This window comes from Bombus terrestris, chromosome 10, assembly GCF_910591885.1.
Source record: "Bombus terrestris chromosome 10, iyBomTerr1.2, whole genome shotgun sequence".
NCBI lineage: Eukaryota > Metazoa > Arthropoda > Insecta > Hymenoptera > Apidae > Bombus > Bombus terrestris.
The window spans coordinates 8,394,125-8,466,213 of NC_063278.1; the positions used below are offsets into that span (position 1 = coordinate 8,394,125).

Consider the following 72,089-nt stretch of genomic DNA (forward strand, 5'->3'; position numbering starts at 1 on the left):
AATATCTTTCGAAGCCACGGTACAACGATCGTCCGATATATCGAAACATCGATCTATTCAACACATCAACCCAACCATAACGACTCCGCCCAAAAATCGTAAACCACAGACTTCCCCGGCAAGTTCTTCTTTTCTCAAACACCCGTCCCAAAAACCTTCCGAAAACCTCCTCATCCCTTCCAATGTTTCCATAAAACTCATACGAGACAACAAAGTTACTCGTAGCAACGGCGCCGAAGCGTATCTCTCGGCAGCTCGCGCGGCACTCTGAAGCGGTGTTCACGAGCTAACCATCGAGAGCTCCAGCATCCGTACTCCCACCAGCGTGGCAGCTCGAACACAGCGGGTTCAGCTCGTCTCCGCCGCTACTGCCACCACCACTAGACACGTCTCCACCACCACCAGGGTCGACGGCGTCTCCACCACCACACGGCGACCGAGCAGCAGCGGCGCTCAAGAGCCGAAGGGCCCCGAGGTTTCTGCGCTCGGAGTCAGTTGGCCGACATGAGCCGCGCGCGTTGGGGCTCTCGGTGTTTGTTCGCTCGTTAAGGGTGGCAACGCGACCGGTGGCGTGCACCACTGTCCCGTGAGATGTCCGCGGATCAGCAAAACTACGCGACTCGCGACCCATTCCAATCGAATAACACGTTTGAAAACACGTTCGTCGAAAGTGACGGCGGCAGATAGTTTCTCGAATCAAGGGTAAAAAAAAAAAAAAAAAAAAATCGGGATTGTGTAAAAGAGATTGAATCGTGAGAAGGGTGAAGGACCGAGTTTTACGTAAACTCCGGGTCAGCTTTAGGTGAACCTGAACCAGTGTCAGTGCAGTGGGCTTTTCGAGTGTGGATAAACAAGAAAAAGTGGTTTTCGGAAACATTGAACCGTGTGTTGCTCGTTGGGGTGCAAGGTGGATTTCCTTAGAGAAAGCTGTTAATTCTGGGATTCCAACAGTTACAAGTGAGTTTCTTGTAGATTACGTAGAACGTATCTAGGCGGGGTTTAATTAAAATTGAACGAGGTACGTGGAAATTGGACGAGTATCCTCGAGGAGGTCGTCGAAGAATTTTAACGAGCGACTTGCCGGTTCGAGTACCCTTCCGCTTCTTTCGATATTTTCTATTTGATCGACGAGAACTTTTATATATTTCTGGTTCCTTTTTTCTTTTTTTCTTTTTCTAAACGAGTATTTCTTTTAATATATTGAAATGTAGTCACGGTCGAGCGAGCGTCTCGAAAAGCTTCTACGAAATTAGGAGGCGGTCTCTTATCTGGCAAGGCGAACTCCCGCTGGGCCACGGCTTAAAGGTCCCCTGGAAAAACTATTTAAAAAGCCGCGGCATCCAGTGAAACTGTTTTCCCTGCTCTTACGCTTCGCTTGCCTCGCAGCAGTCTCTGGTTATTGCTATTCAAATTAAGCCACCGTGGCCCGCGAATAAAGCGATTCCCGTGTGCCTGCTTATCCGAGTCGAGCGTTCTCGGTATTCGGAATTGGAAAAATTCCGCGAAAGTGCTCGGGCCACACGAACGATTTACTTGTTGCTTGCAGCAAGTTTTATCGTCCACGAACTCGTGATTGGAAAAATTGCTCGAATCGAAGGCAGCGTATAGCTTGACAAGTGTAGATTCAAAATCGTGTTGGAAATAAATGGAGACTTGTTGCAGTGGTTCTGAGTATTTGTTAGAATAGAAATCATTTTTATAGCTATTGAATGGATGAATAGTTTATGTAGTAGGATTCATTGATTTCCTGATTGATTCTTTCCACTGACTATGATTTTTTCGTTCGTATAATAGGAATTTCGAGTCAGATAAGCGGATTTATCAATTGACAAAAATTCAATTTACAAACACTCGTGTTTTTCCTATTTATTCTAGTTTCTTCGATTAGTTGGTACTTTATTTATTAAATCACTGTATTGTAAAGATTTATCTAATACAATTATTTTGCTCGATTAGATGTATTCGCGATTGAAGCTATTATTTTGTGTTACATCATATTCCGATAAACAGAACTATACTCTATTTCTATCGCATGGCAAATTTTTCATCCAACTATTGATCAAATAATTAACAAGTTATCATTCGATTTAAAATTTCATACATTTCAAGACAATTGCGTTTCAGGAAATCGTTCTATGTCGCTTACGGCTGCTATAAACGTCAAACTCTAAAAACAATCTCCAAAATTCGCATTTTCACCACCATACAATTACTCAATCGTAAATCTACCGAACGATCCAAAATGAACCAACAACATTTAAGGTTTCGCTAAAAACGCCGTGCGTAAGCAGTTTCTGTCGTCGCAGCACGCGATCCCAGACACATAACGTCTGAATCTTAACGTTCGACCGGCGGACTCCATAAATTCTATAAAATGGGGAACCGCTAAGTTTACGAAATACGCATGTCGAATAAAGCTGCCAGCTCCCCGGGGAACAAGCGTGCACGGAGGATGCTCCGGTTTGGAAAAATACCCGAAAGGAAGCGGGTACTCGTCGGTGGTCGCGAACGAACGACTCTCGACCTCCGGCGGATAGCATAATCGTAAAGTGGCCGTCCATATGCGGCATCGAACGAAGATTCACAAACATTCGGCTCCACTTACCAGAATTACGTGGTCCAAATCGGCGTCGTTCGCTATAGAAACCGGGAGCAGTATGTTTTCGCGGATTTACGCGAAACGCGTGCAAAGAGGGAAACGAGTTTCCTCGTAAATACACGAAATATGCAGAGGGGCTCAGCAGTTTCTTAGCTTTCCTCCTTGAAACGGTCGTGTTCAGGCTTTTCGACTTGCAGATAGGGTGAGGTTGAGAATGTGTTTGGTTAAAAGGCGAGGGTGTTCGAGTTCATTGATCACCGTTGAGAGACAGAGGTTAATTCATGGAATTATCTTCGTAAATAAAACATATAATATTGGAGCCATTCATTCACGTGCAGAAAAGAAAATAATGAATGCGGATGAATAAAAGTGCAGCTCGAAACAAGGTTATTTCTGTAATTCACTGTGATATACATTTTTTTAATTGATACAAATTTTGGTTCGTTTATTTGATCATTTAGATTAAACGACTTCAATTTTTGGATGAGACCTTCCAATTACCAGCAGACATTTTTTTTTAACAAAAATGCAACTTTTAGTAGAAAATTGTAGAAATCTTTTTAGTAGAGCTTTTCATAGAAATGTTAATAGTACTTTTAGTAGAAACTTTATCCTTGAACGATTAATCTCTAACTATACACGTTTGTAATTTTGCTAGTACCATATTCGTACTCTTTAATTACAGTATGATCTTATCTGTTAAATGATATGTTATACAAATTCTAGAATATAGCGTACCATTTTAAACTTCACAAAATTGTAATAGCGAGATAAAAAATCCGGCTCTCGCCTACCCTAAAAGATTAAACACGCAAAGTTGTCTAGTGACCAAATGCATTCCATCATCCCTAACATGTTTATCTTTTCCACCCAACTGCTTCCCACCACCTCCATAAACTATTCTCCATGCGCAGCACCCATAAACAGCGAGAATCTCCAACAGAATATCATGAAAGCCCAAGAATCTGCTGATATTCCCCATTTCGCGGTCGTAGACGAAGAATGATCGATAATTCACGGTCACAGGCAAATCGACCTGTTCTATCTATTCGTGAATAGTGGCACGATTGTCAACCTCGTGCGATCCCTTTCGTATTTTGTCTAGTCTAGTTCCTCGTTGGGACGAGGGAATTGCTGCGATTTCCACGACCCCGGATCGATAAACGCTTGAAATTGCGGAACGTTCGACGGCGTTGTTTGCGACGGCCTGTTAACCTTCCGATCGAACTGACGCCCGATCATAGACGCCGCTAACGAGGATCTATCGCGAGAGACGCGACTACAATAATCGGCCTTCGATTTTGCACACTCTATCTCCCTCTCTCCCATCGTTCGCTCATGCGTGCACTGTGAATGCAATTAATTAATAAGCCGCGTATCTCTCTCGTCGGGCCGCCATTGATAGCGGGCATTAATCGTTGCCGCGATACCGCTGCAATAATTACGCCTTTGTCTCTTTTCACGAGAACGATGTCCGCGGAAACGATTCCCCCGAGTCCCTGACTTGTTTTGCACGGAAAAAGTTCGCTTTCTGGGAGGCATTTCTTTAACAAGATTCTGCGTTGAATGAATGTTCGTTGGTAATGGAACGTTCGCGTGTTCTGTGTCAGTGGATCGAGTGGTTGCCGTCTTCGTCAATGGAATTTTGTAAGAATGTTACGATCAACTGCAGCTTCCTTTGGGACTATCATATTAAAATATAGGTTTAGAATACTTGATTTTAGTTATAAGGTTTTGTACATTTCACATATTTTATGAGCAACGTCTTCCAAAAAAGAAAGGTATCTAATGAGATACAAATACGAAGAGGATGCGAGGAGAACAGCAGAGTTAAATTTCTAAAAACCTCTACATTTTTTTACAGTCCTTGGTTATCAATAATACCTGCAGGAAAACTTTTTTCTACGTTCCCTTGAAATCCCCGATTCCTAGACTCCTAGATCCTACTTATCAATAAACAAACGGGAAATGGATCTTTTTCGACACTTCCCTCAATTCTTATCTCGCGTCGTATCGACCGTACAAACACCTCCACCTTCGACCCTCCAATACTTCTTAAGCTATAAGCCAAATATAAAAACGCATCAAATAGAAAAAAACTACGTTTTACTTTTTTCCAAATTGAACCATCAAGTAACGGCTCCCACAAGCGGGTCCCCCCTCGTGTCTGAGCCTAATGCTCGAAAATGGCCGCCGCCCACGCGAGTAACTTCAGCTCCCGGCGCTCTTTAACTCTCTAAAATTCTCTTACGGCGTGAAACTGCTCTCGCAACGAGCAAAACAGCTCGAAATCGCAGCGATATCGCGCGCTCGACTCGCGAATTCCATCGACGCGACTCGTCGACGATGAAAGAAGTCGGCGGAAGCGGCGAGACGAAAGCGAACAGCACGAGAAAACTGAAAAGCGTTGACGGGAACATTCAAAGGGGCGCGTGTCGCGTTCACGGGAACGAGACGACGCAGCAGAAATAAGAGGATCCATTGGCACCGCTCGCGGGTCCCCGCTCGACTTTCTTTATTTTCCGGTCGGACAGGCTGAAAAAGAGAAGGAAGAGAGAGTTTCAGCAGCGTCTTTCTTTATCCAGCCACGCTTCGCCGGAGATCATTACGCGGGCAGGAGCTTCGCACAGAACGGTTGGTCGTTAATAATGTCTGTCAAAGTCAAATAACAGGTCCCATTCCTCCCGATTCGTGGCGTTTAGTCAGCGTAATCTCATGCTCCGCGTAATCTCATGCTCCGGGTAATCGAGGCTTTTTCAATTTTTCTCTCCCCTCTCGCAGGACGTTTATTATCTGGCGGAATGAGTTCATGTGGCGCTCGAACGTTCCGCGTTATCCAATCGCCAATTGACGTTTTCATACGGAAAGTTTCTTTGATATTGAAAATTCCGTTTGACGTCGGTTCGATAAGAAAAGGGTTGAGTAAGCCGTAACGCGATAAGCCACAGTGCCTAGACGCAAGTGAAAGATCGTAGATTGTCGGCGAATAATCTAGAGTCGATAGTCCCGATTCTCGCGCCGCTTTTTCGTGGTAAGGATCGTTAATCTTCAACGAACGTTTTTTGCATTCATGTTATGAGCTCGCGTGTTCGATCTGCGCACGAGCTTCGTGAGTATCCCGTAATTATCGAACGGTGCCGTTTTTGCATGGATATCGGTAGAGATTTCCATGATTACCCGCGGGTAATCGAGAATCGTCGAGGTAAGTCGACGCGACTCCGCTGTAAATTATATGCATATACCGTATTCGACTCGCGGGAAACTTGTACCGCAACGGGGCGCGCACATGATCGATAACATTGATGATAATGTGTATCTAAATTTTCTGTACTTGTCCACATTAACAATAGTATTGATAGCGTGTAAATCTCTTAACAATGTCTTTTGTATCTCTAAATCGCGATTGAATCTTCGTCTTAATCTCCATTCCCTTCTTAAAGGAGCTATTTCCTACAAGTGTCAGACAGCTGAACCTGATGCGAATGCATCGGTTAAGCATCATTTAAAAATACGCTTCTTCGATGTATCATTATATCTACAAGCGTTTTGCACGCTGATAGAATATCTCTCTATGCGAATACGATATGCAATCGAATCAGACGTCTCACGCTGATGAGCATATTACAGATATTTCTGCACAATCATACTTTTATAGTCCAATTAAACATATGGAATCTAAACAGAGACTCGTTTCATCTATCGAATATTATAACGACCGCCTTATTTTAAACATTTTATACTTGTACATTATCATGCATATTCTCGATAACTCTATGCTTCTACGTTTTTCGCAGACGCATAAGAATCCTCTAGATCCATCGATAAACTCGCAGCTTTCTCGCGATATAACGCGATACCCATCATTAATAATCATTATTCCTCTGGTACTTTAACAAACTGAAACCGAAAGAATCCTCCCAAGGCAAGAAACGTCGAAGAAAAACATCGGTGGTTACTATGGACAGGAGGCAGGAAACGAGAGGCACGTGATGGGAGTGCGTAAAGCCGGTCGAAGGCGTTTCGTTCCCCTAGCCCGTTTTCCGTCGCGAGGCCATTAAAAACTCGCCGATGCGGCCTGTTATCTCGGTCGACGGATCGATTTTCGGTATCACGGTCTCGATCGGCTCGCAGGAAACAACGTTGTGCCTTGCAGGAGGCTGAACCGGGGCCCACCTGGCACGCGTTGCCCCTCCATCTGCGTTCTCACGGCTTCGTCCTTCTTTTCTACCTGCCTCCTGTTCGAAACCTCGGCGTGCACGCGAGCGTGCGCGGCAAACACCATGTTCACGCTTCGACGAATTTCTACAGTGATCCTGGGTTGGTGGGTTACGAACGACCGATGAAGATGAAGGACCCCGAGAATTTTCTTGTTAGCTTATAGAGACTTCCTGAGGTCTGAGGGACGTCGAATATAATGGATACAAATCGAATCGAACAGAGATTCGCAGGATAAGGAGATACAAGGTTAGATAAGGGAGGCCATGAGGGTAGAATTTGTGGCTAATAATGCGGAAATCCGACGCCTGGAAAAGTTAACGTGTCGATAAAGAGATATTGGAAGACTGGAAGACAATATGGGGAGGGATGGTTTGGTGAATGGGAGGAAGCTGAGAATGGAGGGTAGATTTGTTAAATCGTGTTCTCTTGGGTTTTTTCGTCGCTTCGATTATGATTTTATTTTTATGGTATAACGATAGATACGGTGTACATTTTTGATTCGTAATTACAGATGCATCGTTTATGAGACATTCTATGCCTTGGTTTGTGTGCATCAACTCTTTGATGTCATTTACTGTAAGATAGAAATTTTATATAGAAAAAAACTTTGAGATAGAAACTTTTCTTTACTGTTAATGTAACGTTGTTCGTATATTACGAAGCTTCAAAATATTCGATTTAAACGATACTTAAACAAACCTCTGAACAAACAAACGAGCCTATCGATGTCGAAATCTAGCGAAACGAGATAAAGGAAAGCAAATTGAGCGGGTGTCAGGCAGGATAGTAGAACGAGGCGAACAAGAGATAGAAAAAGAGACAACCGCTGCGAGACATTCATCACGAAACGTCCCAAAAGTGCTGGTACATGTGTGTATACGTGCTGTGTGTACGCTTGGTATGCATGGCGGCGAACGATCGACACGCGAGATTAGAGGGAAAGCGTATCGTGGAAACGAGTTTCTTCTGGCGCTAGGTCCACCACGTCAAGATCGCGCGACAGATATGACTAGTCGGGAAAAACGTGCTCGAAGGAAAAAAGCCAGTCTGCATCCTGAATTTTCCCTAGTCTGGCACTATATATTGTGTTTCGTGTATTCATAGAAAAACGTCAAATAATTCCGCGACTCGAATCATGGCATAGAAGACTAACGTTTGATCCTCTGGACGCCCAACTCGATGGCGTCGTTGACTAACGCACACGTGGCTCACTCGATGTATTTTCAGCGACACGCGGCATCCAGTCGCTCTTATTCGCGTAACGCAGCGGCGCCGCTTTAACGAAGCGATCAAAGAAGTTACGAAGGTGTGCTTCGAATTTAGACTTTGAAAATAGAGAAACTAGAATGGTCTACTTAATAGCTTGTATTACCGACGATATCGATCTTTTTGGGTTTCAGTAATACTTAAATTCAGATGATTCAAATTTGATCCTTCGCTACTTAGTGTTCTCAGCTTATAATACCAATTGCAAAAGGCAATGAACAGATGCGATGAGAGTATTATCGTTTATTCTTGTAAAATCTCATCAAATCTTTTTCCTTGTCAATAGAATTGGATTTCATCAATAAAATCGCTACCTGTTTCGCGAGAATTACAACATAAACCATCAATTTGTTGAAATTTAACCGAGCACTATTGTATACAAAATCATAGAAAAGTACAGATTTTCCGCGAACGAAAAGGTTCTGTTGATTTTTCACGGAAATCCTACAAGTCATCTTTCGTGTTACAATTTCACCAAAGAAGTCACGATTGAAGCCGGGTCTTCTCGAGTTCCCGTGAAATCTCGTCGTTTCCCCTTGACAATTTTAAAAGGCTCAAAGTCACGGGTTAAACCCTCTTCGTGCCACTTTGACGTGGCTGTTTCAACCTCGTTCCTTTCACCGCCGTGTCACCGTAGCAATGGAACAAACACTCGCACGAGGGTTCCAGGCTTCCTTTCGACGCTACGGAAAATCGATGGATCAAGGATCGTAATGGACGACGTTACAAGCTCACAGCGGTGGCCACGATGCACTGGATACCCATAAATCGACCGCGCAGGCCACGTCCCAACGAATTGAATCCTCGTTCTCGTAGGTAGCCGCAAATTTGTACACATTGCGTCGAGGTTTTGTCGTCATCCTCCGTTAGCCACCCTGTATACCACAAAAAGTTCGTGTATCTTTCAAAGATACGAAGGAGAAGCGACAAAAGAGGACCTTGGTCGTATGAAAGCTTGTATCTTTGAGATCGGTTCAGATCTTAGGAAGATAGGGCACGCGGTTGTATTTTTGTGGTTACGCGTGCAAATTTACTGCTTGTAGGCACGCATCTGGCTTGAGGACCGTCTACATTTACAGACAATTGTTCGCAGACACGTAGATAATTCGCAGAAAGTCTATAGATAATGTGGCATACAGTAGAAGTCCAAAGGTAGTTGGTATAAAGAAGAGAAAAATCGGTATAAATGAACAAATTTTGAGGTTGATAACATTTTTGAGAAGTTTGAGAAATCTGTGGACAAAGAAATCTGTGTGATGTATTAAACTTCTTCTAAGCATGAAACTTAGTTTAAGAAACTTTAATACAATTAAACTTTAGTAGAAAAATTCGTGCGAATTCACAAAGCTTATAGACATTTATAATAAAATCCTTTGAATGTAAATTACAAATATCACCTACTTTTGAAGAATAATATTTTTAGAAAATAATGCACTTATAGGTACTTGTCCGACTATTGAATAATCATCGGTGCTTCACTGCAATGAAAAAGAAGGAATAATGTCTGTAACTGTCCCCGGACAAGTATATATGAACAACTGTCTGTAAGTCTAAACGAGTCTTTAACTAACGGACCCACAGCTAGTCAGAAGAACTATATCTTCAAGGATCTTCATTCGAAGACTACCTACGTGGAAGATAAGCAGAAGTGAACGAGATCGAGGAGCATAGAGAGGAAATATTCTAGGCGCGCTGTATAAAGATGCTCCGCAAACCCACATCCCTTCCTCTACAGGGGGGTTGACATGTTTATTTCGCTCTGTAATCTTCTCGGATTACGTTTTGGCCACGGAACAGGGTGAAGAGGGGAGGGAAAGAGAGACGTTTGTCGAAGAGAGGGTGGAGAATAAAAAGAAAGGGAACGGAGAAAGAAAGGATAGCCAGGGGCGGAGACACGAAGCGCATACCTGGCGTCATACGTGTGCCTCTCCAGAAGAGGCCTCTTGAAATCCTGTACACAAAACGGGCCCTTAAACGCAGTGACTGCAATCGACTCGTGGTACGTTCGTGTTACGCACACTGTGCTACTTCTGCGTAGAACAGGATTCACTGATGCTATAGTTGAATTGGGAAGATGTCATAATTTTATCGATTCAATAGCAGCAAATTATTTTATCGAAGACAGAATCAAATGTAATACGTTGCGGAATATTTTGAGAAAAATGAAGAATTTATTTGTTGCACAATTAATTTTTATTGGATTTCAACCTTCGTGAATAAATTACTTCTATTTATTATTATATAATAGTTCATTTTTTATTGTTACAAGCTCCAAAACTTTTCTGAAATAAAAATAAAGATTGAATAGAAACAAATTTCGTTTTGGTAGCTTTTGAATGACCCCGTCATTTGTCTGTGGCAATTAAATAATTAATAATAAGTAATCAATTGTATGTAGATAAAATGAGAATAAACTCAGATTTGCAACACATCCGAGTCGTGTACCAAATAATTTCCTTTTCTTCAACGACTATTACGGATTAGTTCCAAACACCACAATCAGAGATAATAGTGGAAATGCGCTTGCATGTTTCCACAGGAAAGAAGCTGTTCCATGTGAAATTTACGACTCCCCACGATCGCGTGTTGTGAGCGCAGAATGATCTAGAGATGGATACACGCGGGCAAGAAAATTGGTCAAGGGATGATTTAGTGAGAAATGTCTTTTTTATGGCGCTTTGAGATTCGCCGGGAAGATACCAGGATGAAAAGTACGGTAGATCGATCTTTGTGTACATTTAGTCTGTAGCAGGAACTTTATCATCTTAATACATACTCTTCTTTATTCTTCAAAAAGAATCCTCCATAAATTATCATTTTTTATACTACTTTATTCTTGTCATTTTTTAAAATTCCTCGTAAATCATTTTGTTTGACAAACACATGTTTTAGAAAAGGTACAACTATCTGTATATCGTATCTCACAATATAAATATATCTAAATCAAAATGCTATTTAATGGATGGAACTCTTCAGAAAAATAAACGTAGCTAATTAGTTTAGGCAGATCTTTTAAAAAAATTTTTATGATCTCTATAATCTAGCCTCAGGAACTACATAAAGAAAAAATTAATATCATTTCATGATCAATGTAACGGTGTTCTTTGCCAGAAAGAAACACAGATTACAAGGAGCCACCTTTGATTAAGCCATTCGACTCAACCTTTTGGGTTTCTCCGTCTTCATTCACGGAATACTCCGTACAATATAGATATATCGCAAGCCAATTTCTCCAACCACCCAGTGTATACTCAATCCCTTGCGGGGGAAAGCCTGGAGAACACGATCAAGTTCGTGGCTGCGAAACGCAAAATTCGTGACACGTTACGTAAATGCATGCAAATTTATTACAACCAGAGGCGCATGCGTGCGTCGCAATTTACAACGCTGTAAGATAAAATGCGTAATATCCCTGGGTATTAGAAATGTTACGGCGAGCTATAGAACGCTTCGAGATTACACGGCGGAGAGAAGACGAGATCGGCCGGGAAGTTTCTAAATAACACGATGCACGGTTTTCACGATAAGTCGAAAGAAAGAGAGAAGCAGGAGGAGAGACAATGTCGTAATTACCCGCTGTTTCACGAAACCCCTGCGATCTTCGAGGGGTTGTAGCTTCTTTCGAGAGCGTCTATCGATCCGTGTCGACCCTGACACGCAGACATACAGCTACGATGCTGACGAATAACGGAATACAATAGAAGTATCGTCGAAATATCAGAAAGCATCGGCATTGATTTGTAAAAGATCCTTCTTTGCAGAAGAAAGTTCGCCGGAACAAATATGTAGAGATATCGATTTCACGTTTGCTGGATGAAAGCCATAAGCACTGTCATATTCTATCATTGTATTAAACATTTTATTTATAAGTATGACTTGTTCCAACGTCAATGATTTTATGCCAGAAAATAATTAATTCTATAGGTAGGGTATTCCATATCCGAGCCAGTTTTTGGCTATTGTAAGCTTTTAAGAAAATTGGAAAACTTCTGAATTGCCTATACCAAAGATAAACATTGTTTTTCAAACACGAGGATAATAAAATTTTACTCTGGTCGTGTCAATTTACTCGGAAAGAATGAATTATTATTTCACCAAAATGAAAATAACCTGTTATATAAATCTAACATCGATAACTTCACATATTTTCAGTATCACATACATTCAACCCACATATCACTTTTCTCCCCAACGGTACAAGAAAACTACATTTCCCGACTACTTTCGTTGCCATCGAGCTAGCAGCCCTAATAGAATCCGTCCTCCCCAGAGGATCAGCGAAATTTCGCGCGCTCTCGCGAGACACGAACAATCAATAACGAATTCTCGATTGGAAGTCTCTCGCGAAAAAAACATCCAGCTATTTCTTCGTTCCTCGTGCATAAAAGATTCCCCGGTATATTGGTGAGCGCGTAAGCACGCGTGGATCGTTTCTCGTTCCTCGGGGGCCCGCTTCTGTTCCGTAGCCAAGGTGGAATAGAAACATCGAAGGGAGGCGGCTTCGCAAACCGGTAGCCGCTGAATACTCCGGGGAATCCAGCCCCGTTGATTCCCCCCTACCTGTTGTCACGCGATACTCAGGTTGCCCTTCGAAGCTTTAAACCGCTTTTCAGTCGCGGTCTCTCATCTCTTAACGTATAACATCTCTCTGAACCTCACTGATCCAGAGCGAGATAAACCAAGAAGAAGAAGAAGAAGAAGAAGAAAAGGGACAATGGGGAGAGAGAGAAAGCGAAAAAGCAAAAGAAGAGGAAGATGAAGAGGAAATGGACAACACGAAGCGCGCACGATGCGTCGGTTTCGAAACAGACGGACAGATTGTGCCGCTTGTAAAGTGGCGAGGAAGACCCCTGGAAAACAGGTCTCATGAAAAGAAAAGACCTTTCGTAGAGCAGCGAAGCGGGTGAATAGCACTCGAGTTTCTCGCGTTTATCCCCGACTAGCGCGCGCCAGGGCGAGAGAGCCAGGCATTCGTGGCAATTGCAGTGTGAAATGCCATGTGTTCATCCGCGCGCGGCACCACGACGTCTGCTCGGTGTCGAGTGTTTTAAGCCTTTGAGTGGTAATACCGGGCACGTTTATAAATTGAGTCCTCGTCCTGGAGGATTAGACCCCGACATCTCTCTCTCTCTCTCTCTTTCTATTCTCGTCGATGGGAAATCTGTGTAGGGACGTCCGATACGTTCGCATAATGCGCGTTCCACGGCCTCTCTACTCGTCCTGTGGATTATTCCGCGTCATGAATCTTCGAGACCATCCTCGCCCCGTGTCTACCTTCGCTAACACGCGGTCTCGTCCCTGTAGCTCCTGTGTTCCTCTCGTGGTTTCATCGACTTTCCACCGGATAACGGCCTGACTATCGATTCGACGCGATTTCATCATCGTGATCCACGCTTGTCCCTGTTAACTCCGTTTGCGTTTCAATTAGAGAGATATCGTACCACGCGTCGACACGGAATTTTGATGTGTCACAGGGTCTGGTTCTGTGGTGTCGTCGTGGAATTATCATTTTACTCCCTTAAACCGCGATTCAACCGATCTTTGATCTAATTTTACCCTGTCGGAGGCTGCAAGGAATTTCTTAAAGGATGGTGAAATTCATCAAAGATAATTACTTCGAGCGCTGACAGAGCACGTGCACACGAAACCACTTTCGATCTCGAACGAAATAGTTTGCGCCGCCTACAAGCGCGAGTTCGCGAGGCTAACAAAGGACCCACGAAGGACGACATTGACAAACGATCCTCCTGTCGCGTTTCAATCCGCCGATAGGAGCTCTTACAAGTCTACCAGCGTTTTCTGTTTCTCCCTCTCCCTCTTTCTCTCTCTTTTTCTCTCTCTTTCTCTAGAGCGCGTTTGTTCCCATGAATTTCCTTCGAGTCTTGTCCAACGAAACACGAGCTCGCGAAACTAGTTCCCCGCGAGTACACACCGAACTGTTCCAAGCAAATACGTTTGCCGTGTGTGTAGCGCTTTATCGCCGCTCGTAAAGTTTCATCTGGACTTTAATTAAACCCGGGAACCTCTCTCGATACTAGTCAGACGCCGATATTTTGCATAGAATGAGCCTGTATAACCGGAGCAATCGAATCTTGATTCTCTGCCTTCCTCTAGGAATTCCTTTCTTTTTCCATTCTTCTTTCATGTAACAGAGGAAAAGCTTGATTACCTGAAAAATAAAATTCCTCCGCTTATATTTACATAGCTGATTAATTTTCTCTATGATTGTTTCTTATATTTATCAAGTAATCGAAGAATCTTATTAATCCAGAGGAGCGAGCTACCCCCTTCGAGCTTCCAATTATTCCCAGGACGAAACGAATTTTTCGCGTCTGGCGATCCATTTCAACTAGACGGATCGCCGTTAATAATTAACGATCCCCGGTTATCGGACTGGATTGGCCACGAAGAACCGGCGCGAGGTTGATTCGAGGGAAACGAAACGAAGGGAGCGAGAAAGGGGGTGGAATTACCAGTCTACCTCTCGCTCTCTCTCTCTCTCCCTCTCTAGGTTCGAACGAAGGCACCACGAGGAAATTTCGCGTGCGGGAAAGTGCGCTGTACCGGTGGAATATTTAAATGGCAAGGGTTGCCAGCCGGCACCTAAGTGGCACTCTCACCACTCCTAACCGTCTTTTACGTTTTCCGGTGGAAACAACGGAACGAGCAAGCGAACCCAAGAGAAACGTTCAATCCGCGTCCCAGCGTCGATGTCGCTTCCGCCCTCCATCGCGTGCCACCAAGAAGTTTCCATTTTTTTCTTTTTTTGAGAAAAGGCCGCTGCTGGCTTATATTTTCGATGAAAACGCACCCTTCCAAGCGGCAACCATAGCTCGAACGCGGTTCCTATAGAAACTGTTAACTTTTTTCTGAGTCCTTTTTCTATTTTCTTTCTATTTTTTGTTTTCACGTTTCAAGAGTGGATATGTATTTTAAGATGAGATTGAATATACGAGAACGTGGTTGGAGGAACGTTATGTCGGTGGATTTCGAGTCGAGAGGGATCAAGAGTCCATTTTTACCTCTAGAAATGAAATATCTTTGAATATGGAATTTAATCTGGATTTTTCACTGCATTTTCAAGTCCCTGAACGATATTGGAGAATAATATGGAAAGGAAATATATATATATGTATAGTACCGATTGACAGTATATAAAGAAGTCGTATTCAAAGTATATCTGATAATCTAGCAACACACAAGTTTCCATTGACTACTCAAAATAACAAGTCTTTAGTCGATTTTACGGTGAATTTGTGTAAATGTAAGTTGAAGAGCGTGCACGAGACCCCAGAAGTCGCTTTCCAGACATTCTTCGTATATACATATGTATCTCTGAAAAACTTACTGCTTCATTTATCTTAATTAATCATGACTGACGAACTACGATGTATACCCAGGCTAGTTCATGCAACGTTAATCTATTCCCTCGTATACGCCGGTGCACGCTTCTAAAACATTCCGTAGAAACGGATAATAGCTGCACGCTGCTTTATTCATTCACTTGGAAACAATTGCATTAGCCTCGTCAAGTAGATATATCACGATGCTGTTTCTCTGTTAGCTACAAAGAATACTCTTCGTACATTTTCAACCTTAGACACGCCATATTACAACGCATACGCTCACTTACCAGTTTCAATCTATGATGGAGATACAGCTATAGTAGAGTCATTTATATTTGAATTGCATTTCTTGGAATAAAATTTTAATGGATATCTTCCTATAATTCAACATGATTGTAAAATTATAGAAAGAGAAATCTTTACGCCGCAACCTATAATTTGACATCCTATATATTTATTACTTCTGATTCAAAGTTTTCTTTCATAAGAATCGTAACTCGTGGAAAGAATCAATGAACCTTGGTTATATCCATGAACTATTTGCCCATCAATGAGTTCGAGTAAACGAAGTTCAACTACATTACCATCTCTCACGTTTGAAAATCCTACAGCTTTTAATTTTAATCGGATTACTCATTTTTCTATTTCAGGTGCAGTCCACAACCACCAAGAGGTTTCACGGTGAAAGTGCATCGCCACCATTTTCTTTAATTCAATTTTCTTCGACGTAAGATGAACGAATGACCGACGAACGACGGTGACACGTACGCGATGAGGCCGAAATCGTGTTCCCTGTTCCTGTTGTTCTGCGTGCTGTTGCCGGGACTGGTGCGCCCCTTCACATCCGGCGAAGGTGAGCAAACTTCCATCCCAGAATCTCTCATGACGACAAAATGCAGTCGTCAGAGACTCTCCAGTTAGAATCTCGCTTTCTATCGATTCAAGAACCCGGCTGCGACAGTCGATGACTGAAGTGATCGAGTGCACTTCGTACGAGTTCTTTCACCACAGAAACGGGAAACGAATGCTCACGGCCTCGTAGATCGTTCGATAAGTTGGGAAACAGGCAGACTAGTTCTGAGAAACAGCCGCCATTTTGTTATTTTCTGCTCATTTCACGAGGACAATTAGTTCGGAGATAAAGAGCTTCTAATGTTTATCGTAAAATTCTGCATAAACTCCCCGGACCTTTAAAATCATACTATACACTTGATATTTCAATTTTTCAGAAATTTACTTTAGAGATCCTGATTTGTTTATTTGTATTATTGATATTGTTTGTTTAGATTCTGAGATTGTTTATTTCCATTCTTGATCTTAACCCTTCGTAGTCGAACTGTAGTTGGCAATGTATGTCATGTCATTTCTTTTACCTTTAGCCGATTCCTTTTATTCTTTCGTATGAAAATTTAATTTGATAAAAATGTTACAACGTAGGCAATATCATTATTTTATGTTTATAATATTTGTTCCAACATATCGTCCACTGATTCGTTTCTTTCTCTGGTAATAAATTACTCTATTTTAAAATACCTTTAAAATAGAAAACCTAACATGTAAGAGCATAATAATCGAATCAAACCACCGTGTCCAACAACTAATGTGTATTAATCCCCTAAATTCCTTGAACGAGCCTCCACAAAAAACTTCCATTTATCCATCATTTTCCTACGATCGCTCAAGATTCGATTTCCAATCCCCACAGCGAAGCTTTATTGTTCCCCGATCCCGATCCAAGGGTACGTCAGTAATGAACGTTCGACGCTCACGAGGGAGGAAGCCGAACACGGACATGCTTTTTGCGATTCCCTAGCCGAGAAAGAACCTGGTCGTGTTCTATGTGCACGGGGCTAGTCACGAGCACGGTCTTTGGCTTGGGAAAGGGAAAGGGTGAACGGAGAGGGGCCCAGGCAGATCTAATTATACGGCAAGTCAGCGTCGTTGATTAGTGGTGGGCATAACCGGCCGGTTACGTTACACCAGCCGTTTTCGATGATGGATTACGATCCCCTGGAGCTAGTTTTAAAGCGACTTTACGCGAAGAGGGGGGCTTTTGGTCTTTCTCGGTTTCTTCGCGCACTCGCGAGACCACGTGGCCGACTAATTAGCGTCCCCGACATCCACCGGCCTCGTCATCGCGGCACATAGGGATGATGAATGGCACACGGCGAGCAAAAAAAGAAAAAGAGAAAAAAATGAAAGAATCGTTACACATAATGATAGAAAGTTCACGGATTTATACGCCTTAACTGCGCATATCTCGAAGCGAGAACCACTCGAAAATATATTCCTTCGAGTATGCAGTAGAAGAATTATTACGTTCTTTAAACCTTCTTTCGAGGAAGTTGGTTATCGGTGTTCGCTATGTTGGTCGTATTTCAAATTAACACATTGGCAGTAGTACGCGTTATGCCTCAACAATTTCTGATAAAAAGAATTGTAAAAGGGGTTATGAATAACATGCGGTTTATGAGAAAGGTCATCGTATCTGCTTAACGATATTGTGTTATAGAATTGTTTGAAAAGAGATAGCGGTTATCGTGTGTGAGAAAATAGAGACCCGTTTAACTACAATATATGGATAATTGGAATTAGAGTGAGAAGATAAAAATGTACAGATATGTGCAATTGTACCTCTGTGAAACCCATAGTTTTAACTTTTCGACACGTTAAACTAATCAATTCTAGCTCCCACTAATTTTCCGATTTCAACACTACGGATTGTGACTGATATTTAACGCTTTTAAAAACAATACTTTAATCAAGTTCACGCGACTCAATTATTAATGCGTTAACGAACATACCAGTGGAACCTACAAAATCGTTTAACGAATGAATTTCACCGTTTCCACCTCGCTTGCAGTGACTCATTCGCGGATACCGGCAAACTCTTCCAACAACACAAACTCATCAATAGGCAAAGCCACAGCCACGCTTCACCGACGCAAACAACGCCAGCCAGACTTTTCTAACGCTCGGAGTAATTACGCTTTCCGACAGCTGGCACGGTCGTTCATTTTTTCCCCAAGCCACGGGAGAGGCACCGCCATGCAAATCGCACGCGTCGACATTTAACGACTTCGATTGTGTGTGCACGCGTGCGACTTTCCCGCGAAGCCAGCGCATCGTCGGCGACACCGTGGAGAGGAAACGGCGCCTAAGAAAATCGTTCTCTGTTCTTACGTTGCCAGCTGAACTGTTAACTGTTCAGTCGATAAAGAAAGAGGGAGAAAGAGAGAGGCTCTTACGTGCGTAGAAACCCGCGTGTGAATAATAGCTCTGACGATTTATCGCGATGTGATATCGTGTCATAATTCCAACGACTCGGCTGGCCGACGTTCCGGCGCGCCGAGGAAAATATTATCCGCGTTAATAATTAACGGGCCGCGGGCAGGTCGACGCCGCGCGTCGTTCTCACGTTTAAGACCGCAAATCACTTTGTTTGTAACTTCGTGTCGCGTCTATTCCGTGGCGTCTTCAATTTTTCAGCCTCCTGCGAACTTTGAGAATTTTAAATGGTTCGAATAGTCGAGAATAAGGCGGGAAGTTACTTGGTTCCAGATGAGTCATATGATTAGTCTAACACAGTGGAATTGAGCAAATGAGCTTTCATAAATCGTAGAAAATTTATACGGTCTGTGGTACAAATTGGTGTGATGAATGTTGGAAATTTGCTTGAGGGAATAACAAAACACAGGAAGTAAGTCAGTCAGTAGGATTGAATTTGTCGATACAGTGTAGATATTTTGTATTCTTCGCAATATGAATTGGCACGATGAAGACTAGAAGTTTGCTTAGAGAAATGAAAAAGGTTCAAGGGAAGTAAGCTGGTAATTAGTAGGTTAAAATTCTACTTAACGGCGTGGAAATGAGCTTCGTTAGCATAACATGAAAGAGTCGTACTGTGATGGAAATTAGCGGTATAAATATTAGAAGAAACCTGGGAAAAAGCAATAGAAGAATCAAAGGAGAAGAAAAGAAGACGAAGATGATACTAGCGTATACTAGTAACACGAAGTGAATACTAATAAGTGAATACTTAGAAAACATTTAAAAACGCTTTTAATAAATGATATCGCAATTATTTGCTCGTATCAACAAAATGAGTTACAAAATTCAATGAAAAAGAAGAAGAGCTAATTGATTAATTGTTACTACAAAACATTTGGAAAAATAATTATTTCCTATAGATTGACGTTTGTAATAATAATCAGTTCGTACGAAGGGAATAAATAAAAAAGATCGATCGTTTCCACTGCATTATCCCCGTAACAAGTTCACCAAGCTTGTCGTCCGGCCTGCAGATAACATGCATCAAAATAACGAGTGCCGTTTTCCAGAAGATAGATATCCACCGAGACCCTGGTAAAAGCTATCGAACGTGTCTGGTTTTCGAGCTCGCGAAGCTAGCCAGGTTTCGCTCGTATCCGGTAGCGAGAGAAGAATTACGAGCGGAGAAAATACGAAGCTTCCCTGCCTTGGAAAAATGTTTATTCCGGCGTGCGAGAAAGCGGAAGGCGAGAGCGGATCGCGTCGACGAATCTTCAGATTTACGACTAATAAATTCTCCATACGCCGATGCTCCTTCTATGCTTTCGTAAAGGTCACGTCACGTTGCTGATTTCGGATTCTTCGACCCCATTCTATCTAGCACGGGTTCACCTCTGGGTAACAGTACCATCCTCGGGATTTCGCCCTTCGTGAGAACCTATTACTCATCCTCGTGCTAGCGTGGGCCCGTTTCCGAGCGATAAGTATCATAAGTAAATCGCGATCAGGTCCCGCGATACGACCTTCGATCACGTAGCTGACCACAAAAACAGAGATGGATAGATGAGGAACGAGAGGAGGAAAGATAAAGAGAAGAAACTGTAAACTGTTTGAAGATAGTGGGAGGTCGTGTGGATCTCGCGAAATCGCCCGGAGCAAAAATGCAAAAGCCAACGCGAATGCTGGTTGGCGGGTTGGCTCGACCGAGCAATTACCCGGTTGGTTCCACGTCGGAATGGGGCCCGTTCTCGGCCTCGCAGCCGCGGAGGAGAAAGATGAAGGGGAAGGGGAAGAGTGGTTGAGTCGAATGCGAAAGAGAATAAAAAAATACACGGTGAAGTTAGTTAGGCGAGAGAGAAGGGAGAAAAACTCTTTAATCTCTCGTGGTCTCTCATCGGCACACTGCCCGACCGAGTGTATACCGCGGTCTTTCTTGCGCTCATGGTGTATGCCTTTCTCCGTTTCCGTCATTCTTTTACTCGCAGCGACGAAAGGTCGGGTCAGCTTTAATTATCGTAAATCAAACGAGAGAGTGGTGCGCCGAGAGGAGGCCCCGGCAGTTGTGCAAGCGCGAGCGCCGCGATTATTGTTGAAATCGCGGAGAACCGCCGGGTAAAAGAGTGGCCTGGGTAAAACGCAAGCCACGGACCGGCAGATCGTGAAATATCGACCGATCGAATTACAACACGACGATATTTTCGCGCGTTCCCTCGTCCCGCGAACTCTCGATATCTTCGGAGGTGGTTAGTCAAGTGTTGGTCCGGCAATCGCGTTGCGAAATTTCTCGATGCTCTTGGACACATCGGTTTGAAAACCGGATATGTTCGTTGTTTCTTAATTGCATCTTTCGACACTCTGGCCTACAGACGTTTTTCTTCTTTTTTTCTCTTTTTGTGTGTGAAATATACTTCTGGAGATTCGAATTGCAAATCCGCTTTCTTAATAAGTCTTTGGAAAGTTCATATCATTGTTCGCTGATGTTTCTAGTCGTTTCAGTTCGAAAATTCCATATGTATTTTCATTTAACTCTTCTTAATTGTATCTTTGATTGCATTATATAATTCTAATAATAGATTCACGAAGAGCAAATTATATGTATATACCATAAGGTCAAATTATGTAATCAATTTTCATACCAAAGTTGCCAAAGTCGTCATTATCTTCGTCCACCAAATTCCCGATAACTTTAATCATATCAATTTGCCATACTTGTTCTTTCGTACATCTTCGTCTCAAAATACAATTCTATATAATCCAATTACGAGTTTTCGTACTAGGTTCTTGAATATGCCAATCATTCCTATTTATTAACTTAAAAATTCTCCCATACTTCCAATCTCATTTTAATCACGATTCAATCTAAAGTAACTCGTTGCGATTACCATCCAGCGAAAAAAGAAGAAAGCTAAATCAAACGCAACGAATTTTTGAAACAAGGTACGAAGAGTCGCCAACCACAATCGAACGATATCGAGGGGAGGCACGGCGCGCGCGAGTTTTCCTGCGTTCGGTCCCGCCTCGTCAGAGATTCGAATCTTCGTGGCTCGCAATTTCAATGCAAATCGGTACACGAGCTCCATTGTGTCTGGCAAATGGAACGATGAATCCGCAAAAAGCGCGGGACGTGAAATTTTGTTCCAGTTCGACGGGTATCACGGATGAAGTACAATGGGCAACGGGCGAGAATCGACGTGACGTCGTTTTGAGGGCGGTGGTTATCGATAGCAGGAGGAAAGAAGGCACCGCGGGAGGCGTTCACGCAACCAAGCAGTCGTATCTGATTCTGTTACTCGGTTAATTACACGCCTTAACGTGGGCCTTGCTGCCGTGGCTGCAATCGACTCGTGTAATGCGCATCATCGCCCTACGCTTTTTACGATTCGCCGCCTCTTCCGGAGGCCTCCGTTTAATATTCACCCTTTCGTCAGCGTTCGCGCGTTTTTCGACCCGTTCCATTCGTTTAATTTTCTGTCGTCCGCGAGCAGGCCGATCCGCGATGACAAGTTTCGTGCCGCTTAAAACAATCGGTATACGCGTGATGGATGAAACTCGATAACGGATTGAGTTAAGCGATCACGCGCATCGTTGATAGGTTGATTCGCAGGATGTAGGTTTGTTATACAGCGTGGGATCGAACTGTGGGTAATGTTCACTGGAGCAGGGGAATAAATCGTAACGGGGAATTAAATTTTGTATATTACACTTGTAATCCTTAGCCTATATTTTAGAGATAGTTAATTTTGTTCACTGAACCATGCTATATAATTGTTATATAACGAGATATAATTATATATACCATAAGATATAAATTGTAATAAGAAACAAAATTTTATATATTAAGTTGGTGTGGAATTTAGTTTGTAAATCATAGTTAAAATTTTATAACTAGGATTATGCTCAGAATCAAGATGTAAATTGTACGATAATAGGAGATGAAATTTGACGTATCACGTATTTGACGTGTCTGTGGAATGTAATTCCTAAATTGCCGTTTGAGAAGTTTATAATTAATAAATTTCAGGTATTATAAAATACGTGTTAGCTAAGATTTCCTAATCTCCATTTTCATGTAAAACGCTTTTCGCAACAGTCGGAAAGACACTGTCGTCGCTCTGGATCGTCCAGCCACCTGAGAAGTCTCTATCCTCCGGGTACACTGACCGCCCTTTAACTCTGACCTCTGACTTCTGGTTCCGAATACAATGCGGGGCTGTTGTCGCGCACCGTTCAAAGATAATGCGCGGCTGTCCAAATGGAACGAATCGAGGAAGGTTCAACCTGATTTCATCTCGGTGTCGATCGTTCTCCAACGATCAAAGAGAAAGATCCTCCTCCTCTTTATCGGTTCATCCTTCGTTTGTTTCTCTGTCTTCCATTTGGCCTGGTATCGATCTACGTACCAGCTTGTCTGTTACGATAAAGATCGATCGAGATACGAAACAGACGAGAGAACCACTCGTGGTTGACGTATGTATATCTCTCGTTAACCGGAATGACGATAGAATAAAGTTCCCTGGGAGCAGAGAACCCGACCCGTAGAAACTTGACTGGCATTATTTGGGCCCGAAGGTCGTGAACCGTGAAAGGCCTGGAACACAATGGCAACTCGAGGCGGACAGGCGCCGTCTTATTGTATATTTCAGTACACCCTCCAGGCCGGAAGTAGTCCTTTTTTCTTCAAGGGACCAATTCATGGGAAACGTTAATTCTTCAACGACTACCTTTCGCCACCTTTCGCCGAAAGTCGTTCAAAATATTTGCCTCGCACCTGGCGTTGACTTCTCTAGACTGGAATGAGTGTCGTTTCGGATAATCCGGGAATAGAAGTCGCTCTTGAAAAAGCTTCCCATTTCGATCGTCCACCCTAGCGCGACTTATGAAAACATTTACTTGTTGAAAGAGCAGCATTTTATTTATCTGAATGTTTTTTTTTCGAGAATATGAAAGTTCGTATTAATCGATTAATTTCTATAACGTGAAACGTCGAGATACTGTCTTTCACGACTGAAATTCTTCTGATGTATGGGGATATCGAAGTGCAATAACATTCACTCACATGGAGTTGAATAATATGACCTGTTGTTTTGTAATATTTTTTCATATTGCCAGGGCATAGCACATCTACGTGATTCACTCATTGCATGATTTTTTTCATATTTTGATACACTAATATTGCATTTATTATCGTAACTGTATCCATGTTGTATCGTGTTTCTGATGGAAAATTATGTATTTTTGAATCCTATATTATACATAAAAGAATACACTAAATTGAATTTATGAATGAGCATTTCCCTATTTACACGTCTGCTACCATTCATGCCTATTCATTATATTATTTTAAACAAAATTATATAGCAGACAGATTAATAATTCCAGACTTAAATAAGTAAAATCTAAAATCATAACGTATTCAACAATCCCCTACAACGTAAAACAACAATCACGTAAAATCAACAGCGTTATGGTTATCGTCCATATTACAAAATTTATCGCGACAATTTCCCCTTTCTCTCGCTGTTTAGAAAAGAAAAACGAGATAACAAAGAGTCTAGTCTGTTACATTCAACGTGTAATAACGCCGATCACGCGAGAATCGAGTACTTCTACGGAATTGGACTTCCTGGAAATTCAATTCTCTCCCTCGGCCTTTTTCCCCGCAAATTAGCACCCTTCAGCGGTAACGCGGTGTCAAGGTGTCAACGAGGGTCGCCAGGGCGAGCACCTTGATTTCGAGACATCGTTAGATGCGCGGCTCACGGAAGATATGCTGTGTATACGCGTAGCTGCGGAAGAGGCGGAAGAGTCAAGCGGCGGGGTCAATGAAGCCCGGAGCACGAAGCGTTACTCTTTGGCCGACGTTCGGCCTGCTAAAATAACAAGGCACGTGACGCGAGAAAACAAGGAAGCTCTTGTCTCTTCCTTCGTCCGTCTTTCTTCTCTTCTCGCTTCGACTGGCCTTCGTTCTTTCCATTTTGCTTCTCTTCCAATCTTTCCCCTCTCACCTATTTCATCTTCCCATTCGATTTGTATATTTTGGTATCGCGTAGGAGATTAAGGAAGATTTTACCGAATCTTCTCAAGATGTTCACGTTCTTGTTGATTTTTCTTAATGTCATGTAAATTAGAAGTCACATGCCTATATGTCTTCGGGTTACAAAAATTTATGAATCATGGTCTTATCTCATAAGCAAATAAAACTCTGGTTTTAGAAGTTTACTAAATTCAGTGTGTTCAAGTACTGATGCAGTAGTAGAAGCAGATGTAGAAGTAGTAAAGTATACATAATATACAAATTAAAAAGTAAAGTTGTTCAGGCGCGTTTTGTACATTGCATTTAGTACCTTTTAGTGCATTTAGTACATTGACGTTGAAGATACTGGTAGTGTGACCGGTATTATTTGTTTATGCAATTGAAATTCTGTAATCCTGGTATCATTGGTCACTGATCGCTTTTATAGCCATCATTGTAAAATTTAATGTCGCTGTTTAGTAACCGTGACAGTCATATAATCTATACTCATAAATCAATATCCTTACACCAGCCCACTCTTTTAAGAAGTGTCCCAGCCCCGTTTCTCTGTTGTATCTCTCCATTTTTCAACGGCTTTAACTCGAGCATAAGAGGATATATTAACAATTAATGAACTGTCCGAAAGCCTGGAAAATATTCTTTTCCAAAGTACCAAGCGCCATATGAATGAAACTCGTTTCCAAGGACGGAAGACATTGACCAGCCGCCGCCTCGAAATAGAGTCGTCGTCGTTCAAGTCCTCATTGTTCGCCACTTTCACCGCCATAAATAACCTAGTCCTAACACCCTGCATACACCTCTCGCCTCACCTAACCACAAATCTATTCTCCATATCCGTAGTTGAAACAAAAATACACATCTCGAAATCTTCCGCGCTGTATCGCGTCCCATCCAGAATCTCTCTCCCCATCGGTCTCTACTTCCTTCGAATCTTCCCCATCTCTGGCGAAGCACGTTCTCTAATCTACATCGTCCGCCTCTCCCCCAATAGCGCGTATGTTCCATTGACTCGCATAGCCGGCAAGAGCCAACCGTGCTGCAGGTACCTTTGTTAATTAAGAGGCGTCATGTGTGGCCCCTCAGCCGTAGGTACACGTTGAAACTGTACACGCTCGCGTTCGTGTATCTGCCCGGCGTAATACGTGGTCAACCCATATAGTGACCACGCGAGACTTCCCCTATATATATGCATGTGTAGATGCATACACACAGAAACACATATACAGGGTGATTTTGAAATCGTGGTACGTGAAAATGTGAAGGATGTGATTCTTTACGTAAAAGTATTGGGTTGGCAACTAAGTGATTGCGGATCTTGTCATTAGGTGGTATCGACAAAATCCGCAATCACTTAGTTGCCAACCCAATATATTGAAAAAGATATCGGATAAAATGTGTTCGTACGACACTTCGTTTGCAGGAAAATTGGGTTTTGAAATGTGTCGTGTATGATGTTAATAGAAATTCGTTTGAAAATTTCATTTTTATCTCATTTGGAAATTTGAAGATTTCTCAAATACGCGGGTGAACTAAATATGTTCAAATTCTACTTTTTCGAAAACGAGCCATTGCATGAACGAACTTTTGTTGAAATGCGTCAATATATCGTGAATGTTGAAATGCAGCCGAAAAACGTCATACAGAATAAGCAAATTATACGATATTTTATTATGTCATTATTAAATGTTTATATTATTTCATATCGTTAAATTGTTATTAAATCTTTATATCATTTAATACAGTTAAATTTTCATTAAATTTTATGTGAAGTAAACGCATTGTATCTTAATATATCATATTAAATCCATTATATATATATATCGTTATATTAATAAATCAGGTTTATTCTGTATTTCTACGTGACGAACCACGTCGTTTTCAGCTGTGTGTATCGCAATTTTAGAATCACCCTGTAAGCACAGAGGGAGCTCTTGTATCCAGGCAAGGGACACGACTAACTATCCAGCTACACTGGCTAACGAGGGGCCTCGTGCAGATCTCGTGGTGGCTATTCGATGGCGGGACCGGATTACACCGTTCCGTTCCGAATTATCGGAAACCGATGAGCTCGGTTTTTCCGTAGAACGCACGGCTCGCGTGTCGCGTGACGTTGCTCAATTAAGTTCGCAACCCCGGAACTCTTGCTCCTTTTTCGTCCCCGTTGTTCCCTCGTAGATGCGGGGGTGAGTTGTTTAGGGGGTATTTGCCACAAGCAATTACCGTGGCGCGATGGAAAGAGATTTCGACGGAGGTCGGCTTGTTCGGGAGGTGCGGCTGATTCGGTGATAGATCGGAGATTAACCCAGGTTCCAGCCTCGGTGGTGGAGGTAGGGTCGATGTTGGAGGTTTCGGGGTAGGTGTTCGAAACCTTGTTCTCCATGCTGTAGATCCTACGGGATAACGTTTTTGGGTTGGTGTGTGTTGGGTTACGTTAACGTTTATGCATATCACAGAGACGATCGAGATATTAGGTTGCAATATATGAAACCTTAGGTCCTTAAAAAGGATAGGTTAAAGAATCAAAGTCATTTATGGAACAGAGAATTCTCATGTTTAAGAAATGTTCGTCGGCGAAGAAAGATTTAGGAAATTGATAGAAGAAAATCAAACATGCGTTGAATGTTATCTGCTGTGAATAATTAAAAGAATCTTTTAAACGTCTTCCAGTAATCTCAGCGCCCTAGCGATGAAATTAGATAACACGCACATATAGCAACTTAATGTGGACAATTATAGAAGAGATATCGTCCCACATTCGGAAAATTCATTACAGTCTCCGAAACACGAGGCTTCGTTAACTTTCTAACAGGGACAGCCTCTGAATCGTACACGTGAAAAGAGTTTCACGTCTAGATCGGTAATTTAAACTGCAGAAGATTATACTGACTCTCCTTTGAATCCACGTCGGAAGCTTAAAATCTCATCTATCAAAGAATTACTATCCGCGGCTAAATAACCAAGGGGAACCGTAGAAATAATCCACGCAAAGGAAGCAAAACGCGCAAAACAGCTCTGTTTCACCCCGTTCGGTCCCTCGATCGAGCCGAGTTTCTCTTTTTCTCGAGCTCGTGCGCGCGTTATATCGCTCGATTAAGCGCTCATCCGGTTACTCTATTTTTTCCTCTCTCGTAGCCTCTCGCGATGTCGAGAAGAAAAAAAAATCAGCCGCGGGGGGTTGCAGCGAAAGGAGGGGAGGGGTGGCGCGCGTGAATTAGCGTGGTACTGGGTGAGCGTGTACGAGCAATCAAAGACACATTGAAGAGGGAAAAGAGATCTGGTTGTACGCGAAAATGGCCAGTCGGAATTTATACGAACTCGTCCCGAGGAATTAGACGGGGAAACGATTCCGCGGAACTTTATCGGCCAACCGATCAGCGGAATTATCGGAAATCGATGGAAATCCTCTTTCGCCGACTGTTCGTGTCTCCTCTTGGCCTCGCTCGATTGAGTCCTCTGGGTCTTCTTTTCCTTCCATGTTTCTCTTTCTTTCTCTTTTTCTCGTTGGTGCTACACTCGATTCCACGGATCGCGTGTTTGCGAACGTGTGCACACAAAGAGAACGGGGCTTTGACTGAGCTAACTGAAAAGAGAGAGGAAGCCGAAGGCGCGAAAAGAAAACACCGTAGATTGATGGATAGTCGTGTAGATGGTCGTTTGTTTTAATCGACTCCGTGGAAATCGCCGCTTCATCAGAGTACTGTAATAATGAAAGGAAGAGAACGAAGTGAAGAACATATTTTTTAGTGAGTGCAATACAATGGATGCTCGTATAATACGTCTAGCGTTATAGGAAATAGCATTACACGAAAGCACATGGCTTATAACAATTCAGATAGACGAAGTAAACTTTTACGTCTTTCATAATTAGAATAAAAAATTCCGTTTAAACGAAGTCTTAATTAGTGTCTGATTAAATGCCAATTGAATCTACTTATCTGAACGTGATTCCCTATTATACTACGAACAATCACAATGAAAATCATATGAAATGATTTAAAAAAATCATAGATGTTCAATTTTCTTCTGATGATCCGCGATACTTTGTGATTAGGAAATTCTCGATCCGTGCTTTTATCGGCTCAATGTCCACGTTCGATAACCTGGTGCATTCACAAAAGACGAAAAAGAGGACAATAGAAAAGGAAGCATAGGCGTGAAAAGAAAACATCGTGGATGGACGAATCCCATGGTGCAGGATATTCGTTTTAATCGACCTAAACCCACAGAAAATCGACGTTGCCAGCGTGGTGTCGATATGGCACGGTCGCGGTCGTCCAAAGTGGCTAACGACGACTCTTGTACGAACTGATTCGGGGAAAAACTGGCCGTACTACGATTCTACCCTATCGGCCAATCGATCGAGATCCATTATCGAAAACCGATGAAAATTCTCTTTTAGTTGCGCTTCGATTCGCCACGGTACGTCACGTCGCCGAAAATTTTTGCTTGCCCCTCCTCCACCATTTCTCGTTCTCTCACCGATATATACATATGCGTGTCAGCGTGTCTTTTTTCCTCTTTTAGTTCGTTCGTTCATTCGTCCGCCGGCGCTTCTCATTTGCCCGTTGCACGATTCCCATCTCCACGGGCCGGATATCGAAGATATCTGTTCGCCATCGAATATAAATTCTGACAATTTTTTTCGACGTGAGAGGCGAATTTTTGTTTCCTCGTATTTTCCCGATTCATTCGGATGACCGGCTGCTTTCCGTAAAACGCGCGAAAAATAACGAGCAAGGACAACGATAAAAAGCTGCGACGTCCGATTGTAAAGTCTGTCGATCACGATGTCCATCCGATGTGCACACGGATCTTGTCGCTGATATTCAAGTTTCGCATGATTGACGCTGATATACTTGTAGAATCGTCGGGAAGATAATACGAATCGTTATAGACAGCGTAAATAACATAAAAGAAAGTGAGTTGATAAATCTGACCGCTTTGATTACCACTGTCATTTTTAGAGATATGAAAATATTTTATTCCTAGAAAATATACATCCCAAAGAGAATTATATTGTACATCTGAGTAACAACATTTTTATGATTCGTGAGAACCTCTTGGACATTTCAAGATCTACTTTTTTAAATAGTGAATGTTTATGCAAATTTATATTTTTATCAATTCAAGAAATGGAACATGGAAATTCCTTTCACCTAATAAAAATCGTAACAAGTAGTACCGCTACTCTTGAATATTTTATTAACTGTGCGTCCTAAGCGTATTCGATGCACTTTTACACTTTCAGAACATTTCCTTAATAAAACAAAGTACGCTAGATATAAAGCTCTTCTCCGAAGAAAGGCACACAAGTTTTTGCAATAACGGTTTCCATCACAATCCCGCTGCACGAGTGGCAATTTCATTTTTCCGTTTCCCCTTCTTTTGGGAAGCGGTGCGAGACGGAGAAGTCGATATACGAGAACGAGGACGATTATCGCGATGAAAATTGTGGCCCTCGGCCAAATGTCGCACGGGGATAAAGGTCTAACCGCTGGTTGGCGGGAAATGCATCGGACTTGTGCACCGGTGCGCCGCGTAAATCCGAAAATTCATTACTGCAACCTCTCGCGAGCGAGCGAGCGAGCGTGCAAAACGGGCCGATTGTTCGCGAGCAGGACGTTCCGGCGAGCGAGACGCCTGGCAGTAATGGGCCGGCGTCAGGATTTACAAGGGGATGGTAACCAGCGTTGGCTATTGTTGACAAGCAAATATAGAATTTTCACGATTCCGATGGAACAATCCCTGGGGGCGGTGAATAACGTCCGCGCGAATTAATAACTCGATCGTAAATTACGATTACGGAGGGTAGAGAAGGGATGGGTTCGTGTATTTAGAATTCAAATGACTGACTGCGCTCCCAGCCTGATCCTGCCTGATTGCCGGTACCCCCATCCGCGCTCCGATTTCTGCCACATGTTAATGACGATAATCCAATTCTATGAATTTATCAGGAACTGATAATAACCAGCGACGTTCGTTTTGATTTGTCCACCAGATTCGAGATTATCGTCCGGCTGGTTTTAATTTGATGTGAAATCATATGAAGAGTGCACTATATATGTGCATATTATATTTATTATCGCATTGCGATAGGCGCTTATTGCTTCAGTAATATGAGCAAAAGCGGTATTACGAAGAGGAAGCTTGATTTTCAGAATCATATGCCGACACGATGTTAAGGTTCGTCGATTGTTCGACAATTTCTTCTTTCGAAAGAAAGGTGACTTCGACGAAACCGTATTATAAAGTACAATATAGAAACCAATATTATCTATTTTCCAAGCAAATATTTTCCAAGCAAAAAATGCAAAGATTATTTAATACAAGTTTGATTTTGTTCCAGAAGGCGAGGACGCCGCGGAAGACGAAGATTCCTATCTCCTGGAAGAGGACGACGTACCTTCAGCGACAATAGCCACCGACACGGAACTAATCTCCGAGGCAGGAGGCCATCTGCCCGTCTTTCTCACCGAACCAGTCGATTCGTTTGTGGTGAAGAACAAACCGGCCACGTTACATTGCAAGGCCGCACACGCATTGCAGATCTACTTCCGGTGCAACGACGCGAGGGCGGAAGATTCGCAGCAACAGGATTTCGTAGACCCTCACACCGGCACTAGAATAGTCGACTGCGAATTGAACGTAACCAGAGACCACATCGAGGAATATTTTGGCAGAGACAAGTTCAAGTGCGAATGTATCGCATGGTCTGGTTCTGGACAGATTAAAAGTCAGCCTGCGACTGTCGATGTTGCTTGTAAGTGCGAAAATAATATTGTCCGATTGTATTGTCAAAATGAATATTAGTTTAATATTAATTGGAATATTATTAATTTTTGAAATGTCTCGTAAGATTGAAATTAAATTTTCTGTGTCTCTGTAAGTTACGAATTGAAGGACAGCTTTCTCGGCAATTTAAAACAATTTCTGGCATTCTGGTTATTGAATATACCGATGAATTATAAAATTAGTCGAGCGTAGACTAGTTAGTTTGAGTTGCACAGGAGGTTTAATGTAACGCGAGACATCTCAATTCTTCCAAGAACTTCGCTGATAAATATTCGGCTGTGGACAGTTGTTTGCTCCGCTGTCGGGACAGCCACGACTTTCGTCTTACTTCTGGCCCCTCGTAATTATCTTGATTCTCCTAAGCGAAGTCATTATTTAATTCCGACCCTTAATGCGAGGCAACACAATGACCGGCAACCATGAAGTTTCTAAGAGAATCAATTTAGGAAAGGACCGTTTGTTCGGTACTTTGCGCTTACGTAACTGTCGTTCGGACAAAAACTTTTGCTCCGCGAAAATGCCGTAGATAAATCACTAGAGCTCCTCTTCGACCCACTAGTCTCGTTATCAACGTGATTAAGGATAATTGCACACATTTATCAATACTCATGTTTTGTAGGTAAAACGTTTCAAAATTTTCTATAAATTCGCAATATTTCTTTATCGTTAATTTAACGGTCTTCTTTGCTATTTTTACCTTTTGAATTCGTCGGTACATTCAATGAATTGCACAAAAGTTTCCTTTGATTTACAACATTTTTTTATCATTATAATCTTTATGATAACTTTCCTTTCCACTTCTAATCGCTTTCAAATTTCATAGCTTCGAATTTCATAGTTTTTTCTTCAACAAATTGTATATATATTTTCTTTAATTTCCAAGATCTCTTTATCGTTATGTACTATCTTCAATGTAATAATTTTTCTTTCTATTTCCATGTGTCAAATCCACCAATATCTACTATTACTTTTTCTCAAAGAACCTCCGTTTGTATCATGTTTCTAACAGCCATAAATCCCATTTTCTCAGACCTGAAGAAGCAATTCGAATCTCCGCCGTACTCGGTATCGGTGGAAGCAGGCCAGAGCACCGAACTCAGGTGTCTTCCTCCTGTGGGAGTGCCACCACCGAGGGTGTACTGGCTAAGAAATAACGTCCCCGTCGACACGGAGTCGGACACGCTTTTAGTGTCTAGCGAGGGACACCTTCTGGTTGGCCAAGCGAAGCTAAGCCATCAGGCGAATTACACTTGTGTCGCGGAGAATATCGCGGCCAAGAGGCTTAGCGAGCCTGTCAGCCTGACAGTTTATGGTAAGTTTGCTTTGATGGCATATAATTGCACGTTACTTCTCGTGATTTGTTTCCATATTCCATTTCAAAGGAATACGTGATGTAATTAGACGTAAATGACATTGAACTTCTATTAACTCTCCATAGGCGAAATGTATTTTTTAATTTCCGGTAGATAAAACATTTTAGAATTCTTGATTTTTTAAAGATGTTTCCTGAATGTTTATTTTTATAATTATTTCTTTGTAGAATTGTTGTAATTATTTCTTGTTCGTCTGCTGAAGTAACAAAGCAAAATAACTATTTTTACTGTAATACTATAATATATAATAGATACAAAAATCGGAGTTTCAACTCAATGGATCAAGAATGCTACAATTCAACTCTATCTGCATTTTCTACTCTTTCCAAGATACTAAACGAAACCAAAATTAAAATATCCATAAAAATTTGGTTACAGTGAAGGGTGGATGGTCCTCGTGGTCCGCATGGTCCGAATGTCACTCGAGATGCGCGAAAGGTGGCCAGAAACGAACTCGAACGTGCACGAACCCCGCCCCCATGAACGGGGGTCAGCCTTGCATGGGTCCGTCTCAACAGAAGATGGACTGCAACATCGCCTGTCCCGGTAAGTGTCCCGTGAATTCATTATCCAGCCGGGACAGAATGAGATTTTCAAGGAAGCATCACGGTTCGTTAACGTCGATACGCCGTTCGGTTCCGCGACTGAACAGAGATTTCTTGCCGACGTTGTCCCTACCACGCGTCTATTTCTATCCGGTGGCGAACGAGCGAGCAAGAGATCATCGTCTTCTCTTCGTTCGATTGTGAGTCGTGTTGCGCGGGAACGACGCGACGGTCGGGCAAGCAGGTTCTACCACGACAAACCGATATTACCGATGCCAAGGGAGAGGAGAGGCTCTCTCGTTTGATTTACGAGCTTCCCTCTTTCCCTCTTCGAATGTCGCCGATGTTTCAACAGGAGGCGGTTCTCAGCTCTCTTAAATTGTATTCACCTTTCGAAAACGCTTCGCGACATCCCGAAGGAGAAACCTGCACGCACGATCGGCCATGCGCCGAGTCCTATTGAAAATCGCCGGGGGCAACGTCCACGGGAAACGTGGCGGGGAATCGCGGAGGATCGACGAGTGAAATATTAACCCCTTGTCTCGTAGTTCGCGCTGACACGCTGCACTGGCAGAATTTTGATATGGTTACTCGTTTTGAGTGTTATCCTCGACCAAGAGTCGAGCTCTTGAATGTAAATGGCAGGTAATTGGAAAATGAAGATGGATATGCATATATGTATTTTCTGTTTGGTAAAGGCGAGAATGGCGAGACAGGGAGTTAATTAGAAAGTCTATTGATACTATTGACTGTCGCTTATGTGTGCGCACGTGTTTCTCACTAACTGTCTGTCCCGCTTTCGATAATGCACCTATACGTCTTTCTGTCTAACGCTCGCTTCGGAATAGCCGGCACTCTGGAGGAGTTTACCAACGCTCTAGGTAAGTGTATACTCGTAAATCCGCCTCAAAAGCCAACCATTAAATTAAAAAAGAAAAAAAAAAAGAAAGAAAGTCAGAAAACGTCCACGTATAATATCCACATAATATTCCAATTCAAAAGCAAACGCTAGAAAAGGGAAAAAGATTTCCCTCAAGGGAAAGAATCATTTGTAAGTATCGCGTCGGAACTACTCGAATCATGGCTAAAGATCGAACGCATACGGAACAGAGACTGCTTTTTTCCACGAAGCCAGTACGAGTCAATTAAACGGAAAGGAAGCGGAGTTCTCGCGACCGAATTGACGAGTATGGCTTTCGAAAAAGGCTCGTGGGGATACGGACGAGTTACGAGTCCCGCTGTCCCGTTTCCACGTAGCTTTTTATCCATCGCTTTAACGGCGATCCGAGTTCCCCTTAACGACCTCACGAAAGAAAGACGATCCTTCGAACCGTTCGTCTCTTTTTTCTTTTCCCGGGGACACACAGTGGTGGACGGAGGATGGTCCAGATGGTCGGCATGGTCGGTGTGCGGCACCGACTGTACGCATACAAGAAGAAGATCCTGTGACGAGCCACCACCCAGCCACGGTGGACGACCTTGTCAAGGGAGGGACATCAGCGTGGCGAATTGCACCGGCGGCATGTGCAACAGTAAGTCACGAGATCCTTTCCCACTTGTCACGACTCTCTTCGGCGCCACATCGGCTCATCCACGTGAAAAAGATACCTTGTTCGCGAGAATACACAAGCTAATCACCTTTAAGGTGGATCGAGGGTAGGCTGAATGGCTTAGGAGATAGTAAAAGCTTTTTTCGTAGATCGGATAAGGAATAATAAATGTTCGATGATTCGAGTTTAACTGGACTCCATTTTATCGGTAAAGTGAAACTTTGTGGTGTTTGGAAAGTCTGTTTGGGGATTCAGAGTTCTGGATTTTTCTATAGTGTGAGTTGAAGGTGATCAGTGTGTAATTAGAGTTGATTAACGACCGAGTAAAATGAATATTCAAGTAGTTTTCTGTTTTCTGTTTTATGAAGTCGATCATTCCTGAATAATTATAGACTATAATTATCTTTATGACTACTGCTTTTTGCCTCGCATAGAGAATATACTTATCATAAATTAATCTTTACTCACCATTCGCTGCAAACGCTTTGATAATCGTGCCATTCTACCAGGCTCCTGTTTCTTTTCCAGATGGCAACACGAAGATGGGCGGTGCACACTTGACCGAGCAGGGTAAGCTCAAACTTAAAAATTCACTTTTTCCTTGATACTTAGTTCTCTTAATAAAACCTGGTATAATCTTGAGAAAATGTTATAATTTTATGTTTGTACGTGCCATGTTTGTGGCACAAAGAATTCGACGTCACGATTGGACAATAGCGATTCGCAAAACGTTCGAGACCCACCCCCGATCCGTTCCGCGGTGGCGACGTGCGAAAATCGAAATAAAATATGGCGAGTAGGCGTAAGGCACGACCAGCCGCGAAGAAAACGCGCCTAACTCGTCGCGCGACATTCTTAGATGGATTCTTCACGGTTTGTGAGCGCCGTTTATATCCGCCGTAGAGCTCGGTTCGCGATCAGATACCATTCAAATCGTTCGTCCCATGTTGGGAAAATAGAACAGAGCGATCGTGCGCTGAGCGCCGCTCTAAGAACGATATTCATCGATTCAGGTATATTAATGCGAATGTCGAAGGCGTCACGAGCCTTTAAACGGTTGCGCATCGTCGAACAATTGATGTAGAGGAAAATAATTCCAATAGCGAATGAGTACACCCATATTTATGCAGAAACGATGAAGAAGAATAACCAATAAACGATTGACACTAATAGAAAAGAACGGTCAAAGAATTTAATTCTCAAACGAATAAACTAAAATTACTAGTGAAATTTTACAAAACAAATTTTACTTCGTTGAAAATTCTAAAATTCTAAAAGCTATTTTGTACAACGCAATTCTGTAATCTACAACCTGTCAATTCTCGAATAACAATCGATAAATTATTATAGAAGAGGATTGCGATCTTCGATTCTCGCAACTCACGCTCAAATACCTTCTCTTCTTCTTACCCAATTTACCATCCGCCTCTTGTACAACTCCAGTCGCTTGCCATCGGTTTAATAATCGTTTTCCAGCCCGAGGAAAAATGCCTCCTCATTCCCTCGTCATCCCTCCGCTATTTACCCAGCAAGTTTTCCACGCCAATGACGAAGGTCCACAGCCCCTCCGCGTATTTACTTTTAATTACGCGACCGGTTAATTATTGACGCTCCGCAGGACGATCGTCGAAGGGCCGATTCGCGGTCCAAACAGTCGCAACAATGAGGTGGCGGCTGCTGCTAGTCAAGGGTGGCCCACTGGTCCGTATAGATCCAGACACAACCCCCGTTAGCTGGACGATTCTATCGACCGAACCACATCAAAGTTGCACGCGATACCGTTCGACGTAGGCTGTATTCTCTCCCCATTCCGCCTCGCGTCGACGGGGGTGGGTTCGCTTTAATATCGAAGAAAATTATGTAATCGGTAGCCGTTACGCCTCCCGCGCCCCTTCCAACAGGGGAAATTGATCGTGCATGCAAATAAAGTGCCATTATCCCGTGGCGAAACTCTGAACGTGAGTATATGGATGGTCGAACAGAGGGAACAGAGAGGGTAGCAACCACCACCCTTTGGAACTTCGATTTTCGTCGAAAGCCACGATAAGACGCGAAAACTGTTGCGAATTACACCCCGGTGGTTGGTGAGAGGTTTTAGGATAGTTTTCGCTGAAATGGTTAACTCTTAGGTAGAAAACCAAGATTCTGAAATTATTCTACGAGCGTGTAGGTATGTTTGCAGGTACGATATTTGAAAGTTTTCCATAGACTTCGACAATAAAGAATGCTCGAGAAAAGAGGAGCCGAAAATAAAATGTTAGTGAAAGGAATATAGAATATCCAATAGTTGTACCAGAGTTAAAGTAAAGTGGAATACACGTACTTTGAGTTTACATACGAATTTTCTTTCTCTCTTTCTCGTTCGCGAATCTTTCCCAATTCTTTTTCATAAAAATACATGTGTATTTTATAAAAATTCCTACAATGTTTTATTGCCTACGGTATTTCAAAGTAGTTACGTCTCTTTCGAGGAAAGATTCACGAAAGTGAGGTAACAAAAGAAAAAGGCAATCGAAGCCAGAATTCTTTCAAGGGGTTCCGAATGAATTATAGGCTTCAGATACGTTAGGTCGAGGTTATGAAGCGTTATCAATTGCCGTTAAGAAAATAAATCTCTGCGACCCCATGCACTCGCTCCACTTTTCAGTTTGCGGAGGGTGAAGCACGCGAACGATCCAGGCGAATGGAGGAGAGAGCCTGCGTAACCCGACTAACGACGTGGAACTATTGCGTTTCAGGGAATAGATCCTCTTTCTCCTTTCTCCCCCTTATTTTCTGGATCTTCGTATGCGTTTTCGTCGCCGCGTATATTGATGTTCGAAGCACGTGTCCCGGGACCAGCGTGCGCCAAGCCGACGCACATGATCCTGCGAACGAGAAGCCGGCTCTCCTCCGAGAGTCACGTACCGGGGTTACAACCGGGAATGGCTTTGACATTCTAAAATTGGAAGAAGCTTAGGAACGTCAGCCGCCGCTTTCTCGCCGTGCCGGAGACCTGGTGGTATTTGTCGAAAATCTCCTGAATCAGACATGGATACCTTGAACGTGGCAATGAGACGATGAAGGGTAGACACCGTGGAAAGAATTATTTCTCCTTTTTCTTTTTTCGTTTTAGAGCGAGTAACTTCGCTGATAGGCGATTAGGCGATAGTTTGTAGAATTTATTTGAAAGTTTTCGGAGACTGTGGGCCAACTGCTTAAAGCCAGTTCTAGTTCTCAGCGAAGTTTCATATTGCAAGATTTTTGATAAAGAACTTTTGTAATGAAGCAATAAGATTACTCTTGTTTTCAACGATGGTAATACGGAGCTCTGTGAATTTAAAGGCTGAACTTGGTTTCATGTTAGACATTTTTACGAGGAATCTCTATAGTACAAATAATAATTTATTTCAGAGCGAAAATATCGTTTCAACTTTTCCGTACTTTCTTTATGTCTAACGAAACTTCAATGCTTTATACTATATCACGAACTTCGAATTGCACGTTTGTCTTAGCAAATCGATTAATACGTCAGTACTTTATATCTCCATTGTTACATAAAATATCACGTTAAGCTTCTTCATTTTTTAATCAAATATAACAACCGTCTCGAGACTTTTGAGCAACATTCGCTAGGAGAAAAGTTGCACGAGTAATTGCTTTACTCTCCTCTCGTTTCGTAAATTGATATCCGCGAACTTTCGCGATTTACGACAGCACGTCGCCTGTCGAATGAAGCGTTCACAAGCGATCCATTCGCGGCTCACCGGGACAAGAAGCACCGATGAATTCCTGCGTTACATAATTCATAAAACGCCGTTCGAATCTCGGTGAAACTTTGCATACAGCGTAATTCAATCCCGATTTTACATGGACGATAAGAATATCATAGTGTACGATGACGTAATCTCTCTTTCCTGTCCTCTTTACCTCCTCCTACTACGTTTTTCGCGGTTTTAATCGCGTCCCACGTCGTCTTTGTTGCCATCCTGTGTTCACTGACCGTCGAGCGACACGACACCACTTAAAATTATTATTCCGTTCGAGTTCTCTACATGCTTGCCATGGTGGTTTTTATTACGGGCCGCTTAACGGCCACGATAATAATGATCCGAATGTTTATCGTCGAAAGCGCGGAATAAACGTGCCACGATGTAAAACGATAAAACAGGAGACACGAAGGGAGACGAGCGAAGGTTGTGTCCCCTTGGCGTAAATGGAGAGGAACCGAGCTTGAAACTTTCCTTAGACGATGCTCGTAATATTTAGCGGTACGCGGGAAACGTTTAAAAACTCGTCTTCGTCTTCTTCTGTCTGTCTCCTTCTCGCCGTCAACTCTGTGCGTAGCATTGGTCCACGCGAACACGTTTCGTCGTAAAAAAGGAAAAAGAAGAGGGAAAGAAGGAGGAGAAAGAAGAAGAGCGTATAAAAGTTGCCGCGTAAATTATTCATGAATGGTGGTCGGCTCTGCTCGTCCACGATGAGCACACTTCGCGGATACGCGAGAATTACCGGCGCCATTTGCACGCTACGTCTTAAACGGCGGCGGAGAGATCGTATCGCGGAGTGGCCCCTTAAAACGAGGAATTAACGCCCGCTGGTTACTGTAATCTCCGACCGGGCGATAATCTTTCGACGCGCGGCTTAACGCCATGCTGTAACAAAGTCTCGAATTAGCGGCTATGCTTTCTCGCTTCTGTAGCGTGTTCCCCGGAAACAAACCTGCCAGAGTTTGGACAGTGAGTGGTCGGCCGCGTGCATGATTTCGCGTTGACTCATGTTTCAAAGAAAGTCTCGAGAGATACGGTATCTTGGAGATCTAGTCGATTCGCGAGTGTTAAGTGGTGGAACTTAATTGGGCACTAATTACTTGTGCCAATTCACTAGCTTAAAAAGAGAAAATCTAGTATGCTATAATGGGGGCTTCGACGTGGGAAATTTTCAGTGTTTAATCTCTCGAGGGACAAATTCATTAACACACTACGCGCAAATGATAACTTCGTCGAAAGTGTGTGCATTTTTTTAATAATTACGAAGACGAACGATCTGATACCTGTGAGTTTCGTAGGTTGAATGGCTAAGATTAAATATTCATAAAAATATTCCATGTACTCAGGAATATTTATTCGCAATAATATTGTCAATTAGTCACCTTCTAAAACTAGACTTTCATTATAGAGAAACATACAACATATAAACGTACGCATATGCGCTGGTATCCCTCAAGAGGTTGTGAAGAAAATACAATAAAAATCAGTTTCGATGATAAAGTAATTAACATTCTACAATTCCTGTACTACCATGTCGTACGTGTCTGTGACCGGTTCGTGAGACAGGAATAAGAAAGAAACGCGTCGTTTGATGTTCACAGCGAACTCGCAGATGGACATGGCTCTGTACGGCAGCCTGACTGCCGCGTGTGCAGTAGTCGGCGGCCTGGCATTTTTCATAGCGAGGTTTCTGAGGCGCAAAGGTCGGGACCATTCTCTTTACTCCATGGCCCGTAACGGTAAGCATTTCACAAATGGAAGAAAAAAGAAAGAAAGCCAGCCGCGGTGGCTCTTCGCGAACGAAGGAGCGAAACATGACGTTCCGCGGCTGTATGTAATTATATCTCGCGTTTGTGTCGTCTTTCAAGAAAGCTGAACTCGTTCTCGTTCCTTCGTCACGCTACGCTCGATCGAAATGATACTATTTCGAAATGTGATCGACGCCACGTGTTCGCTACTTTCATCCACGCATCAAGAAAATTTGAGACGATAGCTCTGACTATGTGAGTTAAATATAGAAGAATCGAAGTTCTTGGATGGAATGCTTCGTCGTCGTTCGATGATTTGATATCCAGCGATGAAAAATCGTCACCTATCGTAAGAAAAATTTATCGGTGAAACGAAGAAAACTTCTCAGATTCCTGCGTACACGTTCAACTCGCCTAGCCAGAACACATCGCAATATAAACATCAAATATTCTAAAAATCTGATGAAAGTGGCGGACGTGGTTAGCCCCTGAAATCGGAATAGTATCACAGCGGCGTCTGTCCGCAGCGCGCAGAGATACCCACGAGCCGTGGCTCGGCGGTGTGCGTTTCAGAATTCCAGCCGGAGTTCTTCCCGGACCAGGACAAGAAGCTGAGCCTACAGCCGGACGTAACAGCGACGAGCGTTCCGGCCTGTTACGAGTATCCTTTCGACCCGAAGCTGTCGATGTCGAGATCCCTCTCCGAGCACCATTACGACGTGCCCCACCTATCGATCGCTCCACAACCGTCACCAATGTCACCAACGCCAAGCACGTCGACGCAGGAATCATGCAGCGACAAACAGATCCATTCCGATTGCGAGAACAGCGTCACTAGCTCGTACCCGTCATCCGACTCGACGTACAACGTCGCCTCGGAGAGCGTTCGTTTACCGAAGCTTGAGACCGGAAACGTTGCTGGAGCGGCGGTAAACACGCGTGGCGCGCTTTTGGTGCTTCCGGACGCGGGCATATCCATGTCGGTGCCCGAGGGAGCCGTGCCGAAGCCACTCAGGGAGGAACTCTACTTGGCGGTGCTGAACGAGGATCGCTTTAGGCCTCGATTACCCGGTAAGTGGTGCGTGCATTATTAATTGCCAAGCGCTGTCCGTGACGGTTCCACCGGAACGAACACCTCATCGATCCGACTCGATTGCGATTCAATTGACGCGGACGGTCTCGATGGAATGGTCTGGATGTCTTTGAGGCGAGAACGCTTCCAGCTCTGATGTTGCTCCGTCTAATTGCAAATTGTGGCGCGTGTAATAGATGTGTATCCTCGTGGAAAGACGTGAGATCGCTTCTCAAGAGATTAGATACAGTTCCTTGCAGATATTCGCAAACAGATAATCCTATATTCAGCGCGACTGACTAGAAGCTCGATTGTTTGACTAGAAATTTGATCGCGATCAAAAAAAAAAGATTGTCTCGAAGAGAATATTTAGATTTCCGCGTTTTCAAACTTTCATAATTCTGCTCTTTTCTGCTCTTCTATCCCTTATGACACATATGGAAGCAATAGCTAGAGATTTTTGTGTTTCCTCCAGACGGTATCACACAACTATCCGCGGTGGTGACCTGCGGCCCTTCGTCGGCAACTTTCAACAAACCAGTAATCCTCCAGTTCGAGCACTGCGCGATGCTTCACCCAGCAACGTGGGAGTTGAGCGTCTGGGCTAGCGATGGTCTAAGCGTCGAGGACGGTACAGCGATCGCTTCTTCCAAGGATCATCAATCGATTACGTGGACAAGAGTGTTAACGTTAGGCAACGAGACGATCAACACACCGCTGTTCACGCAGCTGGATCACGCGGAAGCCTTCATCGTGACGGAACAACTGAGAGGCTACGTTCTAGCTGGCCAAAGTTGCGAAAACGTGATCGCCACGAAGAGACTACGGCTAGCGTTGTTCGCCAGCCAAGCAGGCCAATGTTGCGTCCGAGTGTATGCCGTGGAAGACACGAAGGCTGCCATGAAGGCGATCGTCGATAGAGAATCTCAAATTAGAGGTTACTTGCTGGATAAGCCAAGAACCCTGCTGTTCCAAGACAACGGTGAATCGCTCTGCATCAGCCTCGAAGAAGTTGGTAACGAGTGGCAGAGCAAGTCGCCCACGGAACGGCAGGAGATTTCGTTCAGGGACATGTGGAACTGCCAGGAGAACACGAAACACGTAACTTTCGGGTTAGACACCGCGTTCGGACCTACCAGCAGCAGAAGCTACAAACTCCAAGTATCGCAAGGGAACTCGGACACCAGGCAGGTGTTTAGGATCGTGTACGACGGCGCGAAGCAATTGATCTCATCCGGAAGCGTGACCAGACCGCTCAGAGAGGTGACTGTGGTCAGCAGCGGGCATGCTAATAACGTGACCACTGACTCCACCACCCTCAGACCGTTTCGGTTTACCAGGTCCCTAAGGAAACAGCTATGCCAATGCCTGGACCCACCGAACGCTCTTGGCAACGACTGGAGGATGCTGGCGCAGAGGCTTCAAGTCGACAGGTTGGTAATCTTGAGATTTCCATATTTGCTTCGATAGATGCTTGTCTGTTACTTTGGTAATTCGATCGACTGACGGGATATATCCTCCGGGGACACTGATAGTTTCTTTATATGCTACCGTTTCTGAGTATCTCTTTCAAGGCTCCGTGTCCCACAGGAGTTGATTGTTCTTGACAGCCGGTGATTTGTAAGGATCGTATGGCCATTTTCGATGCAGAAATCAATACGAGGGATTTGCAAATGTCTTAGACTACGGTAGAATTATGTTTATCTGAATATATCGGGAGACTGATAGTTTCGATTATCGAGGTTTATTTGTTAACCTCTTCACTCGTTCTTATCAATTTTGATAGTAAGAGCTAACGTTCAGAAAATCGAAGTCGAATGTTCAACTTGTCCGCTAGATACGTAATTTATTATGCACGTAAACAAGTAATTTTATACTTAATTTGACATAAGAAGATACGTTTATGTGATTAGAGTTTTCCTCAATCGTACTTTGGAATTAGAACTCAGCTTTATAGCTTATGCATGTACTTGAAACTTAGAATCGACTTATTCATACGTAGTTCTACTACGTTTCAAAAGTTTGTGATAGAATTTCAAGATCAAAGAGAGAAGTAGTACTGTAATATCCATATCAATTGTAGAGTGGTATCTATTTAATTTCTGATTTTTATCGAATTTTCTTGATCGATAAATCGGGAAACATGTATCTCAATCATATTACTCAACGAATTTCTACATTTCAATTTCTGTTTGACAAACACAAAGACTGATTTTATTCCTAAAAAATAAAAATTTGTTGACCATAGGAAAACAGGATTGTGAGTCAGAGATCACGTGAAAGATCAATACAATTCATCTAATAACAGCTTCTACTTTTCCATCTATCATCGATAGCTTTTCTTCCATAACGAAAGACGCGTGGATTTCCTTGACTTGCAGGTACATCAACTACTTCGCCACTAAGTCCAGTCCCACGGAGCATATTCTGGACCTGTGGGAAGCGAAACACCATGAGCCAACCGCGGTGACCGACCTCCTGAACCATCTTCGAGTGATGGGCAGAACCGACGCGGCCACGATCCTGGAAGCCCAACTGGGTCCGTGGCTTTGAACGAACGGAACCTCGAAGCCACGTGACGTTCCCTGTGGTGAGTGAAAGTCCATGAACGAGCCGAGTGAACGAAAAAAGAAATGAAAAGTGGTGAACCGAACATTGTTTTGGAGTGGAGAAGCCGGTTCTCCGGGACGGACTCATCGAAACACTGCCTTAATTTTGCGCGGGTCAAAACTGTCTCTCTCCCGCTTACCCCTTTTGTACATAGAAATTTTCGTCTCTTTCTTTTCCCTTATTTTCTATTTTGTTTCTTTTGTAAGATGAACGTTGTTCGAGGTGACATCGTCGGATCTATACGAGGATCGTATTGTAATAATCGTGAAACGAAGTAAACTAGAGACTATACGTTTAGATGGTTATATATGTGTACATATCGTGCTAAGGACTGGCGAGTAAATGCAAATGGATATATCCATTTAGACGGATGTTTATATATATATAAATAAATATATATAAAAATATATATATATAGTTAGATAGATAGAGAAACATCGAGCATGGAACGAATTACGAAAACGAAGAAAAGAAAAGTCGTTCCGACGCGGTGAAAGAAGTGAAACGAAAAGAAAAGAAACGAACGAGATAAGGTAAGGAGGGAAAAATGGAAGATGTTTTTATCGATTTGTTATATACGGATGCACGAGCACACACGCGAGTGGCCACCGGTTTCCTGGAAGGATGATCGTGCCAAAATTCTCACTCTCGGTTTCGAAACCCACGTATCCGTTTCCGTTGAATTTTGTATTCAGATGTTTGTTAAAAAGTATGCGTCTGTGGTTTCTTTCGTGCACATCGACAATACCATTGCTCCGTGGCCTGTTCAACCCTCGAACAACACGGCGAGGGGTAATGCACGCTCGCGCGCGCACACCTGAACGGGGCGGAAGTTCGATCGCGTAGAAAACGACCTCTATTCGCGGTAAAAATCGGATAATTTTTAAATCGATGCAAGTTTATTTGGAAGAACTGTATATTTGTTACTTTCGACGAATAAAATATTCTTGTATACCTCGAGTGGTTGTTCATTCATTTTTTATCCCTCTTTCGCTCCTCCTACCTTCGTGAAAAAATCGTTTTAAAGTATTTCAGCGTGTTTCCTAGCAAATGTTTCCAATCTTTCGTCACTTTTACGAAAGTTGAAATAATTAAGATAAATGAAATTTTCGATATTGTCAAAACACGAATCCGCGATTAAAGGAGAACTGAAACTGTCGGATTTAATACGAGCTGAATTTAATTTCGACTCGACATAAGCGTGGATTAGGTGTGCCGTATGTTAGAATAAATAGAGGCTGAACTGGATTAGGTCTACAAACACGAGAAATGAATTCGGTATAACTACATCCTGAGGTAAGTAATTGAAAGCTGAACAAATAGAAATATTCTCATGTGGAAGGATTTGTAAAATATTTAAGTCCCTAATTTAATAAACGTCTCTCATAAATAGAAGCCCTATAGACTTGACGTATCTCTAACAAATTAGTATTAAATTTCTGCGTAACAGGATCATAATTACGAGGGGAAGGTTTGGTTAATATTCACGCGAAAAACTTTCCTAAATAAGAAACCTTGTCGAGGTGAAACGAGTAACACGATACGAACACATCTAATACCCAAAGAGACGCCGAAAGAATGCTGCTTTCACTGGTCCAGTGAGTCAGCATCGATCGCGCGGACTCCCACATTTCTGACGAGTAATCGTTGCAAAGTTTCAACGACGACCATCACGTTCCTCCATTACCAAGTTTCGATTCCGTGATATCGAATAACCGTTTCCAGCGCGCCATGCGTGCACTTAATACGACCGCGAATTAGTTTCAAACCTTTTACCTCGATGCCATCGTTCCCAGAATTACGGACGTGCTCGCGTAAAACGCCTCGAAAATGGAGCAACAAACCGGCCAACCAAGGAACATTCGTGCACTACTTTGCCATTCGCTTGAAAATTACCATTTTCTATTCCACTGATTCGACGAATCTAAAATAAATCCCACGAATCACTTTGCACGATTTAATGAAATTTATCGAAAACAAAGTAAATAAATATCTCGTTAAATTCTGACGTGAAATAATATTTCAATTTTATGAAATTTTTCATGAAAGAATAACAATCTACCTCGAACATATATATTTATAAATGTAGACTTTCGAATAGATGTATAACCGAGTCTTTCAATGAACACGTTCGAGAATCGACGTTTTTAAAGGATATTCGTAGGCGCGAACTCCATATTTCAACGAAGCACGCTGAAAGAAAATTGCATTTCTTTCGGTAATCGCTTCACAGAACACAATTTGTTGCACGGCCGCGTGCCACATAAATCTAAGTAAATACAGTTTCATGTCCGTTAGAGGAGCACGCAACGCGGCTCAATCAAACTAGACGACGTCGAGACGCGATTCAGCTAGGCGATCTATCGGACACGAAACACCGTCTGTCACGGTCTTTCACGAAAGACACAATGGCTGCCGCAAATGCATTTTATCGACGTATCGTCGATAATTTCCAGCGAAACACTCTTTTTTTTCTCGCGCTCTTTTTCTCTCTTTCTTCCATTCTCCGACCAGCCATTGCTTCCAACAACGACGACACAGACGCTTCACTTCAATTCCGTGTTTCCTTGTCCCCGAGCCTATGATTCGACGAAGACGAAACGTTTTGTCCTCCTCGAGCTGTACGTTCTTAGTCGAACGAGCCTGAGAATCGCTACCAAAGAATATTCCTCGACTTTTCACACCACCCAACCATTTCTCTGTCTGTGTTGGTACGTACGCCGTGGAAAGAGAACCCGCGACAATGGACGTCGAACGTAGCAATTTTGAAATGTCGATACCAGTCACGCGTACAGCTTTTCCACGGCTTTTGCCAGTCTAGCTGCGAGCGCTGCCTCCTACCTTTCCATCCTATAATCTGCCATTTCCTCGTCTTCTCGATGGGACACGCACTTTTTTCTTCATAAATATCGGTACGTCGTTGTTTAGCCACATGGAATTTTTTTGAAACGTTCTGATACAATTTTCAATCGATCCTTTCTATTCATTTTGGGATATTGTATCAAGTTACTGTATATGTCATTTGTTTTGGTTTCGTTATTTTTCAAAAAGCATTGTAATTTTGGATTAAATATGGAAAAATCAAGACCATTCAATTGCGAGTCAAAATCATCAATGACTCTGCAGAAAGAGCATTTCCTTTCTAATTAATAATTAATTTCCTTTGAATTTTTGTCAGTGCTATAATTGCAAATATTGATAGTTTAAAATTCTATTATATAGTTTTAACGACATTATGCATAAATGTAGCATTGCAGGGGCAAAAAATATGTTCCTAATGCTTACTATTTTCGTTGATAACCAGAGACGCTTTACGACTCTTGTTTATGAAATCTTGTAATGCCAGAGTCAACGCCGATAACCTTACCTATCTAGCAAGAGAATAAAGCGCTTCCTATGAATGAAACAAATTTCGATAGGCCACAAACTATCGTTTTTATGAACGACTCTACTCGGACAACAAGATGAACCTGTCATTTGTAGCCAATCGATAGATTTCGAACTCTAAACACAACTCTGCACGATAACTCAACATCTAGAGATAAGACAATCGTCTGTGAAAGCTATCTGTCGATGACAGCTCGATTGGAGCTCCACGTTCCGCTAGACGAACCGCTCGTATCATCTCACAGAACGTATCAGAAAGATCCTCGAAATATCCTCGACTCAACAAAGAAAAAAAAAGTCATACGAAAATATATTCATTTGTCAAAGCGGATGGAAGTTTCATATTGGTGTACAAACTTTATATTGGCATACAAACTTTATATTGGTTAAAAATGAAAACGTCAAAGGGAGTGGTCTCTCGTTTCCTAGTACGAAACGCGTATCGTCATAAAGCGCGTCGAAATGCCTGGACCATCGTAGGAATCTCTGAGTGAGTGGCGCGATATTTAATTTAAATTCCGGCGGGGAAAAGAGTGTCCATCTGTGTGACTCACCGGTCATGCCTCATAGGTAGCTTCATACAGAAAACATGGAAAAAAGAGCGACGGAGAAAGGAAGTAAAAGGAAGTGGGAAGGGGAAAAAAGAAGAAGAGGCACGAAAACGTGAGCGAGTTTCTCACGGCGTGGCGGTCGGCCTCGTCTGAAGGATCTCTGGAGGAGAACTATTACGGCGGGCCTTCGAAAAAAGGGGTCCGACTCGGGCCCTGGAGTGGAAAGCCGCGCCTACTAGAAAATTAAAAAGCCCTCCACTTGATCTTCGTTCGCAGAACGTAGAGACTCGATCCTCTTCTACTCATAGCGGCGCGCTGTCCGAACACGTTGCGTAAACGTAACGGAATGCACACAAGTGTTCTTCAAGTGCTCCAGCATGTTGCCGCACGGAGGAAAGTCTAAGTGTCATAAAAATAGCTCGACAGAGGAACGGTTACTTCTCCCTCTACTCTTTTGCGAACCGTCGCGTCGCCGAGAGATGAGCCGCCAATGCCGCTTTTACTATTCGCGCGATCGCAACGTACTGGACACTTCGGTATGTCGAACACTCATTGATATGCGTCTGCCGGTAGACGTGTCTCGATTACGCCCTTCCATCAGAGGTTCCCAATGCTTCCTCGTTAGATAACAGATCTTGCTCCTTGCTGTCGATCCTGTATTTTTTATTCATTGGCAGATTTGGTTTATCTTCGCTTTTCTCTTTGTTACGAACGTTTGATGGAAGAGGGAAGAGTTTGAATTAGAAATAGAGGATCGTTTAGATCCTTTCAAGGATTTTTTTCAATGCGCATTTAGGTAGTACAATATTTGTTAAGATTATATCAAAGTTCCATAGAGAACCTAAGCGAGATTTCACTCTTGAATTTCGTTTCTTCCGATTTTCATCGCTACTGAAAGAAGTTTGAACATTTGTCTTAACGAACAATCGTATAATGTATTTAGTAACGGCTGATTGAAATATTTTATTGTCAAATTTTTCGAAAGCTTAGAACAGCGAAAAAATTAGGCTCGAATAGAAACAAACCTTAATAATAAATTTCAAAGAAAAGAACTTTTCTTAAAATTCTAATTAGAAAATCTCCTAACTTGTACCTTATACAGATTCTTTTCCACCATATTTTAACATTGGCAACCGCTGACCAAGAATGTGCAGCCATTAGACGATCAGATTTTCTAAATACCCGTCATTACATGCCAAGCCGGATCACGCGGATCTTCCAACGATCATCGTACGAAAATAGGTTCGTTTCGCTCCGAGGTAGTCAAGAGAGCTTACCTGGTTCAAACGAAATGTTCACCGAATGGTTGATCAACCAGCTGCACAGACTGGTTTCGAATCGACGAAAAGTAGAGTCGTTCCGAGAGCGAATTTTATGCGACTACTTGAGACACGGCTCGACAATTCGCCACGATATCTGGATCGACCGCCACACGTTCAATCTTTATCACAGATCCAATGATTCGTTCCTTTCGATTCGATTTTATTGTCCATGGCAAGAAGTAAATGGAAACTGGTCGAGTTTGGAAAGAAAGTAATTTCAAGTTTTAATTAACAAGCAGAGCTCGTAAAATTTTTACTAGCTTCCTGGTGAGAGATATACATAATAAACTCTATTTTTCAACAAGATTAAACTTTATTATCGTAAATCTTAATTACCGTGTTATATGTACATGTATATGTGTTATACAATAAATAACTGTCTTATGTTAAAAGGTTTCACAATATATTTATATGCGCACTAGGAAATTAAACGGTAGCCTGTTATATTTCATTTATTACCACCATTTTTTATACTTCTAACGAAAGTAATAAATATTATCCAAATTCACATTTTCTTACCTCGATATTTGCTAATTCCAATTAAAATCCTATTAAACGAACCAATTAAAATAAAATCTTATTTACCTTTAAGATCAGATCCCTTTTATCCTCTTTTAAATGCATTCCTCGTCTTGTTACTACACGTTCAGTCTTACCTAACAATATAAGACAGCCAATAAAGCATACGTAACGTGTTAATTCCACTACTTTTATTCCGTTTAGATCCAAGAACTACGCGAATCAGTCTCCACGTAACAATCTAAAGCCCCGATCTCTCCATCGTTCGCTGGCAATTGCCGATGCAACGCTCGTTGTCCATGGACACGACACGGGTGTAAATTATAATAACGTGGCGTGAAGGTTACGCTTTCGCGAGTCTCCGTTTGCTGTTTCGCGTCATCCGCTTATTGGCATGTCGAATCGTCATTAAGGGCCGCGTCCGGTCCAGTTCATTTCTTTCGCCGACAAGGTGTCGTGAATTTTTGTTGCGCGGTCACGTTCCGTGTTCTTGTCACGGGTTTTCTTGTCTCTGGGCGTTGGAGTAGACACGCGTGACATGGTAACGCGAGAAAGCCCTGGCGATACGGGATGACGGACGATTGCAATCCTGTCTGTCCAATCTCGAACCACGTTTTCCTCGGTACACCGCAGGAATTTTCTACAAAACTCCTTTAGGTATCTCTTCGACTTTTATCGTTTGACCTATTTCGTTCCTCTCGATCGGCAGATAAATCGTTCCGGCAAATGGAAATATCAAAGTTGGAGTCGACGATATGCGTCGATAGATATAATTGGTCGAAAGAGTTATCGATCGAGAGGATAATTAGTACTCTGCGTTGGTTATGCAATTAGCGTGGATGTTAGTATTCCAAACGCGTGGCCTTTTTGCATTTGCTATTCTGGTGAGATTGAACGATAGATCAACTTGGAAATAACCGCAGAATTTTAAGCTTGTTCAACCCTAATGAAATTTCAATTGCAACTTTAAAGAAAACGATATCCGTTTCCTCCTATCTTGAAATTTATCTTACAATTTATTATCTATTGTTTATACGATTGTTTTACGACGAAGGAACTTACGATGGAAACGAGTCGCTCGATTTTCGAAAATTCAACGTTAATCATAAACTTAAGTAATGAAACTACGAAACTTATAAAAAATAGAGTTTGACTGTTTCGGCTTTTGAGAGTCTCGTATATCTCGAAACAAGAACAAGAAACGCAAGAATCCTTCTGAGTAATACAACGTGGGAGTCGAATTACCCGCGAAAGCATTTGTTGGTGGGGCGCAGGGATCGGGTTCGGCTGAACACATTCTAATTGAACCCTCGGCGGTAACAAGGCGCTGGTCTCTTTTCTCTTTCTTTCCTCATCGACGCCGTTTACACGCGTTCTCAAGGCGCCGCGTGCGCGAACACAGCTTGCGGCAAGACACGACGAGACCACGAGCCGCTCAAGGAGGTGTAAAATCGCGCCGAGACGATGAAAGTGAGCCAACATTCCAACGGCGTCGTTCTCCGCGGCTATTCCGCCCGCCCGCTGTCGTAACGCATGACAAACAATGCCGATAACCTATAATCTTCGTGGCCCGTTAACGTCCTCCGACAAAGAGGAAAACAGAGAGAAAGAGGAAGAGAGAGAACGGAAAACCCGTGAGCTAAAACGAAGCGTGAGCGTGCAGCGTTATTTTCCAGCGATTCGCAACGCGTCGCCGTCTCGACCGATTTTGTTCCGTTTCACCGATGAAAATCGGGATCGAATGCCAGGTGACCAGGCAAATGCGATTTCAACGCGTAAACGCCGAACGAGATGTTCGATTGCTATGTTTTTTCTGAATCGTTCTTTTATTCGCGGAAAATTTGTTTCCATCCCCCAAACTAAAAGTGAGTTGTCGACTAGCTTTGCTTTCAAATTTTTATTGCTATTGGAAAAAGTTTCCTGATAAAAAAAAGAGTAAAACTTTTTTAAATTTTCAAGTATCTGTATCAGTAAAAAAAAAAAAGAAAAGAGAAAAATGGTTCAGTATTCCCACGAAAAATACTTATATTTTAAAATTTAAATTTTTATAGTTATTTAATAAAAGTTGACCGGAAAATGTAGAAAATGTGGCGTAAAAAGCCACAATCAGATGGTAGGGAGGGGGAGTTAATAATAACAAAAATGTAGACAGCAGCTGTTTTTGATTAACAGCTTAAAACAAGAAACAGCACGTTTCTGATCTCAAATATCCCAGACGGATTAATCGTTCTGAGGAATATAAGAGGATTAAAAAGCAGAACTCCTTTATCATCGAAATCAGCTTTGCTCGATTAAAAAGAAAAATTGATCGTGTGAAATATTAACGTACGAATTCCGTTAAGACTGCTGGATGGTCGGCAAGTGCGACAAGTTGGCATTACGAGCGAATGTACCGTAACCCGTGCGACGCGGCGCCAACCTTCCGGAGGTATATTTCGTATGTATAGAGAACTGTCTTATAGAACTCGAGACACTTGGTACAATTTCTAAGTTGCATCGTTTCTGCTGGATGGCATGGTGTTACTACAGGTTGGCATCGTAAGTTCCTGCGCCGTAACCTATTCGGCGCCGGTCTTCCGGATTGCCACTTGATATCTATGGGTGAACTACTCGAACCAGTCTCGATCGAATAACTATTCTTCGACTTCGATTCTGCTATAGTACATACATATATTGCTCCTTGGAATGTTCTTCCGTTGCTGATCTAGTCTTGAACTATATCTCAGAAAATTCTTGAATGGCTACTTTTTCATTCGCCGTTAAATTAAAAGAACGAATCAAATATAAAGTAACATTATCGTATACTATGTTTATCTGGTTAGTACTCCAAATATGGATGCGATAAAGACATTCAGCTCTAATTTCTCGTATGATAAAAAAGGTGTTCATACTTAAAGCCATAGAAGTACGTTAAATCGTGTACTTCTTAAAATTGGATTTGAACAGCTTGAATCGTACGAAGTTCTTAACAATGATCTCTCACGTCATCTTCATCCTACCACGTAAGTACTTCGAACGACGCAATAAAGATACACATCGACAAATTTAATAAATCTTCGCTATCAACAGCAACAATACAGACATCCAATCAACTGCATACACCTTATTCACGAAACATAATCTCAGCTTCATGAACCGTTTCACGGTATTACAGGGACTGGTCCCGGTTCGAACGAGTCCCTCGACTACTCTCCATCCGAATGAGAAACGCTTGACGCGATCTTCGGCTTAGCTGTACACGGAAAGCGTCGCATTCGGTAAATCCCCGACTGGCAGGAGGATACGTGTAAATACGAGGAACAGGAGATTACCACTCCCAGTAGCCGGAGAGACACCCAACGTCTTGACGAGCTGCCGAGTAATACTTTCGAGCGTCATGTGCGTGCTCTTCCTCGAATCCACCGGCACGCTACAACGCTATTTACAATCGTCGAGGATCGAAAGAGCACGATATCGAACGAGGGTACACGCGGCGTCTTATTACATCACGAATGGAACAGCCATTGTATATGAAATCGATTTCACGACGACTGTTCGCTACCGTCCAACAAAAGACGGGCTGTCGACCCACTCCGTCGTCGTCTCGTTCTTGTTCAATCCGTTGCTCGTACGCGGTACTCGTGCAAGAGCCCGCGGCGTTTCTTCAATTTTCTTCTCCCGTTCGTTCGTATATTACGACGGAGACAGGCCACTGGTAGCCGCAACAGAGCGTACAGCCGGGTAAACAGAACGTCAAGCTTTCTAGTTCCGTTCATTTTCTTGACAAACGGCCGCTGCCCGGCAAGAATCTCCTAATCGTCGGCCAGAATTCTCCCGTGGGGAAGCGTGATCGTCCATGATTAACGAGACTATCTTGGGAAACGCTGCTCGATATCTACGTGAATACGACCCGGCGTACATTGACAAATCTTTTCAGATTCCCTGTTATATGGGCACGTTAACGTTAACGTTACGACCAGCTAGTTACGAAAGTAAATTTCGCGTCAATAAATTTCCAAAATATTCACTAGCGTGATTGTACATCCTGCAAAACAGTCTCAATTTGTAAAGATTAAAATCCGACGTAATAAATCATTAAAGAAATATATAGATAAATATTTGTATTCTATACTAATAGTTAGCATTTATATGACGTTAGTATCGCGTCATCGATCATCATATGTTAACGTAATGCAACACTGAACGAATCTAAATCATTTGAAAATCTCGATCCGGATAACATACAAGATCCACTATCTGCTCCACTTACACGCCATTAATTCCAACACCGTTCGCTTTAAACACGATCCAAGGAACCAAACTTTATACCATCCACCACCTACGCGAGTCCCCAGCAACCATTCCAATGATCCTGAGGAATATAGGGCCCCCAAAACGAAAGGCGGATCTCTCCGATCTCCTAACGATCCTATACTCTTCTCCGAGTGGTCTGTAAAGTGTTTCGCTCGAATTTCATCGGGTTTCGTGATCGAACGATTTCGTCCAACTCGTCGGTTCCCTCTTATCCATCTTCGTTTCTGGTTGGAGAACACGGGAGAACTCCTCCGTACTCCTCCCCCGGACATACATATGTATCCGGTGTTCCGAGCATTGTCAGACCGGCCCTGAAGGCAGTAGATAAAGAGCAAGACGGATACTCGTTCTCAAACTTGCCAGCTGCTTTTGCCCACGCGAATTTGGTGACTCACTTTAGACTTTAGAGTCTTCGGTTCTCTCTGTGTATACCTACGCGCGCGTTCGTGTCACTCGAATGAATGCTCGTTCCTGTAACCCCAACGAGAAAGGCGAAGAAGGGGGAAGTTGCGTTCGTGAAGCAGCATAGGCGGGTATCATATCGTATGCTTAAGGCCGGTTCCGATAAGATCCTGAAAACGCTTGATAGACGATTGCACGCTCTCCTTTTTCATCCTCTTTCTTGGTTTCCTCGCGGTGCGGCTTCGTCGTTTTTCTCCGCGCGATACATTGTTTAGTCGGTTGAGTTATTCATATGTATGAGCGGCGGAGGTAATGGGATGCCGGCACGGCCGGATTAATAAAAATGTTTGTCGTGCTTCTTTCAAGCTCGCGTTCGCATCGAGCGGCAATGATCGAGAGCAAGAAATAAACGAGCTACGCCAAGTCGAGCCGTGATTATCCTCTGGCTACCAAGGAATTTAACGATCCGCTCGTGAACCTACGGACTTCGACCTGTCCGACCTAACGAATGGGGGAACGTATAGGGGAATAGGATCGAGGTGCTTTCGAAAATTTCGTTCTTCCCTAGATTCTACGAGGATTCGAACGTCGAATTAAACTCGCAGTGAAAGACGTGGGTCGACGTTTTCTCGAAATTTTAGTGCTTTTGGAATTTAAGCGTTTAGTGATGTGGGTTTAATCAGGATGGTGGCCAAGATTCCACGTGTTTCAAATCTTTCTCTCTGATATTTTCCAACAGTTTTCGAATAGCACATGCTCTACCATAGAATCGGTTTAGCGTTAAGAAAATTGATTGAAACAATTTTGATTGATCAACAAATTGCTACAACATATTTAAAGAAAGATGAGTGTTTCGTTTAAAATAATAGCAATCAATTGTTCTTTAGCGATTGCTTTCAACGACTCTGCTATTACTACATTACAATGGAGAAATTTATGTGCAAGCCTGGTACCAGGTGAATACACGTTTTTCTTTTAAATTATAATACATTTATCTCGATGTTTAATCCCCGCGTCTGCTAGCACCAATTGCTACAGTAACTTACCCTCGGTAATGGAAGGAAGACAACTGGCCATGGTGTCGTGCCCGAACGCGTTTTAATACCCTCGCAACGGTCCTCCTTTGTTGGTAGTATCGACACGTCGCCGTATCAAGATCCATTTCGCTCTAACAAACGCGCTCGCCCCCTTTAAACGCCAGCATCTCGCTTAACCCCAGCTCGCGTGTAAGTACGCATCCCTCATTCTAGTTGCTCCTCCCCTCGATATTTCACTCGCCCTTGTCGTTGCACTCATCTATATGTTTTCAAAAATTCCTCCTATCTGCTTTGTGTATTCTCTTGATAATTTTCACACGTGTCTTTTATCACTTCAAAAGAGAATCTGCAACTGACACGCGTATCACTGTCTCTAAATGCTTTTACGCTAAGTTGTCAACGCGACGACGAGACAAAAGAAGCAGAAGAAGAGAAAAGAACGTGTTGGGAAAAAGCGCATCCAGTTTTGCAGAAATAGAGGAAGAGACAAAAAATAGGAGGGAGATGGCCTTCAGGGTGGAGAATATATTCGAGGGTGACTTGACGGCATAGCACGCGGAGGACAGGGGATGGCCGCATTGTGCCTGGAACTTTGCTCTCTCCGCAATACAATAAAATCCTCTTTGCGCGGCGCGTCATTGTTTAACGGCTGATTGACGTTGATCGAGGGGCACATACCGGCTCCCTTCCCCGTGGATCCGGAAAAGTGTCGTCCTATGGAATCCGTACCGTACACGCTCGCTTGCACCCGTTAACGGACGTCGAGACGGGCCAAACAGCAAATCAGGAAATGTTCTGTCACGGTGCTGCGAACCACTGACACCTACATGAATTTTCAATGATTTGCCAGTAAAAAATCGTTCCGAAATTTCATTATCTCACAAGATCCTTTAAGTTGAGTTAAGATAGTACGAGGACCATAGGTAACGAGAATGATAAGTCACATCTCCTGTCTTTTATGAAAGAGCAATTTTAAGATTCAATTCTTCGACTATTCTACATTAAAATACCTCTTTCCAGCCGTTAAGTGACATAAAAGTCGCAAAACGAAAATGAACTTACTTTTCCGCTTTCCAAGTATTAGAATACTATGCAAAGGTTCTACGTTTCAAAAGAAATACGTACAGGGTGTTCTACGCAAATGAACCAAAGAATACAAAAAAATTGATATCCTGGTGTACATATCCATTTCGAAAGTGGAGCGCAATTTTGAAGATTTCAAGTCAATCCCTATCTTTTTTAAACTATTTGTTATCCTCCTATATCCATAGAAAATTTGCAAAGCTGTGGACAGAACTTTTACGTTTGGATTCTATGTACAGACCACAGACAGAAAAAAAACCTTTGATACAAAAGATACATAGGGCGTTCGAAACGAACGAGGTTCCCTGACTTCTGGCGACTCTTTGACGTCCGGCGGCGTCAGAAGCAATGTAGCACGGGAGCCCAGTGACGCGTGACACGTCCCTGGAGAGCCGAGGGCGCCGCTAAATAGAACGCCCATTAGTAACGAATACCGCGAGGAATCCCCTCGTGTGCGCCACTGCCGGCCTCTCGTATACATAATGCGGCGAAGTCAGCCAGGGGTGAGTTTCAACCGGGCCCCTCCGGGAACGATACGCGGTCGCGATAATTTTCTGTTAGCCGGTCGCGCCGCCGAGGGTGCGGATTTTCGTGAGAGACGCACATGCCTAATAACCGATTGCAATGGTCCACCAACGAGATTACCGAGAACTTAAAAGTTCTAAACCCTTCGATGTTCGTTTGATGTTTCTGAGCTTGATCCGCTTGGAATTTTTTCGTTAGGAGAGGGAAACTGGTTAAGGGAAGACTGATACGATAAATAGAATGGAATGAAACGTGTGAAGCTGTTGGGAGAATATCTGTCTTTTTAGATCTGCTGAGAATGAAGAATTATTTCGCGACAGTTATTTCGTAGTTCTTGGCATTTTCTACGAGAAATTAAAAACGATCCTAGGATTTTGGAAAAATAAATTGGTTCCTGAAGCAGTCCATTGAGAAAGTTTCCAATAGTGATTTTATCTAAAAGGAAATAAATAAGATAGAATTAGGAGGAGCTACTTTTATCTCGGATATGTTTTTTGGATAATCCTCAGCCGTCTCATATTTTTCTATGGCTGAGTAGTTTTTTAAGTATCAGGAAAATCTAGGAGAATCGTCGTTAATGTGTGTTTTAACCCTTCCCTCATCCCAACCATTTCAATTTGATGCAGAAGTTTTTCTTTAAACAGTAAAAGTCTTTCTGATTAACCAAACGAGAGGTTGGGAAATAAAAATTTGGAGACCGTAGCAGACTTAATGTCACATAAATTATCTTCTTCATACTCGACTCCATTAACTCAAATACTAGTCTCGACTTTATATCCCATATAAGAGCACGCAACGCAAACAATTCTAGACATTCTATCTAATCCATGACTAATCCCATTAAACTGACAACCACGCTCCCATCTCCCAACACACAGCATTTAAAATATTATCCTAAAAAATAACCATAATGCCAGGAGAAAGTGTAAGATGAAAAAGTTTCGTATCAAGAAAAATTGAAGATTTCGATGCCTGATAATTTGTAATGTATATTTAGCAAGTGTATCATTAGCAACGACACTTTCTCATCGATTAAAATCGTCGTCCATGTTGTTTCGATTAAGCCAGAGAATTTCAGTTCGCTTGGCAACGAGCACGAACCTACGTGGCACCGATGACAAGTGAAATTTCCGCTGGCCACTAACCGTGCAGATATCTCCTCGCGCGGAAACGATCGTAATAACACAGAAATCGTTACCCGCCAATTGAGATATCAATCTCTGTAATCGTTTAATCGCGAGATATCGATAGATCGCTGGACCCGATCGCGGAGCACGCAGCCGCTTGCGAAACGACCGCGTTATCGAGCAACGTGCAATTATGAATTTTCACGGATTAACATTAAAGCCTCCTTTCCACGCCGCGTTCGGATTACGTGTAACCGGCGACCGGTTCTAAAGTGTACGCGATTTGACGCTCGCTTTCTGATTAATACGATGACCGGATAAAAGTTTAGGTCGAAAACTGAGAAATTGATTAAGTTAATGATGATTGTATGTTCTCTGATTTAAATATAGCTTACTCGGTTAGATTGAATGGTATCGTTGAATTACAGGTTGATTAATTTTAAAGCATTTAACTTTTAATTTGATTTTGTAGTTTATGTGATAACAAAAATTGTAGAATATAAAAGAATATTGTACACGAGAAGAAAAGTATTTAAAATTAAGTAATTTCACTTCAGCTGTCATAGATCAGCTATGTTTCAATAATATCAATTGATGATTAATTAATTTGCAGAGAATTCTCTAAGTGTTATCGTTCAATGTTCCTAAAGCCCTAAAAGATCGATAAATATCTCCAGAGATACAGCCTCGACGCTGTTGGTAAGTGGAAATTCAGTGAACTCGTGAAAATTTAAATTAGATTCAGATTCCGTGTCTCGAGGGATCTAATTCAGTAGAGTCGCTTGATAACTTCGTGGATGCCTAATGAAACTAGTTAGGAAATTAAATTTACTCTCCTTTTTACCACGTTATCTATCTATATGTCCAAGTTTCCGAAAGATGTTTCATAAATAAACATTCTTATCGACCTGCCTCCTCGTTTCCGCTTAAAAAACCCATTGATTCAACAAAAGCAGCAGCCTAGTCCTTGACGACGAGTGATTCCCGTTGGAAGATAGGTAAATTCGGTCGCAGTCCCTGGCTCAGTTCACCTGAAATTGGCAGCTTGGCCCAACGAGGGTGCTAATTTTCGAGGGTCGGCTCCGCGGGCCTGTAATTAATGGGGTTTGTCATCCGAGTAAAAAAGCCCCGTGGGTGTAGCCCTGGCACGGGAGTAGGTAGCTCGATCGCTGATTGGTATCGGTAATTGGCCTGATTGTTCGTTGGCCCAATTAATTTAATTACGTTTAATTGCGTATTGAACTGCTCTTCGTCCAACAGACAATTTTTCTTTTTTACTTTTCCAGTCTACACGCTTTCCTTTATTTCCTAGAGAACACAACCAGAGAGCTAGACGTAGGCGACCGTCTATTCGCGATCGGATTCCATTCAATTTCGCCAATCGGTCGATAAAATTCGGTCGAGCGAAAAATACAGCCCTCGATTCCAGTTTTACGTGGGTAGGCAGCAACGACGAGCGCCTTTACGTCCCGTTCTCAACGCGGCGTAGACAAAAGACAAAACGAAGAAAGGGCGGGGGGAGGCGCGTGGAAGCTACGCGCGGGTAAAGGAATCGCAGTTTATGCCCGGTACGGTTGGTTTCGTTCGCTCTTCGGTCGACGACGTTTATGCAAATCGACTTCGAGACGTAGGCACACGCGGGAAAACGCCGTTAGAAACGTCGCCCAGACTCTCTCTGCTCGCCGAGTAATGCTATGCAAATCTCGGCTAGTTTCCGAAAGTTCGTTACCATGCGCCACCCCTGCGGGCACGCCGAGTCGTTGGGACATATTTCTACGAAAAATTATGCGACAGTAACGTTTCCACGCACTTTCCACAGGGATTCGAGCGTTGGAGAGGAAACAAAGGATGACGAATGGCGAATTACCTGGCGTTTTGGCGCCTCCAATGGCCTGATAGCGTTTCATTCGTTTCAAGCATGAATCTTGTTACGCGAAATTGTAATACGCAGCGTGATCAAAATAAAGTAATCTCATAAAGAATTAATGTAGGAGCATTCTTGTTGGAATATGTTGATACATCGTCTGGGAATGGTATTTAACAAAATTTCACGTTTTTTGACCTTTGGATCCAATGGTGGTGTAAAAAGAAAAGAACAGAGAGAGGGACAGACACAGTCATAAACTCGTTTTTCACTACTACTAACGTAGAATAATTTTTATGTTGTTAATAAAAATTAAATCCAACGTTTCTTTCTGTAATTTGATGGATGCATAAAGCCTCGATGTATCCCTTTGTTACCTTAAAACGCCGCCAGAAGCGATCGTTCCATCCTCTTACTATCCTCTTACCTACGTTTCCATCTTCTCCAGCTCGATCGGGTGAATTGTGGTTACAAGGCGGCGTTATTAGCGGGGACCTGTTAATAAATTAATCTTATCTGAGAGGTTATTAAGCTGAGAAATGGGACGGCTGGATGCAGTTTATGGCGTGACATAATAATTTCTAAACCCTGGCATCTTCCACGGCGTTCTTCAGATTCCGACAGGCGAACGTCGAAGACATTTTTCATCGGCGAGCTGGTAACATCAACTTAATTGCAATATCCGCTGCCCTCCAGGAACATTAACGTGTTTATTGACAGAAAAACGCAATTAAAGCCACGAGAATATTATAATCTGAAAAAAAAGAAACATTCCTACAACATCCAAACGTTACTATTCGTTTTAAAACCTTCTTGTTCGGCTTTCTATGAACGGAGGGAGAATACCTTTGCAAAGATTACAACCCTAGGCAATAAGTTTCCTCTAATGCCATACCGACTGTCAACACTACATAGTCATTCTCGTTTTATGTAACGCTAAGCAAATGCGAACATTTCTCTGTTCGTTCCTCAGCTCGTCCAACATCGCATGGCAATGTGTCGTCACACAATGTTGCTTCCGTCGAACAGTTTCTAAATATAAAACGTGTCAGAAAGATTGCATCAACAGTACAATCTAATTTTACGTCCGTCAGAATAATTCTCCTCCTTAGGAGGCTAACGACCCGTCACTTGGCAGCCAGTTTGAAAATTCCACAAACCGTGATCCTATTAAAATTCATATCGTAAATCGCGACTCACGGTCCCCTTTATCTCCGCGTTGAATTTTAATTCCGGTTTAATCCGAAAACTCGGCGAAGCCAGTTCGTTCTCTACTCTCTCTATAACATAGTCCCTCTATAAAATACAAAAAAAAACCACTGGCCATCAGGAATTGGTCGAAGAGTATCCTCGCGCCGACACGCAGTCGGCACTGCAATTTCCGGTTTGGTATTTTCGGATCGATTCGCGCGCAACCCCTTTTCTCTGCTTGTCTCTCTCTCCGAAAGTCACCCTCTGCTCGTCCCCCTTTTTCAAATTCACCCGCGTGCCATCGCGCGACAAAGACGAGCGCAATGGTTCCACCGTATCAACGAGAGAGAAACGCGCGAAACCGACTCGAATCTCCCACGAAGCGATCCAACTACGAGTGAAACAGGGACGGGGACAGAAAGGCCGACTTCCAAATGGATATTAATAGTCGTGCTCACGATGCGGCGGAGCCCGTTCTTCCTCTCTTTCTCCCGATCGTCGCTGATTACGCCGTTACAGCTGTTATCCTTGATTAAAGCCCCCGTGGCGAGCAATGGTCAGGGCAAAAACGAGCTCTCTCGAGCACGCTCCCATTTATATAAATTCAAGCACGGTAGCGCCGCGACAAACGGGCCTGGTGGGCCCCGTAAACAAAGCTGCCTTCGCCAACCACCGGAACCGGTTTACCGTGGCCCTAATGTTGCTTAATAGACGAGCGTATACTCGCGTGTGTTGCCAACGCGCGGCGACCATCGTCTCCACGGATCCGCCAAAGCGGCTAATCGGCTACGATACGCGAAAGCAGCCAAAGAAATATTCCGCTTCCGGTATACAGCCGACGATGTAGGCGAAGCAGCGCAATTAGCCGGCAAAGGGAGCAATAAAAGTATCGTTAATCCTTCGAAGCCGCTTCCAACCATGCGACAATTGCGCCGGCTAGAGATAAACCTTGCGGAGATTCCTCTTGGAATCATGGTGTGTTCACAATTGTATGTTACTTCTGTGTTTTTCCTCGTGGCAGTGCAATATCAGTGGAAAATAGCAAACGGAGGGAATTGTTACAATGGTGTTGGTACTTTTTTTGTTCCTTTTTTCGGTCGTGTTCTTGTCAAGATGGATCGCAGGTGGAATAATGGATTTAGCAAGGTAGTGGTCCGAGGGTCGTTGCATCCCCGTATTTATCGTCACCGGGACGAAGGGAAACGAGGAACGGGCGAATTTTATTTGTCGCTCGGTATAGGCATCCGTGCTTTGTTAAGATTGATCGTCGGTGATGTAATGGATTATTTGACTGACGAATGGCTAAATTATTACCTCGTCAAACGGTGAAAGACAGATAGAAAATAATTCCCGATAATTGCTTTCGACAAACATACATTCTAACAAATACGAAAGAGAAAAGAAAAAAGAAAAAAAAAACGAATTTCTATTTTTTCCACCCTCTTCCTAGTCGTTGTTTTGAGCAATTTGAGAGTGATCCGTTTTTTCTACAGGGGTTGTTTGTCGAGTCAGCGAGCCGGTAGTAGCGGGCGTGGCCATTCGGAATCCAGGGAAATGTTGTCCGATCGGCAACTACAACGGATCGTCACCGAGGGAACATTCCAACATGCTCGCAATTGCGCCAGCTCGCGGATTACAAGGAAAATCACGGCCCCAGGTCCTGGTCAGATTCTGTTGCGAAAGCAAACACGCGTTTCTGTTATTCTATCAACTGCGAACCAACGGCCCATATGTATAAGCAGGGCTGCCCGATATTTTATTGACCCTTTTCCAGCTTAAATACACAACCGGCGAAAACAAGTAGACACGTCGTGCCCGGTTGCGTTTCATCGCGGTTCAACTGATATCCTACGTGGAATTATTGGAGAGAGAACAAAAGGAAAAACGCAATGCCTGTTTCGATTAATGGCTCGCTGCTATAAATATTTTGTTTAATAATGTATACACAGTGTCGAAATAAAATAAATATTGTTTTTAGTCAGATCTATCCAGCCTATTGTTATGATATGTTAAATAAAAAGACGCTATTCGATGGTTAACAACCAAACTTTTTTCAGGGACAAAGTTTCAAACATAATTTCGTCTTATTATGAATAATAGAATCTCTCTCAGCTCACCCGTACCACGATTTTCAACGCACGATGTACATTATCTATTTTATTTGTTTTATTACACATGTCTACATTTTTCGCGGTAATTCATTCGCGTTGACGTTTGAATAATATATTGTTGCAAACGAAAAAATATTTCACGCAGGGAAAATGCACAATCGGTATAGTAACGTGGCTGATTTTTTTAAAAAAAACCACGGACGTGATTATTCATGTGGCTTACAAGAACACAGATTAGCGAGCCATTCACAAGAACGCGCGGATTACAACAGCCGTAGGAACGACAGACACACGCGACCACGAAGAATGGCGCATCATAATTCAAGCTAACAATACCGGAGGCGAAATTGCGGTGACGTAATAAATAATGCTGGATTACAATGGTACAAGAGCCAAAAAAGGCTACTTACTAGGATTAAAGGATTTGAATTAGAAACTCATTGCAGCAGCTGAATTATCGTAATATCTAAAATCGCGTATCCATCAAATCAAGTAACCCTCTTATACTCGATACTACCATATATGCCGGATTGTACCTTGATAAATTATTAATAGGATGACGGATGGTCAATCAATTTTCACGTGCATCCTAATCTGAACAAATAAAGTAAAATTCGATCTCGAAAGGGTTAACTAGTCCATTCTGTGAAATTTCTAACTTGGCTGCTGGATATATTCCAAAACAATTATGAACTCATCATCGTCAAAGCATTTACGCCCAAGTCTCTTCATATTCCTAGCTAACCATTACGAATTTTCATAAGGAATCCACTCGGAGCACATGCAGATGCGTTTCCTGGAACCATTATCGGGTGCACAGCAATATATAGTTCTAAAGCGGAATACTCATAGCCATTACAAATTCAAAGGCAATTGCTGGCGCTGATCGTAAATATTTAGATGGTACATAAGTTTTAACTAGTCTCGAACAAATGATAACGAAAATTCCATTACGCTTCTTGGACGACGTAGTGAAGAAGGGGGGCCTGGTTTGGAAAGCCGACTTCCACGGTCGCGTTCACCGAGAGCAAAAAGTAGCGTCGAAGCTGTTGTAGCAGGCAGAGTGACGAGGCGAGGCGGGATGAGGAAGACCGCGAGGTAAAGGCCGCTAACGAGGCCTCCGGGCGATTAACATCGGCATTTTAACTACGCCAGGGCCTTCGTTGATTTAACGGGGCCCCTACTCCTACGCGTAATAGTCGTCGTAACGAAGACCGTCACGGTGAAACGTTCAGTTTCCTTATCGTCATGAAGAATCGAATTCGTGGAGCGTAGTGGAGAGAAAGAGGGAGGATGTCGAAATATTGGGCACGGTTCAAATCGAGGGAAGATCGATCGATATTAGATAAAGCAGATTCTGGGCAACTGAACGTGTCTATCGGCGCGAGCACGAGCGCGTGGCGCGCTCGAAACGTGGGCTGGAATTGGGACACGTGGAACATGAATCGTGGCTCGTGTTGGAAGGAATTAATACTTTGTCGTTCTGGTACTACGAAAATTCTTATGGTGGAGAGTCCTAGACTCCTGATGTGACTTTAAACAATTTTAATTAATCCCTAGCTGACCGACTGCTTTTTAGCTTTCGTCTATTTTTTACTGTTTCTTTTATTCTACTTTTTCTTATATCAATCTACATTGCAATTCATTGAAAAACTTTATTATTGTGATTTGCAATGTCATTCAAATAGAGATTATATCGCTATAAATAGAATAAATTCTTCATTTGCGTTTGCCTCCGGCTTTGACGTGACTTTCAGTTACAGATACTAAATAAGTCGGAACAATAACCATAAGACTTACAAGAACAATAGGAATTATATTTTTCTGCGCCCTTTAGAAAGAAAATTGTTGCACCGAAGTTTATCGTAATGTTTTTTATTTCGAACAGAATAGTCCGGGTCGAACTTGAACGGTCAGAGTTAGCACCTTGACGGTCGAAACCACGCGCCTGTCAGTTGATTCAGTCGTATTTTTCGTTATCATCTAGGTGACCAATTATAGGAAGTTTGGAAGCATAAGTATTTTGCAAGATTTCTTGTCTTTGAACAATTTCCTATGGTTCAACGAAGGTCCACGTTTATTATCTAGCGAAATGAATAAATTTTCAATATGAAATTCTACGATGTCCAATAACATCCCCTCCAAATGACCAAGTGAATTCTTCTGAATGAAACTTAATGAAGAGATTTAATTTCATTCCGCATTCGCGAAAGATACAATTCCTTCTAGCATCATTGGGTGCACAATGTTTCTCAGTAGCGTTTTCGCCGGATGAGAAGCAGTTTCCACGATATGATATTCCATTTCATTGGAGAATAGTGAGCGACTCTCAAAAAGTAAGGGTGGATACGTGCGGTGGAAGAATACAGGTGCCAGTACCCTGTTTCTACCCTCGGCCAAATTAAATTTGTCCCCAATTCGGCTGTTTCCGTTCCATAACCAACAAGGGACGGCTTCGAGTGCCAATTTAGCGACATCTGGACGCGGTCTGCTTTTCTTTAAGAGTTCGATCCAACGAACGTCCCATTCACGCACGCGACGCGTTCTCGTTTTAACGCCTTCCTTTATGACAAAGTAAACCTTTTGCCAGCTTGATTAACCTTTCGTCTACCACCCTTGTACGTAGTCTGTGCTTTCCACATACAGTGAATGGTAAGAAATGGAAGATTGTTCCTATCGTATATTTTCCTTATAGCTTTTCACGATAAACTTATTAAACCTGATGCTTTAATAAAGATTATAATTTTATATTCGCCTTCAATTTTGAATTTCTTTTCTTCGAATTTTTACTGTTAGTGAAAGGAGTTCCAAATATTTGACTCGACAAGTTATCGAGATATTGTAAAGTATCCCAGGACTTTTCTAAACCTTTTGAAAGCATAAGCTGATAAAAAATATAGGAAATTAAATTTCTGTCTCTTTATACTATTCCAAGAGTCGTGTAATTTCGTTCGATGCAATGACGAACTTAGCAGAAATTAAAGATCGAAACTCTAGCCCAAAGATACGAATGCCAAACGATAAGAAACGCGCCCTACAATTACTACAATAGACCCCACTCGTCCTGTAGTTTCCCCAGAAACGAAAACTTCCATCCCCACTTAGCCAACAAACCGCCCGAGGCTACGTAGAATCGGTTAATCCCCGCGAATCAAGTATCAATTCTAGTCACGATAAGGGAGAAATTAGCCTCCTCCGGGGTGATCTTGGGATCATCTCCCTTCGATCTCGCAAAAGAAGCCACGATTCAGACAAGCAAACGACGTTATCGTTCCTAATTTCGGCGCTGCGCCGCGGGATTCCCCGGACCTTCTCGTTCGGGATTTCGCCACGATTTTCACCGCGTTCGCTCGTACGACAGACGTTTCGTTGACATTAACGTCTCGTCTTTCCCCCTTCGTTTACATCGCGGAAGAAAAGGACATAGTTCCCCTCATGCAGAAAGAGAAATAAGGGAAATTCGTTTACTCTCGAAGAGGCGCGCGCATAAATCTCAACTCGTCGTCGTGACTCATCTCGGAACCCCAATGAAACTTTGCGCGTGTCTCTTCGTTCTCCATCTCCCTCTCCTCTTCTCCTCCTCTTCTCCTTCGTTCAGCCATTAAACCGTGATCGCGGTGGGTCAGCAAGAAAAGTCGACGAAAGCGGAGGAAGTCCTTTCTATCTGTCACTCGCCTCTCGCTTTGACCAACCACGAGACGGTTTAATGGCACGTGGATCGGCCGGAAAAGCGACCACGCACACCGTATGACGCATATCGTGGCTCGTATAATCGGGCACTCGTGAAAGGGAAGGCACCTCCGGATCGTAAAGTCGCTCGTAGAATGCATCGTAAAGGCCTCGTCTCGCGATCGAATATCGATCTACAAAATTATAATAAGCGACTGGCTTTTGAGCGATCCGAGCGCGAAATATACGACCCCGAACGATCAGCAAATTGACCATTGTCTGTTGGTAGCGTATAATCGACGCTGTCGATTCGTCCGAGGATCGTAAAGATCATGGAGATCCATGGATGTCACGATGTCAGTCATCCTGATGGCGCCATATTGTGGTGGGGGTGATACGATTCTGAGAATCCTTTGGAATGTTTAATGCTGGCATATTTTGGGAATTTTTACGACTGATCGAATTTTTCGTCCATAGTAAATAATATCATCGACAATTGATTGTTCATAAAATCGTGTTGCTACCGTAATTTACCTGGTTCATGACTATTCATTGTAAGGTCTCGCAGAGAATCGACTTCAGGATTAAAATTGAAATACGACTAGTCGGAAGAACTTTTCTACTTTCGTTCAACTAGGCCAACCTCCCTGTGAAGATAATTTGCTACCTGTAAGGATGCGTCAAACTATCGATGAAAACTAAAACGTGCAAGTTGCTACAGTAGATACTCAGTTACTCGCAAGACAATCTTACTTACTCTTACGTAAATCTTACAAACATTTGTGTTACACAGAAATATCGAACGATGTTACATAATAATTGATCGTATCCGTGATCATAGATTTCTCACGATATGCGGACGGTAGCGGCGATAATGCAGAAACCTACTCATCTTCTGAAACCTATCAATTGCACATTAGGCAACGAACCGCAGACCTCTCACGACGTTGGTCCGAAGAACAAGGAACTTGCACCACAGCGCAGGTCTCGCTTAATCGAGGTCTCTCGTTCGCCAGCAACAAGAGACGAAAGGTTATACGAACCCGCCACCTTCCCACTGAAATGTCGATTATCATGGAAATACCGGGATGGAGTAACATTTTAATGCCTGAATAATAGCCCTGTCATGTTCCTGGCGGGCTGGAAAGGTTGCGAAGTAATTCCGGCTGGCGCACAACTGCAGCCGGTCGCGAACGAGAAAGCTATAATATTTAGAGGACGAGTCGACTGCCTCGGATTCCTCCCGGGCGTGTATCTCGTTGCATTCTAGACGAACTACCGGGGTCTACTACGATGGCGCCGTAAAGTAGGCTACCGAGTTGGAAGGCCTCTCGCGCGCGCTTGCAAGACCTACCAGGCATTTGCATTATTGCAAATTTATGACTACACCGTACACCATCCCCGTGCCACCGACACCAACGCTCGCTCTCCGTTTCAGAAATGTATTATGCATTATCTTTCCAGCACGTAGATCAACGTTAGTCGAAGTTTCTGAAGCCGGCCACTTCCTACCGGTCACGATACTTTTCCCTATCCACAACCCCTCGTGTCCTTTTGCCCGAACCCTGTTAAATCTCAGCGAACCGTCCGTTTCCATTTCGAAGGCAGAAGAACGTGGTCGCGTACATGGAAAAAGTTCTGATGGAGTTGCGAGAAAAGGGCGGATTGTCGCGCGATAAGCCATCGGATTCAAGCGAGTACACGGAGGTTTAATTTCAAGAAATGTTCATCAGCGAGTGTTAGCGATCACTCGCGAGATGCTTCTTAGAACTACAGCGAGAGCAAATCGAATTTGCGTTAGGTTATAAATCAGACACTTTAGCTACTTTTCACGCAGTGCTCTCCGGTGCGTTGCCGGTTCCTGGTTGTGTGACGTTCTTTGTGATTTATGGATTGTTGCTCGGTGGTGCAGAAGGATTGTAGTACAGCGAGCTGGTGATGTTTCAGGTTTTCTAGAGCATGAATTAATCGACACTTTCGGAAATAGTGTATTAGTTATAAAATATTATATATTAATTGATTATGAAATTTATAGCAAGTTTCAAAAAGTGATTCAGTTTTGATTGATTTGAAGCTAGGTTCGAAGTTTTCTTGAGGCTGTACTTAAATAAGTGGAAAGTGTAGCTAGCTGCCTCTGTATCACAGCAAAGTTATTCGATTATTAAAAAGTACCAGATTTTATGAAAATAGAAATCCTACGCTCTGTAGGTTCGTCATAAAAAGAACTTAAGAATACACTACTTTTGCGTCACTCTGTACCTCCAACGCTTCAGCACGCTTCTTTCCCACTCGATTTACTTCAATTCCAACCCTGAATTCCACCGAAATCGCAACGGCTAGGATACATTTCCTTTACAGCCGTGATGCCTATTTCCAGTCACGGTGTCGTACTACACATGGTAATCGAGACGTGTATCGCTTATAGTTGAGACATTAAAGCCGCGGCCTGGTAGACAATTCGAAATCGTCGCAAACGATTCGTCGAATCGAGACATCAAATATTCAATGAGGCCGCGGCACGACATGCGATCATGACATTATGCGTGACGTCGAACATCGGATTTGCATGATCCGAACAATCTCCCAGACGATTGTTCATCCTGTATCGAGTAACTCTATAAAACAATTATTCCTCCCTTTATGCTCCAACATACACCAACGCACTACAACATTCTATATCGCTTTCCTACTCTCATGCACGTATATATAGGCACATATATACATATATACAATATATATATATATACAAAATTCTCAAGAAACCACCGCCGGAGAAACAACGCGGCTACTTTCAGGATAAAATATTACAAGGTGGAAAGCTCCGGGCGAAATTTCCTGCCGGAATTTCCGACGGAATTCTGCGCACTGCAAAGTAACTGGTCCGGACAGTTCGCGCACAAAGTCGCCTTTGTAGGCGAGACAGGGATTTCAACGTCGAATAGCCGGAGTATTTCGTCGACGAGGTTCCACAGCGCGCGGCGAGAAGCGTGTGCATCCATCCGCGCGCGCGATCAAGCTACCGGCGAGGAAGCGACGCAGAGTGTTGCACCCATGTGCACCCCGAAGCCTTTCTAAATCGGCGCAATAATTCATCGGGCGCGCGCTCTCGCGCTTCGTGTACGCGACCACAGCTTCCAGGAATGTGGTGACTAAAGCCGGGGGCATCCCGTATTCGCGGGACCCTGGCAACTTGACAAGCCAATCCGCTCCGGGTGCCAAGGCGCCGTGTTCCTATTTGTACCAAAACAAAACGTATCCACGTGCCACGGGCCCCGGATAGAGAATATCTCCGGAACCGAGTAGAAGTACCCTCTTGGGGAATCGTGTTCTCCGTTTGGGAAATGGTAATTTCTCTGTGATTCGTGTAAATTGAGATTGGCGATTCGATGTGCAATGTTTGTAGAGTTTCTGACGAAGTGTGGAGAAGGATAGTTACACAGTTGGAAACGATTAGGTCGTGACATTTTTGCCATCGGGGTTAATGCATTCGCTGTTACTAAAATATGGGTTCATCTTCGTACGAAGTGCATGTTTTTTTTTTTTTTAGTAGAAATGTTTTTAAGGGAAGGAATAGTGCTTTGTTTTAATGTTCAATGTCTCATCTGGCTTTCTAGCGCTCCGTATGGAAACATCACAATCGCTGTACCGGCAACAACTTGTTAGATTGTTAGATAATTAAAGGGATGCAATATGCGTGCCAGTGGTATAGAGTTTTTAATTAAAACCTTTAATTTTGTTTCACATTGCGTATCGTTCGATGCAGTTTCTTTTAGAGACAGTTTCATATCACGCTCGATCAAAGCTTTTTTGTTACAATAATTAAATTGTCCATTTGTCTAATACCATAAACTGCGACATTTGTCGGTAATCTCAATCGAATCCCAAAAGTTCTCTCGCCTTTTGTCTTCCTGTTTCCAGTAAGAACAGTGATTCACATAATTTGACAGTTATCGAAATAATTATGACAAATAGCGCCATAAAGAGTAAAACCCAATTTAATGCCTCAATCATTTCGACAAAGAAACTTTCCAGGGAATTAACTTTTATCGAAGAACCTGCCCATTATGTCATTAAAACATCGTTCCCTAATCCTCCGGAACGAAATCTGAACTAATCCAGGCGTCTAACTCATTCAGGTACCACGTAGCTGTTTGAAAAAGCTGGCTTATTAGGTCGGCTGACAGCCGCGATTCGAACAACACAGACGGTCGAGCGTGCAATCCGGCCGATTTTCATTAACGAAAGCAACTCGATTATCGTCGAGATTGCCGGTACTTTCGATCACGAAGGCATCTCGGAGGGCCGGGAGAGCAGTCCAATTAAGATTTCTCCAAGGAGCAGCCAGCCCTCTCCGCCACCCTTCATACAGCAATCTCTGCCGGTCGATCTGGCAGTAACGAAAGAAAGAGGAATACAGAGGGAACGAGAGGAAGGGAGAACGAGGGTGAGAATCAGGAAATACCCTTCGCCGGAGTAAATCTGTCGTCGAGGGTAAGCGTTTATCGCCGCGGTATAGAAATCGTGCGTCGACGGGAATCCGGTAAATATAGAAACGGGCCAACGTCCACGGCGTTTAGGCCAGATGTAACGTTTCGCTTCCGTTTTTCCTCTTCGCCACCTCGCATCAGGACCTTCTGACACGTTTTTTTCATCCTCTTCCACGCCATTCTATTTCATTCTGTTCGTTCACGTTCGTATTTCTTCACGCAGTTTCCTCTCTCTCTTTCTTTCTCGAGGTTGATCCACGAGGCGAGCATCGTTTCAAGCTGGTGAATTTAATTGGAAGATGCCGGGAAATGGCTCGCTAAGAGCCGGAAAATCGCAGCTATTTATAGG

The 72,089-nt window shown here is 42.9% G+C and overlaps 1 protein-coding gene across 4 annotated transcripts; it reads left to right on the top strand.

Moving 5' to 3' along the window:
• The first annotated feature begins 450 nt into the window (after nucleotides 1–450).
• Nucleotides 451–45,132, top strand: LOC100642219 (netrin receptor UNC5C). 4 transcript variants are annotated; one of them, XM_048409029.1, is made up of 12 exons: nucleotides 451–957; nucleotides 16,080–16,282; nucleotides 31,080–31,493; nucleotides 32,556–32,837; nucleotides 33,277–33,444; nucleotides 34,292–34,324; nucleotides 34,811–34,975; nucleotides 35,522–35,563; nucleotides 40,344–40,481; nucleotides 41,064–41,561; nucleotides 42,038–42,995; nucleotides 43,944–45,132. In XM_048409029.1, exons 2-12 carry the CDS (start codon nucleotides 16,201–16,203, stop codon nucleotides 44,113–44,115), a joined length of 2,952 nt encoding a protein of 983 aa, XP_048264986.1. In that variant the 5' UTR covers nucleotides 451–957; nucleotides 16,080–16,200; the 3' UTR covers nucleotides 44,116–45,132. The 4 variants fall into 4 exon arrangements, with proteins under 4 accessions (XP_048264986.1, XP_048264987.1, XP_020720581.1 ...); XM_048409030.1 differs by having other exon boundaries at nucleotides 31,083–31,493; XM_003398190.4 differs by lacking the exon at nucleotides 34,292–34,324 and having other exon boundaries at nucleotides 452–957.
• Nucleotides 45,133–72,089: the final 26,957 nt, after the last annotated feature.

Excerpts from the sequence above, each read along its gene's own strand:
- LOC100642219 (XM_048409029.1), top strand. The coding sequence starts at position 16,201 with ATGAGGCCGAAATCGTGTTCCCTGTTCCTGTTGTTCTGCGTGCTGTTG. Across the intron at positions 31,494-32,555 it reads TGCGACTGTCGATGTTGCTT|ACCTGAAGAAGCAATTCGAA; the intron begins GTAAGTGCGAAA and ends CCATTTTCTCAG. Across the intron at positions 41,562-42,037 it reads CTTTAGGCCTCGATTACCCG|ACGGTATCACACAACTATCC; the intron begins GTAAGTGGTGCG and ends TGTTTCCTCCAG.